The sequence below is a fragment of the Cetorhinus maximus genome, chromosome 9 (genome assembly GCF_964194155.1).
Source record: "Cetorhinus maximus chromosome 9, sCetMax3.hap1.1, whole genome shotgun sequence".
NCBI classification, from domain to species: Eukaryota; Metazoa; Chordata; class Chondrichthyes; order Lamniformes; family Cetorhinidae; genus Cetorhinus; species Cetorhinus maximus.
Genome location: NC_135887.1, coordinates 88462292 through 88534380, shown reverse-complemented (window position 1 = coordinate 88534380; position 72089 = coordinate 88462292). Strand labels below are relative to the sequence as shown.

At 42.3% G+C, this 72089-nt stretch overlaps 1 protein-coding gene across 6 annotated transcripts; it reads left to right on the top strand.

Annotated features, from left to right (window-relative positions):
* Positions 1-13661: 13661 nt before the first annotated feature.
* spty2d1 (SPT2 chromatin protein domain containing 1) lies at positions 13662-45601 on the top strand. 6 transcript variants are annotated; one of them, XM_078549071.1, is made up of 7 exons: positions 13662-13807; positions 26712-26826; positions 31320-32864; positions 32907-33053; positions 34242-34404; positions 42217-42294; positions 44249-45601. In XM_078549071.1, exons 1-7 carry the CDS (start codon positions 13748-13750, stop codon positions 44343-44345), a joined length of 2205 nt encoding a protein of 734 aa, XP_078405197.1. In that variant the 5' UTR covers positions 13662-13747; the 3' UTR covers positions 44346-45601. The 6 variants fall into 6 exon arrangements, with proteins under 6 accessions (XP_078405197.1, XP_078405195.1, XP_078405194.1 ...); XM_078549074.1 differs by adding an exon at positions 22617-22886 and having other exon boundaries at positions 13678-13807; positions 31320-33053; positions 34245-34404; XM_078549072.1 differs by adding an exon at positions 22617-22886 and having other exon boundaries at positions 13678-13807; positions 31320-33053.
* The last annotated feature ends 26488 nt before the right edge of the window (positions 45602-72089 follow it).

Sequence of the window (72089 nt, the reverse complement as noted above, 5' to 3'; positions counted from 1 at the left end):
TGCTGGATTAAGTGACCAATGCCAACATGGTACTCACCCTTCCTGAGTGCAACAGGTCGTTGAAGCGCTTGTGACACTGGATCCAGGTGTGTCGTACCACGTCGCGGGAGCTCACCACCTCTGCCACCTCCTCCCAGGCACGTGTGGTCATGTGGGGGGGGCCTCCTCCTCCTGTCCTGGGGGACCAGGACCTTCCGCCGTGCTGCCATCTCCTCGAGGAGGGCAGCAAGGCAATCATCTGAAAAACGAGGGGCACAGTGCCCCCCTGCCCTACCCTCCTGCCTGGCCTGCTTACCAGCAGCGTCTGGGGAGCCCTTCCACTGGCCATGAGTCACAGCCTAGAAAGTCTGCAGCAACTTTTTTAAACAGGCGGCCAGGTCGCCATTGGACCCGGTGGTCACTGCAGTCCCGCTGCCGCCCGCCCACTCCCGCTATCCTCGGGTGCCGCGATTCATGCTGGGCAGGCATAATTTGCCCACTCGCGTAAAATGGTGCGCGCTCCCGATCGTGGGCGGCAATCTGGTCTGTGCCTGCCCGTGCCCACTCCTGCTCCGCCCGCCCGACAGACATAAAATTCTGCCCCCGGATATCCAGGCTTGGGCTGACAAATGGCAAGTACCATTCATGCCACACAAGTGTCAGGCAATGACCATCTCCAACAAGAGAGAATCCAGTCATCACCCCTTGATGTTCAATGGCATTACCATCATTGAATCCCCCACTATCAACATCCTGAGGGTTACCATTGACCAGAAACTGAATTGGACTAGCCGTATAAATTCTGTGGCTACAAGAGCAGGTCAGGGGCTAGGAATCCTGCAGCAAGTAACACACCTCCTGACTCCCCAAGGCCTGTCCACCATCTATAAGGCGCAAGTCAGGAGTATGATGGAATACTCCCCACTTGCCTGGATGAGTGCAGCTCCCACAACACTGAAGAAGCTTGACACCATCCAGGACAAAGCGGCCCACTTGATTGGCACCACATCTACCAACATTCACTCCCTCCACCACCGATGCACAGTTGCAGAAATGTGTACCATGTACAAGATGCACTGTAGGAATTCACCAAGGCTCCTTAGACAGTACTTTCCAAACCCACAACCACTACCACCTAGAAGGACAAGGGCAGCAGATAGATGGGAACACCACCGCTTGGAGGTTCCCCTCCAATTCACTCACCATCCTGACTTGGAAATATATCGCCGTTCCTTCACTGTCACTGGGTCAAAATCCTGGAACTCCCTCCCTAACAGCACTGTGGGTGTACCTACGCCACATGGACTGCAGCGGTTCAAGAAGGCAGCTCACCACCACCTTCTCAAGGGCAACTAGGGATGGGCAATAATTGCTGGCCCAGCCAGCGAAACCCACATCCCATGAATGAATAAAAAAAAGGCTTCTCGCTTCCTTGACCACAATGATGACCCCATGAAATCAGGTAAAAGTTTCAAGATTTCCTTAATGAGGTCCTTCCTATGAATGTCTTTATGATCATAGGAATTAGTAACATTGGTGTGTTTTCCCATGACTTATTGACTTCTTGATCATTTTATTGCCCATTTCTTGCTTTTAGGAATGCATTTCTGTTTAGGTGTTTGCCTGCACAGGTGAGCTGACCATTATTATTTTTCACTCACCTAGACCTTGTGTTCCCACAAATACCAAGCTAGCAAATTTAACAGTAGCCAATTTGACTTAATCCCATCGTGTCTTATGCACATTCTCACAGCATAATAGGCATAACTGTAGTCATAATATGCAACTGAAAATTAATCAGTTACATCATCAATTCAGACTTTTCAGTCCATATTACACCCTTAGGGAAGGAAATCTGCTGTCATTACCCTGTCTGGCCAACATGTCAATTCAGACCCACAACAATGCAGTTGATTCTTAACTGCCTCCTGAAATGACCTAGTAAACTATTCAGTTGTATTAAATTTCTATGAGAAATTATAATAATAAAAATCAGGACCAACCACCTGACATTGACCTAGGCATTAGATTCGAGCACGACACAAAGACCAATTGACCCTGCAAAGTCCTCCACATAACATTTTGGGATATGCCAATATTGGGGGAGCTGTCCCACAAGCTAGTCAAACAACAGCCTGACATAGTGATACTCATCGAATTATATCTTTCATACAACATCCCAGGCTCTTTGATTGTCATCTCTGGATCTGTCCTGTCCCACTGGCAGGACAGACCCATCAGGGGTGGCAATACAGTGATATATGTGGAGTGCCCCTGGGAGTCCCCAGCATTGACTCTGGACCTCATGAAGTCTCTTGGCGTCAAGGTCAAACCTGAGCAAGGAAATCTCCTGTTGATTACCAGCTATCGGCCTGACTCAGCTTATGATCAAAGCCACTTCATATTGAACAACACTTGGAAGAAGCACTGAGGGCAGCAAGGGCACAGAATGTACTTTGCATGCAGAACCTTTATGTCCATGCCCAAGAGTGGCTCAGTAACACCACCAGTAAGTAAGCTGGTCGAGTTCTGAAAGACAGAGTTCCCAGTCTGGGCCTGCCCCATGTGGTAATCGAATCTACACAAGGAAAATACCTACTTGACCTCATTCTCACCAATCTACCTGCTGCAGATCCATCTATCCATGAAAATATTGGTGGGAGTGACCACTGTACAATATTGTGGAAAGGAAGTCATGTCTGCACATTGAGAACACCCTCCATCCTGTTGTGTGGCACTACCGCTGTGCTAAATGAGTTAGATTCAGAACAGAGCTAACAGTTCAAAACTGGACATCCATGATGCACTGGGGGACCATCAACAGCATAATAGTTCTTAACCACAATCTGTAACCTCATGGCCTGGCACATCCCTCATTCTACCATTACCATCAAATCAGGTGACCAACCCTGGTTTAATGAGGAGTGTAGGAGAACTACAAACATGCCAAACAGCAGAAACAGCATATCCAGACAAAGCTAAGTGATTCCACAAACAAAGGATCAGGCGAAAGATCTGAAGTCCTACCACATCCAGTTGTGAATGGTGGTGGACAATTAAACAACTTATAGGAGGAAGAGGCTCCATGTACATCCCCATCCTTAATTTTTTTTGGTGACCAGCAAGCAAGTGCAAAAGACAAAACTGAAGGACTGATGAAGGCTTGTGCTCTAGAAATAGCCATGCTGTGAAGGAATCTATGTAAAGAAACGTGGCCATAATGAAGGGTTATAAGGGCAAAAGAGTTATTTTCCTATAACTAAGAGCTTAAAGAATTTTAAAGGGTTAATTATTTTTAAAGGTCAATGCCTAACTTCACATCCTGGCATGAACAGGCTGTGTCTTTTTACAACAATAAGAGAATCCCTGATAAGAAAGACACACACACACAAAAACTGCACACCAACATATTTTGCTTTGCATTTTGTTAGTAAAACAACACAATGTAAAATTTGATAAGATGACTTTATACTAATAATCCTAGGCCACACTCAAACTGGAATTTTTACAACAAACACAAAAAATGCTGGAAAAACTCAGCAGGCCTGACAGCATCTGTGGAGAGAAAAATAGAGTTAATGTTTCGAGTCCATTTGACTCTTCTTCAAGACTTTTCTTGCTCTGAAGAAGAGTCGTATGGACTCGAAACGTTAACTCTGTTTCTCTCTACACAGATGCTGTTAGGCCTGCTGAGTTTTTCCAGCATTTTCTGTTTTTGTTTCAGACTTCCAGCATCTGCAGTATTTTGCTTTTATCTTAATGTGGAATTTTTACAACCTAGAACCAGGTTATAATCTTAAAAGGCAGACTCCTGACTAATGGAAATTAACCACCACAAAACCTCATTAGCTTGGCTTTCCTAGAATCAATGAGGCCTATGGTTTACATACAATTTGACAGTTATGTAAATTTCCTTAGAATCAAAAAGGGCTGTACTTAAGTAGAAATTAACAGTGATCAAAACCAAACTTGGAACATAAAGGGGTTGAACATAATTACAATTAAGTAAAAAATTAGCTATGCAGCCTCAAAATACACTATAAATATTGAGAACAGATGTACAATTCTCAGATTTTCTTAACTCACTTAGATGTCTTTCATCTCCACTAAAGGTTCGACTGTTCAGGATCAGTGAAAATAATTCTCCCCTAATTGGGACAGTGTCACTTTGCTAACTCTGTAGTCTTCACTCAGGGAATTAAGGTAAATGTGACTTTAATGATTAATGGATATGCTACTTAAAATATTTTATAGTAATTATAATTGAAATTTAAAACTGAATTCTCTATCAGAAATAAGTATTTTCTCTCTTTAGCCTAGAACTTATTTAATGTTGCAACTGACTTCCACCTGACTTTGAATTATATACTCAGTTCTTTCAGAAACTTCTATATATTTTAGAATTTATATTGTCTCACATCATCTTCTGTACCATTAACTCAAGAACCCGACTCCTTACCCTCTTTGGTGGGGGGTATATTACTGAAGAGTTATACCTGGCCCATAATAAAATCCGCAGTACCATAACCTGATTGAAACTTGTTAAAAAGGCTATCTGGAGGATGGTAATAATTTTGAGGGGCTCCTTTCCTTTGGGGAGAGATGGATCAGTCCTTGGGGCCCACTTAGTGTCTTTGGGATCTGTCTTTCTCAACTTAAAGTTTCAAGGAAGCATCTGAAAGAACAGGCAGTCTGATCTGGGATTTTCCCTAAAAGGGGGCTGGGATTATAATCCATCACAATGCCTCAAGCCAAGTTATACCATACAGCTACAATGCTGGCATCTACCCAACAAATTGGCAGTTTGCCTAGATATGTCCTGTCCACAAAAAGCAGGACAAATCCAATCCGGCTATTACTGCTTCATCAGTCTGTTCTCAGTCGTCAGCAAAATGATGGAAGGTGTTGTTGACAGTGCTATCAAACAACACTAACTCATCAAAAACCTGCTCATTGATGCTCAGTTTGGGTTCCACCAGGACTACTCTGCTCCAGACCACATTACAACCTTGTTCTTAAAAGAATAAAAGAGATGAATTCCAGAGATGACTGATGATTGTCCTTGACATCAAGGCAACATTTGACCAAGTGTGGTATCAAGCAATTTTAGTAAAATTAAAGTCAATGGCAATCAGGGGAATATGCTCCATTTGGCTACCATAAAGAAAGATGGTTCCGTTTGTCGGAGGCCCACTATCTCAGGTTCAGGACATCACTGCATGAGTTCCTCTGGGGTGTGTCCTATAATCCCACCCATTTTTAGCTGCTTCATCAATGACCTCCCCTCCATCATAAGATCAGAAGTGGGATAATTGCACAATGTTCAGTTCCATTCGCAACTCTTCAATTCACCAAGCAGTCAATGAAGCAATGGAGACATGAGCAAAAGCTTTTTCACGCAGCAAGTGATTAGGATCTGAAATGCACTGTCTGAGAATGTGGTGGAGGCAGGTTCAAGTGAGGCATTCAAGTAGGAATTGGACTGATATCTGAAAAGGAAGAACGTTCAGGGGAGAAGGTGGCACTAGATATATTGCTTTTATGGAGAGTCAGCGTAGACATGGAAGCCCAAATGGCCTCTTTCTGTGCTGTAACAATTCTGTGACTCTGTGCTCTCATCCAGCAGACCTGAACACCATTCGTGACACTTACTGACCAATAACCCACTGTCTAATGCTCAGTTTGGGTTCTGCAACAGTTCTGCACTCCAGTTTTCATTACAGCCTTGGTTCAAACATAACCATAAGAGCTGAATTCCAGAGGTGAGGTGAGAGCGACTGCCCTTGACATTAACATTCGGCCAAATGTGGCACTAAGGAACGTTAGTAAAAAACTGACACCAATAGGAATCTAGGATGGGGTGCTGGGTGGTGGGGAGCTCTCCAGTAGCTGGAGTTGTAGTTGGTATAGTGAAATGTGGTTGTGGTAATTGGAGGTGTCATGAAGCTATTAATGTATATAATATTTTGGAAAATACTTTTCTTTTAAAATAGAGGTTTACTCTGTGGGGGTGTTTTAATTGGATTAAAGTCAGCTAGTCTGGGTGCTTTGATGTGTACTTGTTTTGAAATGAAAGAGAGATAGCGTGCATTTGCAGTTTTTGAATAGAGCATTCAAGAAGTGGGGTGAAAACTTGACGCTTTTCTGACAGCTACCAAGCAATATGTTTATATTACTAATAAAATTGGTACAATGAATGGGATTTCATTGTTAAATGGTAGGGCAGAATTTTCTGGACGGTGGGGGGATGGAGCGGGCGTGGACCCGATCGCTGCTTGCGATCGGGTCTGCGCCGCCATTTTACGCAGGCAGGCCAATTAAGGCCCACCCAGCGTACTTCACGACTCCCGTGTATAGCGGGAGAGGGCGGGCGGCGGTGGGTGCGCTCAGCCCGCCAGGTCCAAATACGACCCAGCAGCCTGTATAAAGGAAGGCCTGGCAGCATTGGAAACGCTGCTTGCAATGGCTGGGCAAAAGGCTCTGCAGAGGGGTATGGAGGTTATGCAAGTCCAGAGGGTAGGCCAGTCTAGAGGGTAGGGTGAAGGGCCAGTGTGCCCCTCATTTTTCTGATGACTGCCTTTCTGCCCTCCTCGAGGAGGTAGCAGCACGGCAGGAGATGCTGGTTCCCCAGGACGGGAGGAGGAGGCCCCCCCACATGACCAAACGTGTCTGGGAGGAGGTGGTGAGCTCCCGCAACGTGGTGTGGCGCACCTGGATCCAGTGTTACAAGTGCCTCAACGACTTGTTGCGCTCTGGAAGGGTGAGGAAAATGTTGGCATTGGTCACTTAACCCAGCCGGTCTGCTTTTCCCACTGCTGCCACCCCCTGCAAGTCTGAGTGTAGTGACCGCATTGAATCATTGACGGCATGTGTCCTTCGCTGGGTGGGCCAGCAGATATTGTCCATGCCGAGGTCAGGCTGAGAGGGTGGTGAAGAGATGGGTTCTGCACCCGCAGCATGTGGTACACTGAGACCCGCGTGACTGTTTTGGAGGCAACCTGGAGGAGCTGCGCCTAGGCGCTGTGCTTGAACTGCAGGACATGTCCTAGTCAGGGTGTTAACATGCTGGGAGGGGAGCTTCAAGGTGGCGTGGCAATGAAACATCTGCTGCCCTCTGCACTCCACGTGCTTACGCCTCCTTGCTATGGAAGGTTAGACCATGAGGTGCCTAATGTGATGGAGGCAGCATGTGGCCAAGGTGGGGGTGGGGAACAGGCCTAGCATCTTTGTGTGAGTGTTTGGCAGCAGCGGAATGAGGAGGCACTGGTGCCCTGATATGTCCCACACTGGTTGGGATGGGTCGTGCGCGAAGAGAGTCCATGCACAATTTGCACTAATCAATGCTCATCTCGCATTTTCAGAAGAAGAATGCTCATAGTGCTGCAGAGCATGTGAGGACTGGCGGCAGTCAGGTGCAGTTAGCCATTCTCAGCCAGTTTGAGCAGGAGGCCCTGGATTTGGAGAGGTGCCATGCACCCAGGTCCACTGGTGTCGGTGAGGCTGGGGTGCCACAGCCAGGTATGTATGCCCACCAGTGAGGTCAGTATTGTTCTCCCAATAGCCATAGCAGGTAGAGGTAATGTAGCCACATGATAGCCAATGGCATTACTATCACCAGTTTCCACACCATCAACATCTTTGGAGTCGCCATTAACCAGAAAATGAACTGCACCAGCCACCTAAGTGACAGGGCTGCTGCAGTAGGTCAGAGACTGGGTATTCTACTTTGAGAAGCTCACTTTCTGACTCAACAACAACTTATATTTATACAGTACAATTAACATAATGAAATTTCCCAAAGTGTTTCTCAAGAGCATTATAAAATAAAGTGTAGCATCAAGTCACATAAGGAGATATTAGGTCTGATGACCAAAGTTTGATCAAAGGGTTAGGTTTTCAGGAGCGTCTTAAAGCAGGAAAGTGAGATAAAAAGGTGGAGAGGTGTAGCGAGTGTAAGAGCTTGGGGCCTGGGAACTGTGTGCAATTTTGGTCTCTGTACCAAGAAAGGATATACTTGCCATAGAGGGAGCGCAGTGAAGGTTCACCAGACTAATTCCTGGGATGGCAGGATTGTCGTATGAGGAGCGATTGGGCCTACTAGGCCTGTATTCACTGGAGTTTAGAACAATGAGAGGGGACCTCATTGAAACATAAAATTCTGACAGGGATGGACAGGCTGGATGCAGGGATGATGTTTCCTCTGGCTGGAGAGTCTAGAACAAGGGGCCGCAATCTCAGGATACGAGTAGGCCATTTAGGACTGGAGTCAATACATTGAGCAGTTAGGGTTCTATTTGCAGCTAATGAAATAACGGCAAAGGAGAAACAGAAGGCAATTCTCGTAAGTGTCTGTGAGAGCAAAACCTATAACCTAATCCGTAGCTTGACGGCTCTAAATGCACCAATTCCAGATCCTTCGCCAAGCTAGTGGACCTCGTGAAAGGACATTTTCAGCTTAAACCGTCAGTGATTATGCAAAGATTCAAGTTTAATTCTTGAGTAAGGTCTCCCGGTGAGTTGATCGCAATGTACCTCATGAAGTTAAAACAGTGAATGGAGCACTGTGACTTTGGTGATACTTTAAACAACATGTTGTGAGATCGTTTGGTTTGCAGCATAAACGACAATGCGATTCAGTGCCGTTTGCTTGTAGAAATTGAGATAGACCTGAAGCACACCATGGAGATAGCACTAGCAATGGAGAGTGCTGAGAGGAACTCGCAGGCTTTGAAGAGTGTGCTACATTGCGCCGTTTTGCAGCTAGGGCAGGAACCTGCCACCGGGCGTGGTGCAAAGATCAGGGAGACCACCGCGAAGCGGGGCAGAGTCCCTACCACTAGAAAAATAAAAAGAAATGCTGGAAGCAGCTCACCAGTAACCCAGAAGTTAAAGTGTTACCATTGTGGGGGAAATCATGCACCTGAAGTCAGCAGATTTAAAGAGGCAGAATGCCACTACTGTTGTTAAACAGTGCAGGACTAGATCAAGGTAGCCATTCAGACATCAGGTCAAATTAAATGAAGTGCACAATACTGATGAGCCAGACGTTACTGAGGCTGATGTTTATTCACTGCACAGTCTGAAGGCCAAGGAAACTCAACCAATCACTGTTACACTTCAAGGAAATGGAAAACCTGAGCTCATGGGGATTGACACAGGAGCATCAACCAAAGTGGTGGGAGAACACATCTTTAAATACCTCAGAGAAGGTACCTAGCCATTGAGTTTGGAGAAAACTGCTGCTCAGTTAAAAACATATACAGGAGAAGCAGTACAGGTGAAAGACATCATTTCTGTACCTGTATCATACAGGCAACAGAGGGCTCAGCTGCCAGTAATTGTTGTAACAGGAGAAGGGCCTAGCCTTCTGGGCTGTGATTGGTTGAAAGAAATCAAACTAAACTGGTCAGAAATTTTTCAGGTCAGGACTGGAAGAAATCCTGAGTTGACAAGGGAATGTGATGGTATCTTTTGGAATGAGATAAAAGAACTGAAGGATCTTCACCGGATGCAAGAATCCCTCAGGTCAGAGTTGGTTCCATGGGAAAATCATGAAAAGAAGCAAAACAAACACAGTGCCACTCTGAACCAACTGAAGAAACAGTCGAAAGAAAAAACCTACAATGTTCGATGTTCCAAGAGGAAGTGAAAAGATACAAAAAAGAGACAGAAAAAACTGAAGAATCAGTTGACTGAGACAAAAGGGGCATTAGAAGGAAAAGTCATGGAACTTTCCAAGATGTGAATGGGTAAATCAACCCCCGAACTGAACCAAGTTAAGATTTCACCAGAGGGAAATTTGGCTGACTCTGAAGTCAAAATGAAGGATGAGACAAAACCCTGTGGCAAATGCAAAAAGAAGAAAGATAAATCAAATCCGAAAAGCCAATAGGCTATGTATCCAGAACCCTTTCTGCAGCCGAAAAAGGATACTCATAAATTGAAAAAGAGGGCTTATTTATCGTAATTGGAGTAAAAAAGCTCCATCAATATTTGTACAGTTGACACTTCACCATAGTGTCAGATCACAGACCACTGTTAGGATTTTTTAGTGAAGGTAAGGCAATCCCACCAATAGCCTCTGCTCGAATTCAAAGATGGGCTTTAATTTTGTCGGCATACATATATATGCACCGTCCAGGTGTGCATAGAGCAAATGCAGACGTCTTCAGTCGTCTCCCTTTGCCAGATAGTATTACACACATACCAGTACCTCAAGAGATAGTACTTGCGTTGAATTTCCTGGAACCCACACCAGTCTGCACGAGACAAGTAAAAAATTGGACAAATCGGGACCCAACTTTAACAAGAGTCCGTGAACAAGTATTACAAGGATGGTCAAAAGCACAAGTCCCTTAAAACCATTCTTTGTACGTGGATCTGAACTGAGTTGTCAAGATCTTATCTTGTTATGGGGAGCAATAGTTATTATCCCTGTGTGAGGATGAGAACCATTATTAGAAGAACTTCATAGTGCGCATCCTAGTATTTCGAAAATGAAGATTCTTGCACGAAGTTATACCTGGTGGCCAAGTATAGACAGTGATATAGAAAAAAGGGTGAAACACTGTCTCCATTGCCAGCAACAGCAGAAGTTGCTCATTTCAGCCCCACTGCATCCATGGGAGTGGCCTGGTCCACCCTGGGTTAGACTACAGGTAGGCTATGTAGGTCCATTTCTAGGTACCATGTTTCTGGTGATTATCGACACACATTCAAAGTGGATGGACATATTTGAAGTCTGCAGCATTGTCTACTTCGAAGTCTACTTTGCCTACAACCATTGAAAAACTGCGCCAGAGTTTCAGTGTTCATGGTTTACCTGAAGTTATTTTTCAGATAATGGTACGGCTTTCACTAGCACTGACTTCCAAAGATTCATTAACCTAAATGGGATTAAATGCATTAGGACAGCGCTGTATCATCCCTCATCCAATGGGTTAGCAGAAACAGCAGTACAAACCTTTAAAACAGGCATGAAGAAACTATCAGAGGGAATGTTAGAAACGTGAATTTCAACATTTCTGTTCGGCTATTGCACAACTCCTAATGCGACCACTGGTTTAACACCTTCAAAACTGTTAATGAAGCACTGACTTCATAAAAGATTGAGTCTAGTATTCCCTAATTTAGAGGGGACTGTGGAGAGAAACCAGGGTAGTCAGAAACTGAATCATGCTGTTCATGGTAAAAGTTGAGAGTTTACTGTGAGAGACAGTTTTTGCACGAAACTTTGCAACTGGACCGAGATGGGTCCTTGGTACAATTGTCTCTGAAACAGGACCTTTATCTTATTAAGTCAAATGGAAAACAGGATTGTTAGGAAACACATGGATCATCTCAGAAGTCGAGGAACCCCCCCCCCCAACGACCAGTTAATCCACCTGAAATTGAAGTCGAAACTTCGACCCCTGGGGCACCAGATCGACAAAGAATAGACATACTAGGTGTTTCTCTTGAAGTAAATAATTCTGAACTGCCATTTCAAAAGATGTCCTTGGTGCTGCAGTTCCTGTGTAAGTCAACCCAATGGAAGAACCTCCAGTTGTAGAGTTGTGTTGCTCTATCCAAATCCGAAACCTCCTCAAAGCCTAAATTTATGGTGGCATGAACTCTATCTAATGGTATAGAATATGGGTTAAGATGTTTTTAAAATTAAGAGAGTAAAACTAAATTAAAGGGGGAGGAATGTAATAATTGTAAGTTAAATCATTTCTTACTGTTATGAGGATCATGTGACTATGTAGACGAATCAGCCCTAAGCACGGGGAATCTTAGTGATGGAGCTTTTAAGCCTTGGTCTTGGAACAAGCATTTACCTCATCTGGAGTTTGTAAATAAAGTTTACTGTTTCTTACAAGAAACTAGCCCTGCATTCCAAGTTTATTACAGCATCACAGAATTGTTACAGCACAGAAGGAGGCCATTTGACTCATCATGTCTACTTCAGCTCTCCATAGGAGCAGTTAAGAAAGACACAGGTGCAGAGTTTTGGATGACCTCAAGTTTAAGGGTGATAAAACATGGGAGACCAGCCATGTGTGAATTGGAATAGTCACTTTTATAGGTAATGAAGGCATGGGTGATGTTTCAATAGCAGATGGACTGAGACAGGGTCGAAAACAAGTGATGTAATGGAGGTGGAAATAGCCGTCTTCGCTAGTATAAATATGAGGTCAGAAGCTCACCTTGCGGTCAAATGTGCACCAAGGTTGTGAACAGACCGGCTTAATCTCAGGCTGTTGCCAGGAATATGTGTGCATTGGTTGTTCAGACAGGGATACCCCTGCAATGTGTGCACTGTTGAGTAAGTCAGGGGTATATCTGTACTGAAACAAAAATTGCTGGAAAAACTCAGCAGGTCTGACAGCATCTGTGGAGAGGAAGACAGAGTTAACGTTTCGAGTCCGAATGACTCTTCATCAGAACTAAAGAGAGATAGAAATGTGGTGAAATATCAGCTGTTTAAGGGGTGTGGGACAGGTGGAGCTGGATAGAGGGCCAGTGATAGGTGGAGACAAAGGAGAGATTGCCAAAGATGTCATAAACATAAGGTCGAAGGGGTGTTGACGGTGGTGATATTAGCTAAAGGATGTGCTAATGGCGACATTAAGGGTAGAAAGCAGGATGAGCAAGTGATGGATGGCCCTAGTGGGGGTTGGGTGGGGGGAAGGGATCGAAATAGGCTAAAAGGTGGAGATAAAACAACGGATGGAAATAAATTTTTAAAATAATAATAAAAATAGGTTGGAAAAGAAAAAAAAATATATAAAAATATATAATAATTATTAGAAAAAAAGGGGATCAAAAAGGGGGTGAGGATGGAGGAGAGAGTTCATGATCTGAAGTTGAATTTCTATTATTATTTTTAAAATTTATTTCCATCCATTGTTTTATACCCCACCCTGGCTATCCGTCACTTGCTCATCCTGCTTTCTACCCTTAATGTCACCATTAGCACATCCTTTAGCTAATATCACCACTGTCAACATCCCTTTGATCTTTTGTTTATGACATCTTTGGCAATCTCTCTTTTGTCTCCACCTATCACTGGCTCTCTATCCAGTTCCACCTGTCCCACCCCCCTTAAACAGCTTATACTTCACCACATTTCTATTTCTCTTTAGTTCTGATGAAGAGTCATTCGGACTTGAAATGTTAACTCTGTCTTCCTCTCCACAGGTGCTGTCTGACCTGCTGAGCTTTTCCAGCAATTTTTGTTTTTGTTTCAGATTTCCAGCATCTGCAGTATTTTGCTTTTGTCTTGCATATATCTGTAGTGTGTGTGTATTGGTTTTGGAGCCAGGAATACTCCTGTAATGTGTGTGCATTCGATTGGTTTTTGAGTTAGAAATAGTCCTGTAATGCGTTTGTATTGGTTGTTGAGTTCAAGATACCCCAGTAACGTGCGTTATTCAGTCTGGGATACCCCTATAATGTGTGTGTATGGAGGTATTGGAGGGACAGGTCCATAATGTGTGTGCAGTCGTTGTTGAGTTAAAAATCCTCTTATTGTCTGTTCATTGGTTGTTGAGTCAGGGATATCGCCATAATGTGCGCGCACTGCTTGCTGAATCAGGGTATTGCCTACATTTCGCTCACGCTCTTCGCGGAACACGGCAAGAGTGATGTCACAGACTGGAACCTACTTCCGACCACGTGACAGCCCCAGCGGCCGGAAGTGCTGCTCAGCGATACGGAAGTGACGATATTGTCTGCCGAAGGCTACGTTGGATCTGGAACCTCCGTTCCCGGAGAGCTCGGAGTCATGGACTTCAGCAGCATTCTCAACAAAGCAACCGAGAACCGGGTGGATGCCCAGCGCACGGTGAGTAACAGCCGCAAACCCTTTAAATACCCCAGCACCCAGAGTCAGGCCCGGGGAACCCTTTAAATACCCCAGCACCCAGAGTCAGGCCCGGGGAACCCTTTAAATACCCCAGCACCCAGAGTCAGGCCCGGGGAACCCTTTAAATACCCCAGCACCCAGAGTCAGGCCCGGGGAACCCTTTAAATACCCCAGCACCCAGAGTCGGGCCCGGGGAACCCTTTAAATACCCCAGCACCCAGAGTCAGGCCCGGGGAACCCTTTAAATACCCCAGCACCCAGAGTCAGGCCCGGGGAACCCTTTAAATACCCCAGCACCCAGAGTCAGGCCCGGGGAACCCTTTAAATACCCCAGCACCCAGAGTCAGGCCCGGGGAACCCTTTAAATACCCCAGCACCCAGAGTCAGGCCCGGGGAACCCTTTAAATACCCCAGCACCCAGAGTCAGGCCTGGGGAACCCTTTAAATACCCCAGCACCCAGAGTCAGGCCCAGGGAATCCTTTAAATACCCCAGCACCCAGAGTCAGGCCTGGGAAACTCTTTAAATACCCCAGCACCCAGAGTCAGGCCCGGGGAACCCTTTAAATACCCCAGCACCCAGGGTCAGGCCTGGGGAACCCTTTAAATACTCCAGCACCCAGAGTCAGCCCTGGCAATTTATATTCTCATCAAAATAGCAATCCTTGACCCCCACCTTGCAATCTATTGGCCCATCTCCAACCTCCTTTTCCTCTCCAAAGTCCCTGTATGTGCTGTTACCTTCCAAATTGCTGCTTGTCTTTCCCAGAATTCCATGTTTGAACTCCTCTATCAAGTTTGCATCCTGCCGCAGTACTGAACTGGCTCTAATCCAAGTCTCAAGTGACCATCCTGTGCAAAGGAAACTTTCCTTCTTTATCCTTCTTAACTTGTCTGCAGCTTTTAGCACAACTGACCACATCACCCTCCTCAAACTCCTCTCCATTGTTGTCTAGCTGGGTGGAAGTGGTTCAGTTCTTATCTACCTATAGTCACAATATTACTCATGTCTTCTTTTCTCACTCCTGCGCCATCACCTCTGATGTCAACCCAAGGGCGAATCCTTGGTCTTTTCCTTTTCTCATTTACATGTTGCCCCTCAGCAACATTATCAGAAAGCACAACGTTAGTTTTCACATGTATGCTGACAACACCCAGCTCTACCTCATCACCACCCCTCTTGACAACTCCACTGTTGCTACGTTATTGGACTGTTTTTCTGATGTCCAGTTAAACATTGGGAAGACTGAAGCCATTGTTTTCGATCCCTGCTCCAAACTCTCATTTTCAAGCCATCTTTAATTCCATCCCTCTCCCTGTCAACTGTTTGAGACTAAACCAGTGTTTGCAACCCTGGTATCATACTTGACCCCAAGATGAACTTCTGACCACATATTCACTCTATCAATAAGACTGCTTATGTCCACCTTCTTAAATCATCCGACTTCGCCTTGTCTCAGCTCATCTGCTGCTTAATCCCTCAGTCGTGCCTCTGGTCGTGACTATGCCAATTCACTCTTGGTTAGTCTCACACATTGTACCTTTGTAAACTTGTAAAAATCTGCTGCCCATGTCTTAACAAGTACTAAATCCCGTTCAAATATCATCCCTGTGCTTGCTGACCTGCATTCGCTGCCTGTTAAAATTCTCCTTGTTTTCAAGTGGCTCCATGGTGCTGTCCCTCCCTATCTGTAGTTTCCTACAGTCCCACAAACGCTTTAAGAAATCGGCACCCCTTTAGTTATTGCATCTTGAGCATCCCTGATTTTATTCGCTTCACCATTGGCGGCTGTGCCATCAGCTGCCTAGGTCCTAAGTTCTGGAATTCCATCCCTACACTTCTCTGCCCCTCTGCCTCATTTTACTCCTTTAAGACATTCCTTAAAACCTAACTCTTTGACCAAGCTTTTGGCAGATGACCTAGTATCTCTTTATTTGGTTCGGTTACATATTTTGTTTTGTAATGCTCCTATGAAACGTCTTGGGATGTTTTATTATGTTAAAGGTGCTATTATAAGTATAACAGTTATTACACCCTTTAAATACTCCAATACCTAGAGACAGGCCAGGAGAGATTTACATTATTCCCTTAAAGTACCCCAGCATCTGATGAAACTCTGATACCCTTCAAGTACCCCATATATTCCCAGTGTGCGATATTGCATTAATGCCATTAAGTGCAGTTGAATAGCTAACTTGTATTGCACAAGTTATAATAGTTTGCATTTAACCTTTCGAATCCAGGCGAGGCAGATGGCTAGTAAGCCTGTGGGACCATAAACAGCCCTGTGAATCAAGCTTTTGCTGTCTGTGTGTAATACGTAATAAATCTGTTCTCTTCATTGAACTGGGTACAGGCGAATGACACACCAAATTGAACTTCAAGAGCTTGTTCCCAATAAAAACCATACAAATACATGACGTAAAGATAGCCATATAATCCAGAGTCACTCGGGTCAGTTAGGAGATAGAAACAAATACTCTAAATATTTTATATTAAAATATACTTAAATATTTATCTTTTTTGTAATTGATCATTTGTAACAACGTTTAAGGACTAGGCAAGGACAATTGGACAAAGAACACAAACATCTAACTGCATTTTGAGCCCAACTCATGCCTTTAATTCTACACAAAAACAGAATTACCTGGAAAAACTCAGCAGGTCTGGCAGCATCGGCGGAGAAGAAAAGAGTCGACGTTTCGAGTCCTCATGACCCTTCAGCAGAACTGAGTATAGTTAGGAGAGGGGTGAAATATAAGCTGGTTTAAGAGGAGGGGGGGAGAGGGGAGAGAGAGAGAAGTTGAGGGGGCGGGGGTGGTTGTAGGGACAAGCAGGCAGTGATAGGAGCAGATAATCAAAAGATGTCACAGACAAAAGGATCAAAGAGGTGTTGAAGGTGGTGATATTATCTAAGAAAATGTGCTAATTAAGAATGGATGGCAGGACACTCAAGGTACAGCTCTAGTGGGGATGGGGTGGAAAGACTGACAAGGTATTAGTTGTAGATTTAAAAATAATGGAAATAGGTGGGAAAAGAAAAATCTATATAAATTATTGAAAAAAACAAAAGGGAGGGGGAAGAAACGGGGTGGGGATGGGGGGAGGGAGTTTAAGATCTAAAGTTGTTGAATTCAATATTCAGCCCGGAAGGCTGTAAAGTCCCTAGTCGGAAGATGAGGTGCTGTTCCTCCAGTTTGCTTTGGGCTTCACTGGAACAATGCAGCAAGCCAAGGACAGACATGTGGGCAAGAGAGCAGGGTGGAGTGTTAAAATGGCAAGCGACAGGGAGGTTTGGGTCTTTCTTGCGGACAGACCGCAGGTGTTCTGCAAAATGGTCGCCCAGTTTGCGTTTGGTCTCTCCAATGTAGAGGAGACCGCATTGGGAGCAACGAATGCAGTAGACTAAGCTAGGGGAAATGCAAGTGAAATGCTGCATCACTTGAAAGGAGTGTTTGGGCCCTTGGACGGTGAGGAGAGAGGAAGTGAAGGGGCAGGTGTTGCATCTTCTGCGTGGGCATGGGGAGGTGCCATAGGTGGGGGTTGAGGAGTAGGGGGTGATGGAGGAGTGGACCAGGGTGTCACGGAGGGAATGATCCCTACGGAATGCCACCAGGGGGGGTGAAGGGAAGATGTGTTTGGTGGTGGCATCATGCTGGAGTTGGCGGAAATGGCGGAGGATGATCCTTTGAATGCGGAGGCTGGTGGGGTGATAAGTGAGGACAAGGGGGGCCCTATCATGTTTCTGGGAGGGAGGAGAAGGCGTTAGGGCGGATGCGCGGGAGATGGGCCGGACACGGTTGAGGGCCCTGTCAATGACCGTGGGTGGAAAACCTCGGTTAAGGAAGAAGGAGGACATGTCAGAGGAACTGTTTTTGAAGGTAGTGTCATCAGAACAGATGCGACGGAGGCGAAGGAACTGAGAGAATGGGATGGAGTCCTTGCAGGAAGCGAGGTGTGAGGAGCTGTAGTCGAGGTAGCTGTGGGAGTCGGTAGGCTTGTAATGGATATTGGTGGACAGTCTATCATCAGAAATTGAGACAGAGAGGTCAAGGAACGGAAGGGAAGTGTCAGAGATGGACCATGTGAAAATGATGGAGGGGTGGAGATTGGAAGCAAAATTAATACATTTTTCCAGGTCCAGACGAGAGCATGAAGCCGCACCGAAGTAATCATCGATGTACCGGAGAAAGAGTTGTGGGAGGGAGCCGGAGTAGGACTGGAACAAGGAATGTTCCACATACCCCATAAAGAGACAGGCACAGCTGGGGCCCATGCGGGTACCCATAGCCACACCTTTTATTTGGAGGAAGTGAGAGGAGTTAAAGGAGAAATTGTTCAGTGTGAGAACAAGTTCAGCCAGACGGAGGAGAGTAGTGGTGGATGGGGATTGTTGGGGCCTCTGTTCAAGGAAGAAGCTAAGGGCCCTCAGACCATCCTGGTGGGGGATGGAGGTGTTGAGGGATTGGACATCCATGGTGAAGAGGAAGCGGTTGGGGCCAGGGAACTGGAAATTGTTGATGTGACGTAAGGTGTCAGAGGAATCATGGATGTAGGTGGGAAGGGACTGGACAAGGGGAGAGAGAAGGGAGTCAAGATAACGAGAAATGAGTTCCGTATGGCAGGAACAGGCTGACACGATCGGTCTGCCGGGACAGTTCTGTTTGTGGATTTTGGGTAGGAGGTAGAAGCGGGCCGTCCGAGGTTGGGCGACTATCAGGTTGGAAGCTGTGGGAGGAAGATCTCTAGAGGAGATGAGGTCACTGACAGTCCTGGAAACAATGGCTTGATGTTCAGTGGTGGGGTCATGGTCCAGGGAGAGGTAGGAGGAAGTGTCTGCGAGTTGACGCTCAGCCTCCGTGAGGTAGAGGTCAGTGCGCCAGACAACAACAGCACCACCCTTGTCAGTGGGTTTGATGACAATGTTGGGGTTGGACCTGAGAGAACGGAGTGCAGTAAGTTCAAAGAGAGACAGATTAGAATGGGTGAGAGGAGCAGAGAAATTGAGACGGCTAATGTCACGCCGACAGTTCTCAATGAAAAGATCAAGAGAAGGTAAGAATCCAGAGGGAGGGGTCCAGGTGGAGGGAGAATATTGGAGGTGGGTAAAAGGATCCGTTGAACGGGGAGAGGACTCCTGCCCAAAGAAGTGAGCACGGAGATGAAGACGGCGGAAGAAGAGTTCAGCATCGTGCCGAGCCCGAAATTCATTGAGATGAGGGCGTAAGGGTATGAAACTAAGTCCTTTGCTGAGCACTGAACGTTCAGCATCGGAGAGGGGAAGGTCAGGGGGTATAGTGAATACGTGGCTGGGGCTGGGATTGGAAGATGGGGTGGGGACGGAGGGACAAGCAGGGGTGGAGGGTCCCAGATGGGTGTTGGTGTCGATGAGTTGTTGGAGCTTGCGTTCCTTAGCACTTGAGAGAAAGAGAAAAAGTTTCTTGTTGAGGCGTCGGATGAGACGAAGAATAAATCTATGTTGCCTGGCTGATTACTCCAAGTATTACTGAGTAGAGTGATTATTTCTAAAGTTTGAAATTGATTTTCACTTGTGTTTATGTATCTCGATTCTATCTGATATATTTTGAAGTGACGTAAATTTATCCTATCCATCCGTTTAATATTTTGATGCTTTAATAAGATTCCTTTTAAAACTTCCAGAAGTAAACCTTTCATCAGTAAAAGAAATTTAACTTTGCTGAACTTTACTATCCCCATTACTCTTGAGATTCCCCCTTTAATGCATAAACAGCAACAGTTTCTATTTCTGAAGTCCCCTTAGATATGTGGTGCTCAGAAATGAATGCAAATGTATTCCAGGTGTGGCCTGACCCCAGAGAATTTCAGATGGCAGAAAACATATTACAGCAAGTTGCCGGAGTTGCCCAGAATTTCAAAAATCCCTTTATATCAAAGGCTTTTCTCTGGGGATGCTGTGCGAGTTGTTTTCACGGAGACAATTCAAAAAAGGTTTTGTCTTGAAGTGGCCTTGCTTATGGCACTATCAGCAAAATGCAGTTTTAATGGCACATGATACTGATGTTAGTGGCACGTCTGTGGACTCTGTAAAATGTTTCCCACTCACTCCCTGCTAACACTTGCCAGGTTGATGAGATTTACAGCTATTACGGTGTTAAATTAATTTTCTAAAAGCTTTGTTTGATTGTAAAATAAGTCTTTGGTTTGATTGTACCATTTTTGCATGCAGTAGTTCTCAATGACACCACCAAGGAATGCTTGGAACAGGAAGTATAGATTAAAAGCTGCTATAATACTCAGGAGTGACAAATATGATTTGTCAAATCAGAACCTGCGTAAACTTGTGCGTTATGAATTGAGAAAACTAAGTTGTAGGCCCTGCCATTGATTTTGGGAAAAGTATATATATACTTTTACTGATATAAAGCAGGAATTGTTGATTAGATGATATCTTGATTTTTATGAAGTCTCAGGATTGTAAGAACAAGAAGAGTGACATAGGTAGGGGTGTCGCAGTTTGAAACTCCTAGGAATAGAAGACAGTGTGATGATGTAATATCAATATGATAAGGAGGTAGAATGGAAGTTAAACATGTAGAATAATGAACACGTAGCATGACAGAAAAGAAAGTTCAGAGGAATGTAATAGTATATGAAAATGGGGTGATGATTGATATTGAGGGAGACTAGAGGTAAGAATACAAGTTTGTGTCAGACAAGCTTTTTCTTGTATCCTGTCCAGGAATGAGAGGGCTGTTAGAGCCTTGCCAGTGATGAAGTATTGGATAAAATTTGACCTGAATTGTTAAGAATAGATATGATTGACCAAAAAAAATAAAGCCAAGGGCTCTGGAGGAAACTTTAACGATGATAAAGAATAGAAGTAGGCGGTAGTAGCTGTCAGACTTGAGAATTGAAAGAAATAGAATTGTCCCACCAAGTATGCAAGAGATAAGTCAGGCGCGGCCCTAAAAAGAATCAGCAATAATCTGGTAAATATTTCGACATATATATTATATATGTCACACACCATAAAGCTAGAATTGGGGTTCTAAAATGTATTGGGTTTTTTGTGCTCTTAGCTGGTTGCTTGGAATAACAAACTTCAGGGGTAAAATTGTACTCTATCATGTCTGGTAAGTCTGATCTGAAGATTGCTGCACAGCAAGCAAAACTTTAAAGCTGAACAACAGCATTTGGAAGTATCAATCTGCTGAGTAGGAACTGAGCCTAGGTGAGGTTCTCACTGTGACAGCTCCCTCCATCTACCTTTCTCTATTCACAGTTTGCGAAGTTGTTGATATGCCTTAGATGCTAGTCTTAGTTAGTGGGGAGCGATGTTAAATCGTGTTTGAGAAATGGTAATGAGTATTTCTTCTTTTATTTTTGTTGCTCGTAAAGTCATATTGCATCACAGCTAATTATAACAATGAGTGATTGGGTAGGACAGAGAGTTGCAGCTGTTTGCTTTGAGTTTGTTAATGTGTATCGGTGGTGGTTTTGAATGGAGAGATAAAGAAGCTGCATACACAGCACATTTTTCTTCAGAAATAGTGCAACAGCAAACAACTTTCAAACCCTGGAAATTTATTACTATCTAAAATATTCAAATTAGTTTTTTTTTGGTGGGCTGGGATTGGCTCTGAGTAGACTTTCTTGTGCTTCAATAGATGAGTATGACCCTGAAGAATCCAGTAACTTTGTAATTGCAATATGATTTTTTGTTAATGTGCTTTTTCATTATTAGTGATGCCTGGCGTTCGGAGGCAGATCTATTGTACTGGAGCAGCTATCTGCAATAAGGGATTATCTTTGTATAAGATTTTTGAATAATTTGAATTATAGCCACTGTTGTTGGTGGGCTAATTTACAAATCTGTTTCCACCAGGATTTTAGTAATGGACATGTGAAATTTTCATCTAACCACACCATAGGCTACTGATTTCAGTAAAGCAAATTTCCCTTATTATGAAGTATGTTTGTGCATTAAAATGTATGTGCTGAAGTGGAATTTTTCACAAAACATAAATGCCAACATGCCATATACATCCAATGATAATTAGTATGCTAAAGCAAATGTTACACTTGAGTGCACATACAGTGTAGTACTGAGGGACTACTGCACCGATGGGGTGCCATTTTTTGGATGAGCTGTTATTCCAAGCCCCTCTTTGCCCTCTTTAAACATTTCCCCACAACATAAGTGACTACACTCAAACACTTCATTGACTATAAAACACTTTGGGCACCCCAAGGTTGTGAAATGCCCTATATAAATGCAAGTTCTCTAAACCAACATATAAAGTGACTTTTCGCAAACCCTTATAGCTGAAGTGGGTTGTTCAGCCCACTTTGGTTCATACATTCAGCAAAAAAATTTCTCCTCCCACATTTCACAAGGAAAACTAGAGAACTAGGGTGCCTGGCAAGGGTGATCCACTATAAAACAGAATAATGGTGTTAGGCCTTGTCTAGAATACTGTGTCCAATTTTAGTCCCATGACATAGTGGATGATTTAGAAGCCTTGGAAATGGTGCATAGAAGGACCACTCAAATTATCCCCTGGTTTAAAAGCCTTTTATCTCACAGCTGTTTATAGGATCTAGCCTAAATTGATTGCTATATTTGCCTACAAAATATTTTTTGAGTTCTCTGCCCAAAGGCATATCCGAACCACAGTGCCAAGACCTCCACCGTGTGGTAGGGCAAGGAGGCATAGGATTGGGTCACCAGTCATATCAAGGAGTCTGCTTTGCTGTGGGAACATACACTTTTACATATGTGTTATATATTTACATATATATTATAGCATGAAGCTATGGATATCGATTGTAGAGGTTCCAATTTCTTTCCATCACATTTCATGGCTGACCAGAATCTCTCCTTTTACCACCTGCCATTGGCGTACGTTGGAAGGATTTGCAGGTTGATACTCAACCTGTTTAGCCACATTATGAACGTGTCTTCTTTGATCATCAAGTCCTGGAGTGGGACTTGAACCTGGAACTTCTGACTCAGAGGCAGGGCCACTACCTCTACACCACAAGGCCTTCTTCAAAACAGTTACTACACTTAAAAGGTATGATGTGCTTTTGTGCATCCTGAGGATGTGAAAGGTGCTATATAAATGCAAGTTCCTACTGTTTTCTGTCATTACAATTTCTCACAGTAAGAAAGCTCATTAATTTTTTGTAAGATTGTTTGTTCCAAATTTTAGGTAATTTTATACTTTGGGCTCTTATCCACTAGGAACTGTTGAAATTATCCAAATTGATTTTATAGGTCCATTGCAACATTCGAGGAAAAGAAAGCATTTCATCCCATCTTGTTCTGTTGTCTCTGGGAAGTGCACACTTCCTCCCAACTGTCCAGTCTTCTGCAACAAGCATTTGGCAAAGATGAAACCAAGTTTTTTATTTAGATGCTATCAAAGCAGTGCTGATGATATCTAAAAAGTTACAAAACAGTTGCATGATGGATCTTAAACGTCAGTTTCCTTTTCGCAGACCCCTAGATCTTTTTCTATGCCACATACAATTTCTTAAATGCAAAGGAAATGAGCTCCTAGCTAAACTTGAAGACCGCAGAGTTCACATCTTGGCTCTTATTTATTTTGTGCTTAGTGTGGGACTGGGAATAATGCACGGATTTCGTGCAGCTAGCCATAATCTCAGAGATAGCTTGCTAAATTTGGGAAGTTTTAAAAAAAAAAGAAAGTCGGGACCCTCCCAGCAGCTATCCTTAGCTATTCTGGTGTCGCTATCAGCTGTGTGAACCAGCAGCCCCAGCACTCACCAGTCATAATATAAAGCACTGTTAATGTTGGGTGTTATCAGCAACAGCAGTAGTTTATCTGCTGTCCTAACAGTACTACCTACTGTTAATGACAGCAGATAAACTAAAATTATAACACTGTAACACAATTCTGCACAACATGCTGGAGCTGGGGGATGTTGCTGGTATTTGATTTATACCACCGTTAAAATATGCAAATGAGTTCATTGCAGTGCCAGTGTCTGAAAGCACCATCTGTTTGTATTGCTATATAAACCAACAGACTTCTCAAAAATAGTATCTTTTGGTTCCAGGTGGAACCCCTGGGACTGTAACAAGGATTCCAACTATTCAAATTTGAAACGAGCTGTTTAAAACTTCAGAATGCTTGCACCAAAAAATGGGCAGCGGTAGGGACAGAGGGGTGGGTGGTGGTGATGAGAACAAGAGAAGGTCTGTGACATGGTGGAAAGCAGAGGAGATTAAGTGACAAAGGGGTTGCAAGACAAAATGAGATGGCAATGAGACAGATTAATAAATATAAGATTGGTCTAGATAAATGGATTTAGAAAGTGTGCTATTCTCCAAACAAATGCTAAGTTTTCATGTACTGTGCATACTGGAGTAATTGTCTTTTACTGAATCTCAAAACCCTTTCTCTCCCTTTTCAACTTATTTTTCCCTCTGTTTCCCTGACCCTCACCACCACCCCATTTCTCAAGTGGGATACCATAGCATTTGGCAGCCCTCAACCAGTACCTCATCCAAGCCACCGTTCTTTCTGTGAACTCGATGAATGAGTCATTGGCATACTATTTCCTCATGGAGGTCTTTGCAACCATCAAACTCAAACCACACATTTAGTTTTCAGCAGCAGTCACTTAGTAAACTCCAATTTTCCCTTGTCTCCCATCCACCCCAAAGTGAGGCAAATTGCGAGGTGAGCTGGTGTCACTGTAAACCACTAACTGAACCTGAGGCCTTGGGCTCTGTGGTACTGGTAGTGCCCTGCCTTTTCTCCCCATTTATTAATCATGGTTTTGCCACCCTCCTCATTCACATACAACAATTTAAATTGCTTTTGGGGTGCTCCTGGCCAAGAATGCTAACTAGATTGTTTTTAGACCATTGGCTTTCTGCAGTTAACCATAGAACCATAGAAAAGTTACAGCCCAGAAAGAGGCCATTCAGCTCATCTTGTCCATGCCAGCCCGAGGACACCCAGGCGCCCTTTCTAATCCCACCTTCCTGCACCCGGCCCATAGCCCTGCCGCTTACAGCAGTTAAGGTGCAGATCCAGGTACTTTTTAAGAGTTTAGAGTTTCTGCCTCTACCACCAACTCGGGCAGTGAATTAACCTTTCGGAGAATATAAGAATATCCATCTTATCTAGTAATTCTATTTGTTTTGTGCTTTCACTTCTTGCTTTCCCTTTCTTTCTCCTGACCCTCTTGTTGCCCAATAGTATGGCCAAATTGGGGAATGGCCACGTGCTTGTTCTTCTCAGTAATTGCTGTGTGATCTCTTCACTCGCTAGTCATGTCATTTATTATGTAGCCTCTTTGCATGCATCGAAGAGATTTTCATTCCTTTGTGCCTGCATTCTGGCAACAAAACATATCTTTGCTTGTCACAATGAGCAGTTGTCTCTTTATTCCACAGGGGAAAGACACACTCCTAATATGACAATTCACTAGTAGACCCATTTTGGATATACTTTAAAATGCAAAATCAGGCCCCTCAAGCCTGCTGCACCATTCAATACAATCATGACTGATCTTCCTCGATTCCACTTTCCTACTGCTCCCCATATCCCTTGATTTCCTGAGAACACAAGGATCTATCTGTCCCAGCCTTGAATACACTTAATAACGTAACATTCACAAACCTTGAAGGTAGAGAATTCCAAAGATTCATGAGTGAAGAAGTTTCTCCTCAATTCGACCTAAATAATGAACTGCTTGTCATGAGGCTGATCCCCATGTTCTAAATTCCTCAGCCAGGGGAAAGCAACCTCTTAGCGCCTACCCTGTCACGTCACTGCAGAATCTTGTATGTTTCAATGAGATCACCCCTCATTCTTATGAACTCCAGAGAGTATAGACCCACTTTACTCAGCCTCTCATCAAAAGACAACCCACTCATCTCGGGAACCAATCTAGTAAACTTTTGGTGTACTGACTCTAATGTAAGTATATCCTTCCTTAAATATGGAGACTAAAACTGCACACACTGCTCCAGGTTTGGCCTCACCAAAGGCCTATAGAATTGTAGCAAGACTTCCTTGTTCTTGTACTCTAGTTCCCTTGCAATAAAGATCAAAATGCCATTTGCCTTCCCAATTGTTGCACCTGCATGCTAATTTTATGTAATGTTAATTGTATGCAAGCTTTTAGAATTCAGAATTTAGAAAAGCATGATTTGATGAAGGAAAACCAACATGGGCTTATTAACGGCAAGTCATGTTTGACAAATATAGTATTTTTTGAGAAGTGGCTCTTTGCTAAAGTAAGAGAATACAGTAGATGTGCATATAGGTTTTCAGAGGATGTTTAAAAAGATACCTGAAAGGAGGCTCCTTTAAAAAAATTCAGACGTATAGAATGAAAGAAAATTTAACTGCATGAGTAACAAACAAGATAAAAAGGCTCAAAAGCAAAATACTGCAGATGCTAGAAATCTGAAGTAAAATCAGAAAATGCTGGAAATACTCAACAGGTCTGGCAGCGCCTGTGGAGAGAGAAACAGAGTTAATGTATTAGGTTGATGTTCTTCCTCTGGAGGTGGAAACATTATGCATGTAATGGGTTTTAAATAACTACAGGGGCAGGGAGAAGGTGGGGAGAGACTCAAAGGGAAGGGAGTGGAAGACAGGAGAGATTAAATGACAAAATTGATGATGGTGCAAGGCTAAAGGAAATGGTAATAGGGCAAGTTTAAAAAACAAAAAATGGTTTTAGAGAGGATGTAAATGGGAAAACTAAAATGATGGGGTTGTCTTTACATGAGTATATACAGTAATTATTTGCTTCATGGAAGAATACTAACAGCCATTGTTTCTCCAAAGGTTTAGTTGAACAAATTGTACTTGGTGTCATATTGCCATTTCTTTTTGTTCTTTTCTTAATAGAAGCGTTATAGCTTGTCAGTGAAACCTCTGAAAAAGTATCCGCAAGTGAAAGAGGTTCAGTCTGCTGCAGTGCGAGCATTCCTCAAACGCAAAGAAGAGGAGGTAAAAAATAAAGGTACTGTACTTAATAGGGAGACGGAAGTATTTGACTCAAAACTGTAATAAACTTCCTGCTACATTTATATATCTCTGCACTACATTCACCAGCCCTCAAATATCTGATGTTTCCCAAGGTAGAAATCGCAAGCAAGTTTGAGAGCTGATGAAATATATTAGAGGTGTTATTCAAAGCAGCGAAATGCTTCTTCAATTTTGTCCCAGTTAAACTGCTACGGGTGTTGTTTATACAGGGTATAATTTTTCCACCCCATCTCCGCTGAAGGTATTGATTCATGCCAGTTTTACTTTCAGTCCTCCAGTACTTCACCCACAACTGGCCATTCTTCAAGTGTGATCTAAACCAATGAATAATGGTTCTCACTTGACACACAAACTCAACCAGAGTTGCACAATTGTGAGCTGTAATTGATAAGGTAGCTCATCAGAGCTGGGAAATCCTCAGCATGACTTTGTTTCTGCAGTATCTTTTCCTTTCGGTACTTGTGTGGTTCAAGAACTATTGTGAGAGTACATTGTGGAAACTTGCTGGGTGGCTGTTAAATGTGTTCACTTGAAGATATTTGTTTTTGTCTCTGTTAGAGCTAAAATGAACATTATCAGATCTGTATAAATTATTCACACTCAGTTTTCACCCCACCAAAGTCTTCCAGGCTTGTGCAACCTGGAGGGTTGTGAAAATTCATCTGGCACTGTTACATTGGCATATGACCCACGTTGAGGAAAAATGTCGAGTAAAAGGTAGACACTGCCTTTTCATTTTTGGGTTTTCAATTCAAACGCAGCTCTGTCTGAGCTGAAAATCTTCATTGCCTGCTGGCCACAAAGGTCCTATGTGAAGCCAATATGGGTAGTCTCAATTCATTTCCTAACTGGCATGGAACTAAAACTGTCCCTAATTCAGCATTCTTTGGCCATTTTGGTTGGAGAAGCCATAAAATGGCTGGAATGGGAAATGAAACGTCTGCAATTTGTGGATGCTATTAAGGCAGGGGCTAAGGTGCATTATGTAGCAGAGTAGAGGAGTTTTGCTCTACTTGGTGGTGCTGCATCTGACATTGGTACACTTAGTGCTGGTACTGGGTGCAGCATCATTCCCGATTTGCACGAGAAACATTTTTTTTAAATTTGAGGGTCAATTGAAGGTTGAAATACAACTGTCATGCTGTTGTATATTTCTAAGTTACTTAGTTGCTGTTTACAGGGCAGCATTGGTTGCAGACTGAGAGCTGGTAATTTGTACCAAATGTGTACTATACAGAAAGATCTCAAAAAAGTGAAGAATATACAGAGTAGCCTGCAGTGAACACTCAACTATCCACCATAACAAAAGACCTTGCAAAAAAAATTGTGTGCAGAGGTGGTTAGAATGTGAAGTTCTCTACCATAAACATGAACAGAATCCAGAAATTCTTTTCAAAAATTAGGTAGCTTCTTGAAAAAGAGGAACATTAAAGGGTACTGGGAGGGAGTAGCAGAGTGCAATTAGGCTGGATGACTCAAATCAGAAAAATGCTGACACACATTTGATGTGGTACAGCCTAGTTCTGTGTTATGACATTCTGTGATGATATTGGAGAGCCCCTTACTCTGACACACTGAGGTAATTTCTCTATTTAGACTTCCTAAACCAGAACTCAGCATGTACAGGTAAGGCCCACTCCATTATTTAAATAGGGTGGGAGAGCTAAACCAGGAAATTATAGACCTATCGGTTTAAGTATGCGTGAAGTTGCTTGAACCTGTTTTTAGGGGCTGAGTGACTAACATCGATAAATATGAAAAGATCAGAGGTTGTGTATGCTGTTGAATAAAGAAGATAAAGGGATGATCTAATTGAAATATTTAAGATGATTAAAGGATTTGACAAGGTATTTAGAGAAAAAATATTTCAGAGGTGGATTCTGGAACAAGCAGCCATAACCTTAAAATCAGAACTAGGTTATTCGGGATGGTGTCAGGAAGCACCTGTTCACATGAATGGGAACAGAAATCTGTAGCTCTCCTCCCCACCCGACCCTCCCCAACAACACCCCAAAAAAATTCAACCGAAAATCTCAAATTGTGTTCTTTTGTTAGGCAAAAGTACTAAGAATATGGAACCAAGGCACGTGAATGGACTTAAGATACAGGTCAGACATGATTTAATTGAATGGTGGACATGCTCGAGGGCTGAAAGGCATACTCCAGTTCATATGTTTTCCAATCTTAGAAATTAAATATTCTTAGGAAAGAAAATGCCAGCAGTTCATCAACTCCTAGTTTCCTGGATCCAAAACCCAGACTCTGCTAACATTCAACATCTAACTCTCATCATTGATAGGAAATTTTACAAGGTATTGGGCACCCAGAATATGATTTCAGGTATAGACCTTCTGTGTCTGCAAGAAAATTCCAAACTCCATTCCATTTTAGCTGGTTTATTCAAACCAATTGACGCATATAAAAATTGTGAACAATTGAGAAGGCAAATAATCGAAGCTGACTGTGAAAATAACAAACTGCTGGCTGTCTTTTTTGTCTAATGCATGTAATCTAGCTGCAAGGACAAATGTATGAAATTTTACCATAATAGATGTGGAATCATAAAAATTCTCTTCACTTCTGTTAAAAGTATGATAGTAAAAAGATTGAGAACCAATTTCGTCATCATCATGGTTCCTTATTCACAATATTCTTTCCATTGTGAGGCATGGAATGCCTTTTTTATATACTCATACCACTTTTACTCAGCTTAACTTAGTTCAATCAAATGATTGCAGACTTTGAGAACTCTACTTAATTGAGAGGATGGAATCTATTTAAGAAGCTTCTTCAGCCCTCTTCCTGTAGATCAGTAATTTATGTGAACTAAAGCTGATCAGCCCAGGACTGTGTGAACACCAAATCTGGTGTACAGTTCATTCAATAGCATTGACACTTTTCAGTGCACTCAGTACTATATAAATACAAGCATTAAAGTAGTTTCTGCTTTCTATAAGCATTCGCCAGAATGGAACTAAGATTCTTTAGAGTTGTACAAGAATGTGTATGGACCCAAATGGTCAAAAGCGTTAACACAAATATGAATTGCTTTTCTATTTTTTCTTGTATCTAGGAACAGGAGTAAGCTATTTAGTGCCTCAAGCCTGTTCTACCATTCAGTGAGATCATGATTTATGACCTAACTCCATATATTCACTTTTGTCTCTTATCCCTGCAGCATTCCAGGCCAGCATTCGATTAGCTTTTATGATTGTTTTCTGTATTTTCCCATGTTATTTTAACAATCTATGCAGCTAGACCTCCAAGTCTCTCTGGTCCTCCACAGCTTCTAATCTTTCATCATTTCAAAGTAAGCTGATGACCTCTCACTTGCCTATATTGCAATTTGTTTTCTAGAGTTTTGCCCTTTCATGTAATCTAGTAATATTTCTTGGTAATTTTTTATACAAAATGAATATTGACACAAAAAAAATGTTAAAATATTGTGTTAAAAGAACATGGTCTTTCGGGGTAAAAAGTATAGCGGAAAGTACCTCTTGCTCAAGGAGCTCCCCTTTTTGGAAAAAAAAACATATTCTCAATCACTTGAGATGTTGGCACCTTTCAACACATTCTTTTTTACTCATTCACGGGTTGTGGGCATCGCTGGCTAGGCCAGCCTTTATTACCCATTCCTAATTGCCCTTCAGATGGTGAGCAGCCCGCTTGAACCACTGCAGTCATGTGGTACAGATACACCCGCAGTGCTGTTAAGGAGGGAGTTCCAGGAGTTTGACCCAGCCACAGTGAAAGAACAGCGATATAGTACCAAGTCAGGATGATGAGTGGCTTGGAAGGGAACTTGCAGGTGGTGGTGTTCCCAAGCATCTGCTGCCTTTGCCTTTCTATGCTCAGCCTGAGTCTCTTTGGAATGACAAAGCTCTGGAAAACCAAACTGCCAGATGGGTAAAATGCTATTCCCAACCTATAGCATGGTTTCCTGGGGGGTCAGGAGTTTAGGCCTGCCTGAAGTCATGGACTCCATTTAAAGTAGAGCTGTTGTGCAGCAACACTCCTCAATGGTGACATCACTGAAACTCCCTGGCAGGGAATGAGAATCAACTGGAGGATTTTGGGTGGTAAGAAAACTACTTTTTGAAAAACTTTAAGGGCTCTTTTGATATGTAATTTGTTATTTTAAAAAAAAGGATAACCATCCCTAGCTGTTTGAGATTAAGGCACAAATTTTTACGGTAATTTCAAAGGCCATGATGCTGGTATTCATAGCTAGTTTCTTGGATATGAGTATCAGAATTTGACCATAGGTTTTAGTGCATAATTGACCAGGTCATCTGTTTTGGTGGTGTGGATGCTGAGGATACCTGAAAACTTCCCAACTGTTAATTGAATAGCATCAGAGAGATGTTTTTCATGAACAAGTAAGTAGACAAAACTGTATCTCTTACTGCTTAGTACTACATTATGTTTAAGGGCCAACTTTAAATTTTTAATCATTTTTTAATGTAGATCTAGAAGAAAAGCGGAGGAAGGCAGAGCTGATTGCAAAACGAGTTGCATTAAAACATGATCGTAAAGCGAGAGCGATGGCTACCCGGACAAAAGACAATTTCAGAGGTTATGATGGTACTCCTGTGGAACAGAAAAGCAAAAAGAAAACTTCTGATGATGAGGGAAAGGACCAAACAATGGATGACAGTAATGATGAAGATTATTACTATGGTGGGGCACAGGTTGAGGATGAAATATCTGAGGTAGAGGATTCTGACGAGTTTGGAGAACATTGGGATGAGAGACCAGTTAAACGGCAACACACAGAGCCTGAGAGACCGGTTAAACGGCAACACACAGAGCCTGAGATACCAGTTAAACGGCAACACACACAGCCTGAGATACCAGTTAAACGGCTTAAACGTCAACACAGAGAGCCTGAGATACCAAGTAAGGAGCCTAAGAGACTGTGCAGGGAACCTGAGATATCAACCAAAGAACCTGAACAATTGTGTAGAGAGGTTAAAAAACATAAAGCTCCAAAGAAACCACCATCAGCACCCATGAACTTCTCAGATCTCCTGAAACTGGCTGAAAAGAAACAGTTCGAGCCAGTGGAGCTTAAGCCAATAAAAAAAGTGGATGAGAAGCTATACACAGCAGAGGAACTGAAAGAAATTGAATTTTTAGAGCGCAAACGACAAAAACAGAATGACAGAAGGAAATCTGAGAGAGAGGTCACATTTTCACATCCAGCTAGCTCATCCAAGAAAGAGTCTTCAACTAAAGACAGTAAAAGCACAAAATTAGTGCGAGGCTCAGGAGAGAAACTTGCTTCATCCAGAGAGAGTAGCTCAACAACATCGGTTCATGGAATTAACAAGAAGCCGAAAACTTCATCTAGTGATAAACCTCCATTTTCAGTGTCTTACAAAGCACCTACACATGAAAAGTCCAGATCTTCAGTAGGAGTTGGACATTCTGCCTCCAAAAACTCCAGTAACAATGGTGGGAAAACTGTACTAAACAGCTCAGCAAAATCCGGAAATAGCTCCCAGACACCAAACAAAGGGCTGAAACCTGGATCAAATGGAACCCATTCTGCCTTGTCTTCAAAAAACAGCCAGAAAAGAACAGATCAGTCTACTTCATCCAAGAAAAATGATAGTTCCTCCGCAAGACATGAAAGGACAGGTGGTTCAAATCCATTGCACTCCAAAAATGCAAGCAGCTCAGCTCCTGAACGATCCAAAAGTTCCAGTGGCTTGAGCCAAACACAACCAAGCAGTTCAGATCAACCACGATCAAGCAACTTGGGCCAACAGAGATCTCGGGGTCTGGTCAGTTCTGGGGCTTCTCGTCCCAGCAGTTCAGGAGGTTTATTTCCCCCGCAACCAAAAGATACGAGCAATTCAGGCCCTCCAAGGCATAAGAATGCAAGTAACTCTGGGTCTGTGCAATCAAAAAGCTTGAGTGCCTCTGCGTCAGTACGGCCAGCCAGTTCTGGGTCAGTACGGCCGGCTGGTTCTGGACCGGTTCGGCCCAGAAATTCTTCTCCTATTCCTGGACGACATGGAAGCACCCGAAGTACTGAAACTGGAAGACCTGGAAGTGGAGTTGGAGTGCCAAAGCCCAAATGTACTGTAGTAGCAGAAACAATATCTTCAAAGAACTTCCCATCACGGCCCAGCAATGGACAGATGAGCAATATGAGATCACCACCAGGGTACAGACCAATGGCGCGCCCGTCAGGTACTACATAAAGATAATGTCAAATATCGTAAAAAGGAAAGAATTTGTATTTTATGTAGTGTCTAATCGCTTGGGACATGATGGAGAAAAAGAAAACAGACCCCTGGCAAATGGTCTATCTCCCCTCCAAGCTACGTCTAAGCTTTCTGTCTGTCTAGCTGTTTACAGTGTAGCATCCATGGCCATGTAAGTTGAAATAAATATTCCCACTAAGAACTACCACGAATCTTCACACTGAATGAACCAATTCTGTGTGTGTCGCCCCTCACCTGTTTAGACTTTTACACACTAGTGAATTAGATTTTTGCTGCTAAAGAAAATGGATACATTCTCTGCTGAAAGAGAGCACAACAGAACTACTAGAAACTTGCAGTAGTAAAATAAATATTGCTTTCAAGATTTAATTTGGGTGAGGTCTCTTATGGACCAGTAATTTGAGAAAATATCTAGAAAACACAATTTCAAATAAGACACAATATATATGTGATTCCTCAATACAGTGGCTGTAAGGCAATTTCTTGACTTATGAACCATTAAAGTTCCTGCAGTGAATTATGGGTAAAGTCACCATTATTTTCTAGGTTGCACAGGCCAGAAGATCCTAGATTCAGTTTATTTTCTTTATTAACTAATCTCTGCCAAATTAATATTTGGGCACTGCAATTTGGTTACTATGTCCTTGGGCTGAGCAGTGGAAAAATCAGCTAGGATTCCCACTCTGGTAGCTGTCCGAGTCAGCACAACTGGGTAGTGCTAATTAGTGTTGGGTGAGAGAAGAATTTGGCTTAGATATTGATGCCTTCTACAGTCAAATGGTCAGCTAGGGCTCTTGTTAAAGAGGAGATTAATTATGGACTGCGGGGAAGCCCGAGGTTGCCAAGAGTTTTACAGAAAATATGGAACCCAGTGTTCAAATGACAACTCTTTTGCTTGCTTTGTGTGTTCTGAACTGATTCTTAGGACCAGTTAAAAGAAATGTTAAATTGAAAACTTGAGTGGTGATTGTAATATCTTCACTCTAAAATGGTACGGCCTCATATGGAATTTATTGGGAAGCCGTATTTAAGGATCAGACAGACCTGAACCCTGTCTGAATTGGCGTTGTGCGACCTGCTGCTCTGAGTTCATTAACTGGCATTGTCAATGCAAGCATTGTAATGTTACAATTACTTCTGTTTCTTGCCTCAGTAGCTCCTGGAAGGCCGCTTATGCCTATATCCTATAAACGGAGGCTGGAGGATGACGAGGATGATTATGATTCGGAAATGGATGATTTCATTGACGATACTGGAGAATCGCAAGATGAAATCTCAAAACACATCAAGGCAATTTTTGGATATGACCGCAGAAAGTAAGGCGAATCTGTTGTAATGAGTTGCTTTGTCTGTATTGTGGACTATGTTTATAGAAAGAGAAATGATTTTGTCTCCTTATATGGGGGAATCCAGAACAAGGAGCCATAACCTTAAAATTAGAAATAGGCCATTCAGGATAATGTCAAGAAGCAGTTTCTCATACAAAAGGTAGTTAATCTGGAACTCTGTTCCGAATAAAGCTATTGAGACCAGCTCAGTTGAAAATTTCAAAACTTAGTGATTTTTTTTTTCAGGTAAGATATATGGAACTATGGCAGGTGAATGGAGTTGAGATACATATCTGTTATGATCTAATTGAATGGTAAAACAGGCTTGAAGGGCTGAATATCCTACTCTGTTCATATGTTCTGTAGTTTGGTGGGTAAAGGCATTGAACGCTATAGCACTAACCCTTCCGGACTAGAAGGTTGCTTGTCTTGACTCCTGACCTGTGCTGAGTTACCTGGTCTCCACATTGCAATAGTTAGAATGCTACAGTTAACCTTTGCATTCCTGGGCTAGTGAGAAGGAAAAATTTACTATGGACTCCTCTCCTGAGTACTGCTGTTCTATGACTCCTGGAAAGTATATGTGGATGGCAGCTGGTAGAATTGGTCTTAACGCTGATGACCTCGACAATTGATTAACATGTCAATGCTCGGGTTAATGCATGAAAAGTGGACACCTGGTTGAGAAGTTATCAAGTTGCCAATGCTATGAAATTGTGCTCCGAAACAACGCCTTCAGCAGGAGAGAGAAGAAAATGAGAAAAACTAAATTGTCTAGTATAACCTGATCTGACTTGTGGTGCTTTGGAAACCACATGCTGATGAAGCAGCTGGCCATATTCCTTTTCCTGAAGCAGCACAATTATTGTGGTTTTCAAAAGGGGGAATTCATAAGTATTTTTTATTCTGCCAAGTTGTGTTCATAGTTCCCTATTTCATTGTCTGGTTTTGGTGCAATATAAGCAGAATTGTGACTTGACCATTTCCATTGTCGTGCAGCGAATTACCAATACTTTGTGGAAACATAAGGCTTTTGTCTTTCTGAATGCAGTTGTTTTAATTTACATACAAATGTAAGAATTAGGAGCAGGTGGAGACCATTCAGCCCCTCAAGCCTGCTCTGCCATTCAATAAGATCATGGCTGATCTGACTGTGGCTTCAACTCCACATTCCACCTACTACCACCTTTGACTGCCTCGTTAGTCAAGAATCTATCAACCTCTGCCTTAAAAATATTCATTGACCCTGCCTCCACTGCTCTCAGGGGAAGAGAGTTTTCCAAAGATTCATGAGCCTCAGAGAGAGAATTTCTTCTTGTCTCTGTCTTGAATGGGAGACCTCTTATTTTTAAACTCTGTTATAGGCTCATTGATGTTTACAACACAGGAGGAGGCCATTCAGCCCATCATGTCCGCATCAGTCAGCAAAGATCTAACAACACTAATCCCATTTTCTGATGCTTGGCCCATAGCCCTAGAGTCTTTGGCAACACAAGTGAATATTTAAATACTTCTTAAATGTTACGAGAGTTTCTGACTCGACCACCCTTTCAGACAGAGTTCTAGATTCCCACCACCCTCTAGGTGAAAATATTTCTCAACTCCCCTCTTAGCCTTCTACCTCTTACCTTAAACCTGTGCCCCCAGGTTATTGACCCCTCTACTAATGGAAAAAAATGCCTTCCTATCCACCCTATCTATGCTGCTCATAATCTTATACACCTCTATCAGGCCCCTTCTCAACCTTTGCTGCTCCAAGAGCCTAACCGCAGCCTATCCAGTTTTTCCTCATAGCGCCCTCTAGCCCAGGCAGCATCATGATAAATCTCTTCTGCACCTTCTCCAGTGCAATCACGTCCTTCCTATAATGTGATGACTAGTTGTGGCCTAACCAGCGTTTTATACAGTTCCAGCATAACCTCCCTGCTCTTGTCTTTTACAAGTATCCCATATGCCTTCTTAACCACCTTATCTACCTGTCCTGCTACCCTCAGGGACCTGTGGATATGCACACCAAGGCCCCTCTGATCTTCTGTACTTCCAGGGTCCTACCCTTCATAGTGTAATCCTTTGCCGTGTTAGCCCTCCTCGAGCGCACTACCTGACACTTTTCCAGGTTGAATTCCGTTTGCCACTGCCCTGCCCACCTGACCAGTTCATTGATAATCCCCCTGCAGTTTACGGCTATCCTCCTCACTGTTTACCGCCCTAAACATTTTCGTGTCCTCCGTGAACTCCTTGATCGTAACCCCTACATTTAAGTCCAAATCATTTTATGTATACCACAAACAGCAAGGGCCCCAGCACCGAGCCCTGTGGAACCCCACTAGAAACAGACTTACAGTTACAGAAATACCCCTCTACCATTACCTTTTGCTTCCTGCCTTCCAGCCAATTTTGGATCCAACATGCCATTTTGCCTTGGATCTCATGGGCTCTTACTCTCTTGACCAGTCTTCCATGAGGGACCTTATCAAAAGCCAAAGTCCATGTAGACCACATCAAATGCAATACCCTCATCAACACTCCTGGTTACCTCCTCAAAAAATTCAATCAAATTTATCAAACATGATCTTCCCTCAACAAATCCATGCTGTCTATCCCTGGTTAATCCTTGTCTCTCCAAGTTCAGACATATTCTGTCCCTCAGAATTCTTTTCTAGTAACTTCCCACCACCGAGGTTAGACTGATTGGCCTGTAACTTCCTGGTCTATCCCGCCCTCCTTTTTTTAAATAATGGGACAATGTTAGCAGCCCTCCAGTCCTCTAGCACCCCGCCTGTGGCCAGAGAGGATTTGAAAATTACTGCCAGGGCCCCTGATATCTCTTCCCTTGCCTCTCTCAACAGCCTGAAATACATCTCATCTGGGCCTGTGGATTTATTCACTTTTAAGGCCACTAAACCCGCTAGTACCTCCTCTCTCTCTGTTAACTTCCTCTAATATTTCACAGTCCTCTACCCTGATGTCTATACCTGCATCGTCCTTTTCCATTGTGAAGACCAACGCAAAGTATTAATTGAGGACTGTACCCAAGTCTTCCGGGTCCACACACAGGTTACCTCTATGGTCCCTAATTGGCCCTAATCTTTCCCTAGTTATTCTCTTGTTCTTTATATATTTACAAAACCCCTTTGGGTTTTCCTTTATTCTACCCACCAATGCTGTTCTCATGCACTCTCTTAGCTTTCCTAATTTCCTTTTTAAATTCCCCCTTGCACTTTTTACACTCCTCTAGGGACCTTGCTGTATTGAGCCCTCGGTATCTGCCATAAGCTTCTCTTTTTTTCTTAATCCTAACCTTTATGTCCCTTGACATCCAGGGTCCTCTGGACTTGGTCCCCCCATTTGTCTGTACAGGAACATATTTGCCCTGTGCTCTCGCTATTTCTTACTTGAATGTCTCCCATTGCTCTGACACAGTTTTATCTGCAAGTAGCTGCTCCCAGTCCACTTGGGCCAAATCGTATTTCATCTTAGTAAAATTAGCCTTTCACCAGTTTAGAACTTTTATTCCTGGCCCAACCTTATCCTTTTCCATAACTATCCTAAATCTAATTGAGTTATGGTCACTATCTCCAAAATGCTCCGCTACTGGTACGCCTTCCACCTGGCAGGCTCATTTCTGAATATTAGGTCCAGAACTGCTCCCTTCCTTGTTGGGCTTTCTACGAAATGGCTAAAAAAGTTCTCCTGGATGCAAGTTAAGAATTTTGTTCCCTCCCTGCCTTGCACACTAAACCTATCGCAGTTAATCTTTGGGTAGTTAAAATCCCCTACTACTACTGCCTTATTATTCTTACACCGTTGAAATTTGATTGCATATTTGATCCTCTATCACTCCCTGACTGTTTGGGGGCCTATAGTACACACCCAACAGCATGTTTGCTCCTTTTGTGTTTTTACTTCTACCCAAATGACCTCATTTGATGATCCTTCCGAGATATCGTCCCTCCTCACTGCTATAATTGATTCCTTGATCAATATTGAGACCTCCCCCGCCCCCACTTCCATCGCCCTCTCTGTCTTGCCTGAATACCCTATAAACCAGGAATATCAGGAATGTTGAGCTGCCAATCCTGCCCTTCCTTTAACCAAGTCTCGGTCATAGCCATGATATCATGCTCCCATGTACCTATCTGTGCCTCCAGCTCGCCTGTCTTATTCCTCAGGCTCCTTGCATTAAAATGGTTGTTCCTTGCACCCATTTAGCCTTGCTAAACTAATTTCTTTCTTATTTAGCCTATGTTTCCTCTGCCTTCCAGACTCACTTACTAGCATTTTAACTTTTAATTCCATCTCAGTTTCTCTCCCCTCTGAACTACTTTTCAGGATCACATCCCCCTGCCAATTTAGTTTAAATCCGCCTCAACAGCATTGGCAAATCTCCCTGCGAGGATGTTGGCCTCGTTCCTGTTCAGATGTAATCCGTCCAACTTGTACAGGTCCCACCTCCCCCAGAAATGGTCCCAATGCCCCAGGAATCTAAAGCCCTCCCTTCTGCACCATCTGTCCAGCCACGCATTCATCTGCTCTATCCTACTGTTCCTATATTCACAACTGCGTGGCAGCGGGAGTAATCCGGAGATTACTATCTTTGAAGTCCCGCTTTTCAATTTCCTACCTAACTCCCTAAAGTCTGCTTGCAAGACCTCATTTCTCATTCTTCCTATGTCATTGGTCCCAACAAGGACCATGACCTCTGGCTGTTCACCCTCCCCCCTTCAGAATGCCCTGCAGCTGTTCTGTGACATCCTTGACCCAGGCACCCAGGAGGCAACATACCATCCTGGAGTCATGTCTACAGCCGCAGAAGCGCCTGTCTACTCCCCTCACTAACGAAACCCCTACCACTATTGCCCTTCTACACTTCTTCCTCCCACCCTGAGGAGCTGGACCCCCCCACAGTGCTATGGCCTCGGCTCTGGTTGGCCTCCACAGAGGAACTGTCACTCTCACCATTTCCCAAGGCCAAAAAACGGTTTGCGAGTGAGATGCACTCAGGATTCCCTCGCTACCTGCCTGGCCCCTTCTTCTGTCTGGTGGTCACCCATTCCCTCTCTGCTTGCAGTTCCTTAAGCTGCAGGGTGATCACATCCTGAAACATGCTATCCACGTACCTCTCAGCCTTGTGAATGCACCATGGTGCCCCAGCTGCCACTCGAACTCCAAAACTCAGAGCTCGAGTTGCTCCAGTCGGAAGCACCTCCTGCACACATGGTCATCCAGATCGCCAGGAGCTTCTAGGATTTCCCACATAGTGCAGGATGATGTCCTCGGACATATCTTAATTAAATAGAATATGGACCCTTGCTTTTATTTTACCCTTACTGCTACTTGAGTCTCTCTGTTTTAACCTCTCTCTCCCGAAGTTAAACTGATGTCCCAGCCGCTCTCTGCGTCCTTTTTAAACTGACGTCCCTGCCGCTCTCCACATCCTTTTTAAACTGACGTTCCTGCCGCTCTCTGCGTCCTTTTTAAACTTAAGACATTGAATTATGCATCAATTTAGCACGTTGGTCCATTTCAAGCCCATGCAGACTAAGGAATGAAAGTTAATTTTCTGATGATATAAGGATCATACTGGAAATGACTAGGAACAGTTTCAGTCCAGTTCCTAGCGGGTAAGGATCTATTGCTGCAAACTAGGTTGATAATCCTTTCGAGAGGCTACACAGATGAATGTTGTCAAAATGGTAATATTTAATATGCTGCAGGATGCAATAGAGAAGCGTTGGAAACAGGAAAGCAAGGTCTTAAGTACTTGATGGAGCAGTATGGAGGAAGCTTTGCCTTTAAATTACTCTGCATTAGTACCTGAGCACAAGTAATCTATTAAATATTGTTTACAAGAGTATTTTTTTGTTTCATCCTACTGAACAATGCATATCTGGGACCTTGACTGGCTATTTATAAATAAGCTGCTTAGTATAAACTATGAGAGTGCAAACTTAACAAGTCTCGAGCAGAGCTGAAAATTAGGAAGCTCCCCTTCGCAATAATAGTTAGTACACGAATTCTGCCTGAAATAACTCTGGCAGGATAAGAGCTCAGTGTGCAAAACAGAGCTGGGCATCCACAACACACACTGAATCAGGGTAGTTGCTAAAACATTTGTGCAGTGTAATAAAAGTCTAAATGGTTTATGAGGCTGGTGTGGCTGTGAAACATTGATGACTTAATCATCAAGAAAGGAAACTGAACAATTTTCATTTTGTTTGCGGCACATTCGGGACATCTCATAGAAGGACAAAGCCATGAATGCAGCTGTCTTTTAAAAGGCAAATTTCCCAAGTATGTTAGAACTAATCAAGCAGAGACGTCTTTGCTGGCTTGGACATGTTCACAGAATGGAAGACTGATGTATACCCAAGGATTTTATGTTTGGCGAGGTAGCCAGCTCCAGAAGCCCAGTTTCGGGAATGTTTGCAAGTGTGGCATGAAGGCCCTAAACATAGTCTCTCACCTGGAAAACAGCAGCCAATGACAGAGGGAAATTATGTCATCACCTATGGGCTGGCGTGTGCCATCATGACAATCAGTGGCTATAGCAGCTTGGCAACAGGCAGCACCACTGAAAACAGCAACCCACAATGACACTTGATAACCACTTCGTATGTGACACTTGTGGCTTGACTGACCTCTTCAGCCATCAGCACAGTGCACCGTATGAAGTTACCCCAACCCCAACGGATTTGATTTGCTGCATCATGGAAATCACTACCAGGCTTAGCAATAACTTGTCCTCGTCCGTTTCTATTTTTTATTTTTGCTTTTCTTGCCACTTCTTTCCACTACCTCGACAAGTTAGGTATCAATTTTATTCTAATGGTTGCAGTGCTTATTCTTACTGGGTAATGAAATGGGAATAGTTTATAACATTGTGCCTATACAAGGGTTTCATTCCAGCTGAGCAGTATGAGTAAGCTCTTCCTCTTTCAGTATGAAACGGACTCTTTTCTCCGCTCTAATAAGAGTACTGCACCACGGTTATGATGTTAACTGTCCAGTCTGATACTCTTAATGAACCTAATGAGTGGTAAAGGTGAAAAACAATACCCCAAGTAGGATGCTTCTGTGGTAGCTTTTTACATAAATTTCCAGTTTCAGATTTACTGGTGGTCACTGGATGATAATTCACTAAAATTTGTTAGTTTTATGGATAATTTAGTAAGACATTGCCTAATAGGGAGAAAGAGAGAAGCATAAGAACAGACATTCAATTTTTACTCAGCGAATTCAGTAGCAGGCACATATAATCAACATTCGAATATCTCACTGATTATGTTAATTCGTTTATGCTTTTGTGTGAGCCAAAAATATGATGCCAAAGCAACTGGGAGGTGTAAGGGGTTAAATAATCTTTCATCTATAGATTCCTACTTCAAATCCATAGAATGCAAATCTGCTCATTGGATATACTGACTTTTATGGGAAATAGTCCAGACCATCTCAAACCCAGCTCCCAGTGAACGTACCCCTAAAACTGGCATTAATTAGCATTATCTCTCATAGAAGCCCCAGAATGGCTAGTGTGGTTCAGTAGACGGATCTGGCACATTCAGGGAAGGTAAGAGGGCGCTTTAGTGAGCATTTGATGTGGGTGTGTTTGAAATCGAATGCTTCCCATTTTGTTCCAAATGAAAAGTATTTCATACTGCAGCACAAGCAGTAATAAAGCAAAAACTAAATTTTATGATAATGTAAAGGCACCCATAAAAGCCATATTCTATAGCTCAGAGATTTACTTCTGATGAAATGGGTCCCTATGAGATTATTGAGCATTGTTTTGTGTTGCAGGTACAAGGATGAAAGTGACTATGCTCTGCGATACATGGAGAGTAGCTGGAAAGAACAGCAGAAGGAAGAAGCCAAAAGGTAAAATTTGGTGTTGCTGCATCTCCAGATCTTATCTGGAGCTGTGCTGTTGGTGATTTTACATAATAAATAGTGTATAAGTTTGTACTTCACAAGTTTCTAAGTCTTCCAAGTGGTGTAGCATTTACACAAGTGTGATATCACTACTGGTATAAACTTGTTACAAATAAGGATGCACCCATGTGTTTAGGTGCAAAGAGTACACATGTTGTTTCACAGTATATTTTGCAACTAAAATGGAACATGCTTTTGCCTTGGCAATGTTTCTCTTTCCCCTTGAGCCATTGGCTTCTTGTTAGTACAGACCTCCATTGGATACTGGTTGCCCTTTTATAGCTTGCTCAAGTGGCTGTTGTTAATGTGTAAACTTTAGGAGATTATTTGACAGCCATGAAGAAGGACAATGACCCCACAATTTCAGCAGATGACTTAAAAAGCAGTTAGAGCTATTGCTAATCTATGTCTTCCTAATCCCAAAGATCACTGTAACACCCCACTGCCAGCCTATCTGATTCAGCACAGAAATAGGGAGGATTGGTTTAGTGCTACACCACCTCTTACATTGATTAATTAGACTTTTTGGGAACCTGAGGTATTCATTTTTACTTCATATATAAGAAGTGAGTTAACAAGGATGTTGGACCCAAATTTAATACTTGTTCATCATCCTTAATTGGGTTTCTTAAAAGGTCATCTTAAATGCAATTCCTTTATTTTCTTACTAGTTTCCTGTTGTACAATGTGTTTGAGTGGGCTCCTCGGCAACCTGTTCTCAAGTTTCTGCTGATGCTTCTCATGTCCACCAGCAGAGCGACATTGTGTCACAGGGACTAATCCTTTCCCCTTCTCTGTGTGGAAAGGTGGGTGGGCAAAGGGGTTGGGGTGGACTGTGGTAGAATTACATCCCTGCTTGACAAAGATCTGCAACCCAGTATGTGGGATGTCAACTCGGCATCATGGCGCCAAGCATTGAAAGACACTGTAGCAAAATATATATGGAGCCTTTTGAAAACTCATTTTAATTTTTAAGAACAAACAAACCTGCATTTACACATGTCCTTGGGACATCCTGAAATGCTTCATAGTTAGTGAATTATTTTGACATATAATCGCTGTTATGTAGACAAACGCAGTAGCCAATTTGGCTAAACATGAGGGGATTTGCCCTGCTCATTGAATAATATCATGGGATCTTGATTTAGCACCTCATCCAAAACACAGCACATCTGACAGCCCAGCAATCCTCAGTGCTGCACTGTATGGTCATAGAATTGCAGGATCCTACAGCACAGAAAGGGACCATTTGCTCCATCATGCTTTAGCTACTCTTTGAGCTATTCATTTAGCCCCACTCTGTTGGTTTCCCCATAGCTTTGCAACTTTTTTCTTTTCAAGTGTTTATCCTTTTGAAAGTCACTGCTTGCACCATCCTTTCAGGCTATCAGGTTGTTCATGCTTCTCATTTTTCCCTTTTTTTTTCTTCTTTATTCTGAACTCGCCAAATTATGTGTTTGGGCTCTGGAATGAAGCTTGGGGCCCACAACCTTCTAATTCACAGATGATAGTTCCATCACTGAACTCAGTTAAATTTCACACATTTTATTCAGACTTCATATTAAAACAAAAATTGTTCTTTGTAAAGCCCTAATAAGGAGAGTAGGCTATACTACAGGAAAGCTGATGAGGGTGATGTGTAACCTGCACATCGTTCTAAGAAGCTTATTGTGAGGATTGGCTGAAGAAACTGTTTTCTCAATATTGGCAACTTGTTTTAATGTAGTATTTGAGATTTAAGAATTGCAAACTGGTAACATTAAGCTGTCTGTTCATTATCTTTGCCCTTAACAGTGGGCATGCTGGAGGACCTGGTAGATGGAAACAGGAGGTGGAAGAACTTTGAAAAAACTAAGTTTTGTATCATTTATAAAAACTTGACTTTTTTTATCCCCTGCAGCTTGCAGTTGGGTATAATAGAGGACGCAGAAGAAATGAGAAAAGAGGAAGAAGAACTAAGAAGGAAGAAGATGAAAGCTAAGAAACAACAGCTTTAGTTCATTGAAAAAAATTACAAGAAATTTATTTATTCTATTTATATACAAAATCCAAAAGTAATATGCACTAAAGTAAAGAATTTACTTTGTAAACTATGGAACTCAGTAGGCTGACCAATTCAGTAGCAGATATAAATTAGCATTTGAATAAGTTGTGCTGATAACAGGAATAATTTTACATAATTGTATTGTGCATCGCCAAATGTTTTTTTTCAGTCCCTGGATCTGATGCATTAGATAAGATGATATTGTGAATTAAGTGAATTTGTTCTTTCATTTTATGTATTCCATTAATTTTAATTGTGGAGCCAAGGACCTTGGTTGCTTCAGAGTATTAATGTGTATAATGTTAATGGTTTTCACATTTCAAGTTTAAGGGCAAAACCTTTTTGTGTCTTAAAAATACACCAATTATTCAACTTTCTACTGGCCATCTCTGGTTAATGTAAAATTAGGTTTTTTTCCAGTTTTCATTTTTGCTTAAGGGGATTGGTGATTGCCTCTTTATCTCTTGCATCCACATTCAAGTTCAGCCCAGACTCATGGGACAAATGTGTCCCCTGTCTGCTGGCTGTACATGAAATGAATTTAAGTCCATGAGCTTAGTGTACAAAACTCTTTCCAATTTCATGTTATATTTGCAGTTGCACTCAGTGAAACCCCAAAATGCTTGAAGTGGGAAATGTAATAATATCAAAAGATCACAGGACTGTTCAGCTTATTGAAGCTCATCACTGACTCTCAATTATAACAACAAAATAGACTTTGAACATCCTAAGTTTTTTGTCTCCTTTATGCTATCTAGCAGATTATTCCAAACCATTGCATTTTTGAGCAAGGAAATTGTTCCAAACAATTTTAAATTTAATTTTCACCATTTTAATTTTGTCCACTGGTCCTACTTCCTTAGCTTTGTGCAGTCAGGGTGCTCTTCTGTGGTTGAAACAGAAGGAAGATGCATTGTTGCAGCAGTGTAGAGAGCTTTGCTCTGCACCCGACTGTGTCATACCTCCTCTAGATATGCTTGATGCTGACAGTGGGTGCCTAAAATGGAAAGGCATTTTTCCATCACTTTGAGCACAATATTTTTTTAAAACCAAATAGGGCACTGATGTGCTAATGACAAGGTTAAAGATCGCAGTTTAAAAAAAAAACTGGTATAATGAAATAAATTTTGTAAGTTTTTGAGAATGCCAGTATAGTGCATTAAATATAATTGATATGTACAATAAATTTTTATTACATAGTTTATCATATTATCTTGTAATATCTCTTCTTTTAGTGTTTAATTAAATGGAGCTGAATATGGCAGTTGAGATCATCCAAAAAAAGGTCCGTGAGCTCCTTTTGTATCTCTGTAAAAGATTGGTACTAAATAGATAATGTTATTGAGGTGGTTATGCTATTTATCTGGTAAGTGTGTTGAGATATTAGCAGTCTCCTGCCCCAAACTAAACTGGTTTCACTTGAAATTCATCTTGAATAAGTTTTTCTGTATTGAATGACGTTAGGTGGATGTTTTCCAATTGCATCTTGATATTGGCAAATTAGAGACCATGTGTTGACATAGTGGAATACGACACATCGCATTTTTGAAGTATTTATTTGAATGGCAGTGTCCAAACTATGACTGGAACGCTGGCATAACAGTAACAATAGCATTGTTTTCATTGCAAGGTTAGGCTAGGTGTGAACTCCTTCAGTAGCAGATTAGCACAATGAGAAAAATAATGCAGCTCAAAAGAATACATTTTGAAAAGAGAAGACTTGGATATCCTCAAGATACACCGTATTTGTATTTTCTTAGGGCAACACGAAAAAATAGGATAAGATAGGTCATGGTAAAATGGATATAACCAACACAGCTAGTAAATAAAACTAGCATTGGCTTATTTTCCTAGCCAATTTTCTCACACACTTCCCCTACCATCCTCCCTCTTTCATCTACAAGAGAGGGGGAAGAGAAATGGTAGATTGATGTCTAAAAGATTAACTTGAGTTAAGGTTCTGTAAGTGGCAGTGATATTCTAGGACATGTGTTCAATGCTGATGCATTGTAAAAGAATCATGGTGCTACTAAGAATCCATCCTTTGCCCTACCTAAATATGTCATATGCATGGTTTCAGCAGCACAAAGGATCTGGTGTACATTGATGTCATAGGGCAAATATTAATCCTGGATTGGTGGTCATTTTGAAAGATGAAACCTTTCCTTAATTTCCCATTTCTGTTATTTATATTCTACACTAACAACTTGTATTTATATAGCAGATTAACATAAAATGTTCCAACAGTAGTGTTATTAGACAAAACTTGGCATTGATCCACATAGAGATATCAGGACAGGCAGCCAAAAGTTTGTTCAAAGAGGTAAGTTTAAGCCTTGAAAGTGAGAGAGAGGTGAAGAGATTTAGGGAGGGAATTCCAAAGCTGAGGACTGAAGCAACTAGAGGCATGATCTCCAATGGTGGAGAGCCAAAAACCTGGAACGTGCAAAAGGCCAGGTTTGGAGGAGCACGGAGATCCTGGAGGGTTTTAGGACTGGAGGAGCTGCTGGGAGAGGAGAGGCCATGGATAAATTTGAAAACCAGGATAATTTTAAAATTGAGTTGTTGCTGGACCAGAGCCAGTGAATGTGAGCGAATATGGAGCTTGATGGGTAAACAGAAGTTGGTGAGAGTTATGATATGGGCAGCAGAGTTTCGGACGAACTCCAGGTTTATGAAGGATAAAAGGTAGAGGTTGACCAGTAGAGCATTGGAGTAGCCTACAGAGAGTTTGCAAATCGACCCAACGCTTCTGTTACCTGTTGGTAATGTTTCCAAACCAATCAAGTTATTGATCTCTGCGTTCCTGGTTTCTAAACCAATGAAAAACTATGATACACATTTCTACAGGCATTTGAGTGCAGCTTGCAGCTGGTAAAAGTGTCAACAGGTGGAACATATGTCACACTACTTTGAGAAAATAAATGTGAGAAACTGGTGCCCTTTTTGGATTCAAATGCTATGTGACTTCCACAGCATTAATTCTGCATTATTCACTGCCAAGAATTTTCAATATAGTTTTCTCTTTACCTCTGTCAACAACAACAAACCCCCCACCCCCCAAGCCTACTTGTCTGATTTCAGGATGAAGAATTCAATTGTCTTGTCTCTGCTAATTTCACTTAAATGATCAGTGGTTGTTGCTGCTTTTGGTAACCTATCAGTTAATAGTTTATTTCTACTGTAGGCCAGCTTCTAATGCAAGCTGGCTTTAGTCCTCATCAGCCTGTCAAACTCATCAGTTATTATTTTAGTGTAAAAAGCACGCCAGTGGAATTTTTAAACATTGAATCAAATTATTAAATATGCAATGGATTTAATGTCTCCATTCAATGAAAAAGGTTTTTGGCTAGGGTCCTTCTTTAAAAAAAAAGTCAAATAGCTAGAATGTATGTTTTTTGTACTATGACACAGCACTATTGTACTATGAGCCCACTGCTTATGCTAGTTTTTTGATGGAACTATCTAATTAATTCCACTTCCCTGTTCTCCCCATATTCCTGTAATTATTCTCCTGTCAAGCATTTATTCAATTCTATTTTGAAAGTTAACGTTAAACCTGCTTCCAGCATCCTATCAGGCAGTGCAAAACAAAACAGTTTCCTGATGGCGCTTCTGGCTCTTTTGTCAATCATCCAAGATCTGTATCCCCTGATTATTGACCCATCTGCCACTGGAAACAGTTTCTCCTTATTGCTCTATCAAAATGATTCATGATTTTTAAACATCTGCCAAATCTCTTATCTGTCTCTGTTCTAAGGAGAACAACCCCAACTTCTCCAGTCTCCCTACATAACTGATGTCCCCTCATCCCTGCTACCATTTCAATAAAGCATTTCCACACTCTTTAAGATCTCAACATCCTTCCTAAAGTGTAATGCCCAGACTTGAACACCATTCCTGTGCTGAGGCTTTGCCAATGTTTTATTTAAAAAAAACAAATAGTAGTACTTTCTTGCTTTTATACCCTATGTTATTTTGAATGAAGTGAATAATTCCATATGCCTTTTAAAAAGCCTTCTCAACAAAAACAGCCACTTCAAAGATTTATGTAGATAAACCCCCAGGTCTCTGCTCCTGCACTCTTTTACAATTATACCAGTTAGTTTAAATTGCTTCTGCTCATTCTTCCTACCAAAATGTTATCACCTCACATTTCTCAGCGTTAAGTTTCATCTGCCCTGACTCTGCCTATTTCATCTGTACATCTTTGTCCTCTTGGAGTCTATTACTTAACCTCGTTTGTGTCATCTGCAAATGCTGAAATTACACCATGTACCAAGGCGCAGTGGTCCTAATACTGACCTCTTGGGGAGTACCACTGTACTTCTATTTACATCTATCTGGTACCAACAGCAACCACTTCAATCCTCAAACCAAAACTTATACCCCTAAAATGTATGAATCATGAAATCAGACATTTTTGCAACAATACTTATTCAATGTCTCTGCCATTTCCTCATTTCCCATGATAATTTCTCTTGTCTCTGTTCCTAAGGGACCAACATTTGCTTTAGCTACTCTTTTTTTATATACTTGTAAAAGCTCCTACAATATGTTTTTATATTCCTGGCTAGTTTAATTTCAATCTCTTTTTTCTCTACCAACTTTTTGGTGACCCTGCTGGTTTCTAAATCGCTCCCAATCCTTAAACTTAGTACTATTTGCAACATTTTAAGTTGCTTCTTTTAATCTAATACTACCCTGAAACTCCTGAATAAGCACAGTTGGATCTTTTCATTGAAAAACCAAAGTTTATCTAGAATATATTTTTGTTGAACATTTTGAATTGTTTCTTTAAATGTTTCCCACTCTTTATTTACCCACATATTTTTTAGTCTATTTACCCAATCAACCTTGGCCAGCTCTCCCCTCATACCTATGTAATTGGCTTTGTTTAAATTTAAGATTCATGTTTGCATTTAAATATTTTTTAAATCCTGCCTTTTCACTTTAACCTATTACTGGTGGCTGGTTGCAGCAGTAGCAGTCATTCCAGAAGCCAAAATCCCCACTTATGGATGCATTTCTTTACTGTTCTTCAATGCTGGTTATGTAAAGCACCTGCCAACTCTGACATGTTGAAAGAAGCTGTTTAATTACATGGGTTATTTTGAGGTGAATTGAAGGTGTACAGCGTCATCATTATCTTAGTGATTTACACCAATGAAATTGGGAATTAGATCTGGATACCTGGGTTAAATACCAATATAGGATATTCAATCATGGATGGTATAAGACATAGGAGCAGAAATTAGGCCATTCAGCCCATCGAGTCTGCTCCGCCATTCAATCATAACTGATAGGTTTCTCAGCCCCATTCTCCCGCCTTCTCCCCGTAATCTTTGATCTCCTTACCAATCAAGAACCTATCTATCTCGGTCTTAAATACAGTCAATGACCTGGCCTCCACAGCCTTCTGTGGCAATGAATTCCATAGATTCACCAGTCTCTGGCTAAAGAAGTTTCTCCTCATCTCTGTTCTAAAAGGTCTTCCCTTTACTCTGAGGCTGTGCACTCGGGTCCTAGTCTCTCCTACTAATGGAAACATCTTCCCCACGTCCACTCTATCCAGGCCTTTCAGTATTCTGTAAGTTTCAATCAGATCCCCCCCTCATCCTTCTAAACTCCATCAAGTATAGACCCAGAGTCCTCAAACGTTCCTCATATGTTAAGCCTTTCATTCCTGGGATCGTTCTTGTGAACCTCCTCTGGACCCTCTCCAGGGCCAGCACATCCTTCCTGAGATACGGGGCCCAAAATTGCTCACAATATTCTAAATGTGGTCTGACCAGACCCTTATAAAGCCTCAGCAGCACATCCCTGCTTTTATATTCTAGTCCCCTCGAAATAAATGCCAACATTGCATTTGCCTTCCTAACTACCGGCTCAACCTGCAAGTTAACCTTAAGAGAATCCTGGACTAGGACTCCCAAGTCCCTTTGCACTCCAGATTTCTGAATTCTCTCTCCATTTAGAAAATAGTCTATGCCTCTATTCTTCCTATCAAAGTGCATGACCTCACACTTCCCCACGTTGTATTCCATCTGCCACTTCTTTACCCATTCTCCTAACCTGTCCAAATCCTTCTGCAGCCTCCCCGCCTCCTCAATACTACCTGTCCCTCCACCTATCTTTGTATCATCTGCAAACTTAGCCAGGATGCCCTCAGTTCCTTCATCTAGATCATTAATGTATAAAGTGAAAAGTTGTGGTCCCAACACTGACCCCTGCGGAACTCCACTAGTCACCGGCCGCTATCCTGAGAAGGACCCCCTTATCCCCACTCTCTGCCTCCTGCCAGACAGCCAATCTTCTATCCATGCTAATACCTTGCCTCTAACACCATGGGCTCTTATCTTACTGAGCAGCCTCCTGTGCGGCACCTTGTCAAAGGCCTTCTGGAAGTCCAAGTAGATAACATCCATTGGCTCTCCTTTGTCTAACCTACTCGTTACCACCTCAAAGAATTCTAACAGATTTGTCAGGCATGACCTTCCCTTGATGAAACCATGCTGACTTTGCCCTATTTTATCATGCATTTCCAAGTATTCTGAAATCTCATCCTTAATAATGGACTCTAAAATCTTACCAACGACCGAGGTCAGGCTAATCGGCCTGTAATTTCCCATCTTTTGCTTCACTCCCTTCTTAAATAGGGGTTACATTAGTGATTTTCCAGTCCTCTGGGACCCTCCCTGACTCCAGTGATTCCTGAAAGATCACCACTAACAACTCCACTATCTCTTCAGCTATCTCCTTAAGAACTCTGGGGTGTAATCCATCTGGTCCAGGTGATTTATCCACCTTCAGACCTTTCAGTTTTCCTAGCACCTTCTCCTTGGTAATGGCCACCATACTCACCTCTGCCCCCTGACTCTCTTGAACTTTGGGGATGTCACTCGTGTCTTCCACTGTGCAGACTGACGCAAAGTACCTATTCAGTTCCTCCGCCATTTCTTTGTTCCCCACTACTACTTCTCCAGCGTCATTTTCCAGCAGCCCAATGTCCACTTTTGCCTCTCTCTTACCTTTTATATATCTAAAAAACACTCTTGCAATCTTCTTTTATATTACTGGCTAGTTTACCCTCATATTTAATCTTCTCCCTCCTTATTTCTTTTTTAGTTGTCCTCTGTTGGTCTTTGTAGGCTTCCCAATCCCCTGGTTTCCCACTGCTCTTTGCCACATTGTATGCTTTCTCTTTAGCTTTTATGCTGTCCCTGACTTCCCTTGTCAGCCATGGTTGCCTCGTCCTCCCTTTAGTATGCTTCTTCTTCCTAGGGTTGAATTTTTGCTGCGTCTCCCAAATTACTCCCAGAAACTCCTGCCATTGCTGTTCCACTGTCTTTCCTGCTAGGCTCATCTCCCAGTCAATTCTGGCCAGCTCCTCCCTCATGCCTCTGTAGTTGCCTTTATTCAACTGTAATACCGTTACATCTGATTCCAGCTTTTTCCTCTCAAATTGCAGGGTAAATTCTATCGTATTATGGTCACTTCCTCCTAAGGGTTCCTTCACCTTAAGCTCCCTTATCAAATCTGCCTCATTACACATCACTAAATCTAGAATTGCCTGTTCCCTAATGGGCTCCACCACAAGCTGCTCCAAAAAGCCATCTCGTAGACATTCCACAAATTCATTTTCTTGGGATCCACTACCAACCTGATTTTCCCAGTCTACCTGCATATTGAAATCCCCCATGAACACTGTAACCTTGCCTTTCTTACACACCTTTTCTATCTCCTGGTGTATCTTGTGCCCCACATCTTGACTACTGTTCAGAGGCCTGTACATAACTCCCATTATGGTCTTTTTACCTTTGCGGTTCCTCAACTTTACCCACACAGATTCTACATCATCTGACCCTACGTCATTTCTTGCTATCGATTTAATTTCATTTCTTACTAACAAAGCAACCCCACCCACTCTGCCAACCTGCCTATCTTTTCGATAGGATGTATATCCTTGGATATTTAGCTCCCAGTCCTGATCCCCTTGCAGCCATGTCTCTGTGATGCCCACCACATCATACCTGCCAATTTCAATCTGCGACACAAGCTCATTTACCTTATTTCGTATACTGCGTGCATTCAGATACAACACCTTCAGTCCTGTATTTCCCGTCCCCTATCTCATTGTCATCCCTTTATCTGATGTGCTTGAAGTTAGATTCCTAGCCCTTTCCAAACACTCTGTCCTATTTTGTGTTCTGGGGACTTTAATAGCCTCTCCTGGGCTCTCATTTACAGAAAAGCCCAATCCTGCCCACGTCCGAGATAGACAAAAATACATAATTGACGTTACGATAGTGTCTGAGGGCTCTGGCAATTTTTCTCTTCCTAATCCAGAGGTGCTGAGATCAGTTGTAACCATGTGCACTTTGAGGTTAGCTAACACAGCTCAGATAAAGGATGAATTTTGGGACTTTTTGTACTCTTTATTTTCTTGCCCCCTTATCCGGGTATCAAGAACTATCTCCAAAAAAGGGGCAAACTAATAAACCCCTAACCTTCAGCAACATCATTGGCATTGACCAGAATTTGAACTTCACCAATCACATCAACACTGGCTTCAGAAGCATCACAGAGGTTGGTACTCCACTCACCTCCTGACCCCTCAAAGCCTGCCAACATGGGTAAGTCGGAGTGTGATGGAATTAACCTGGATGAGGCAGCAAGAAAAGGACATGGAAATGTGCTAAATCCCTATTCGGGTAATATTGTATGACCAGGTTGAAAATATAAAAGTGGTGAAGGCCATTTGTGTTAGCAATGGTAGTATGAAGGGTTGCTACTCATTCTGGCCACTGAGTGGAGCTCACAGTCCAGGTGAACCTAATCATCATCTCAAACTTTGTTCCTTCCTTTCTGAAGTTATTCAATATTACTGGATGGAGTCAATAAACACCAGGTGCCTTGTTTAATTGGGGGTTTGTTTGTGCAATTCCAAATGGTTAGTGCTGACTGTGGGAACATCATAGCCAAGTCCCATCATCCTACCTGAAGACCTTCAGTAGTAGCCTCTGGATAGATATCAAAAGTGGGAACCCAGCCCTGGGGTGAGAAGGACAAAACTTAGCACTGTCATGAGAACTTAATTTATCTAAGCCAACTAAACACACCTTTGAGATGAAACCTGAATTTGATGGTTTGTATGTGTTGGTATTATACAGGGCCAAAGGAGCCTGTGCCTGGGGAATCACCAATCAAATATAGGACCCCTGGTCAAACTGGCAAAAATGCTGGAAAACTACGTACATCAATCGGAGGTTTCATTGTAGTGTAGTATATTGTGGTATGATTTGCTTTATGATCAACGTAGAAGAATTCTACAGGCCTTTTAATTCATGTCTTTTACTGCACTATCCAACCTCCTGTCAGCCCCCTTGTCATACCTCAATCCCACTCCCTATCTGCCCTGATCATAAAATGATACAACCCTCTCTCCAACCTGTTTTTCCCTGACTCCAGTGCTCTTCTGGCCAACAGTATAACACTATAACATATAACACTGGTGGATGCTGTACAAATCTCAACTGTACCATTTTTGGTCAACAGCTACGTTACCTGAAGCATCACTTACTATTAAAAATATAAAGGTGATTAAAAGCAGCAAAATGTGGCCACCACTTGGACTGTGTGTGATACCATATGGTATTATTTTATCCTCCTTTTCCTTTCTTCATTTCTCTCTATCTATCAGACAATGAAAAGACCCACAACAGCCAGGCATGGTTTTCATCATAGTTCTGGATCACTGCAGGTTCTGAAAAGAATCACGTGGTTGGAGGAGGTTTTATAAATGAGTGCTCCTGGCACAGAGGTTTATTTAAAGACAGCACCAGTCAAGGATTTGGGTACAAAAATCGGCATACTCTATAAGATTCTCCATTCATAAACATAATGGATGAAGAACCATGCAGGGCAGCCTGGCCGCTGAACCTGAACCCCCATTGCACTTCAGGCTAGACTTTACATACCAGAACTGGTGTTTTGTTTACACTGGAGTGATGTTTTATTCATGGTGAGACTTTTATAGCCAGATTCTGCTCTCCTGGGGTGGGGTAACATCAGGCAGGGATCCTACACCTGATTATTCTCCAGTCATTGGTATTCAAGTTTGATTGTGATGCACTCTAAGGTCAAATATCCTGCTGATATTCACTACCTAGATTCACATAGGAAGAGAAGAGAATTAGGGGAGTCCACTTAAGCCAGCTGTCTTTTGGACCGTATCCCAGGCCAACAGGAGGGGAGAAAACTGGAGAGATGATAACAAGCAACTTTCTGTTCCTTCCCTCTGCTTGCATGCAGATTTGACAACCTTGCTCCCAGCATGATTAATAATCCTGGATTAATGCATTCCTTCTCCATCATTGTTCAAAGGAACAAATTTATTGCAGTCTAAAGATTAAAATTCCATAGCATTTGAGCCGGCCACCCACCAGTACAAGCTATTATTCTTCATGTCCGAGTCTATGGTCAGCCTTCACGGTGACACCATAACTGTGCCTGTTCTCATCTGGTCACCACACACTGAACAATGCTCAGGACTACAAGCACTACCTGATTCTTAGCACCACCCATGCCTCCCCCAACTGACCCCCCAACTGCTTTTTCAAGGCCCCCACATCAACTTAAAGCAATTGTAAGGTTCCTCCCACTAGCGAAGCTGAGCTAAACTAACTCGGTAAAAACCAGAGACTGACCTTGGGGACCTGCTGATCTGTATGACTCAGTACCACACCATTTATCCACTAAACCAGTATGTAAGAGTAGCAAGCATTGGAAACCATGGAAGCAAGTCAGCATTTCTATGGATTAGGTCAAGACTTGAGATAATGTTAGGATGGGTGGGGTGACTTAAGCTCCTGAAATACTGTTTTGGAATAAGACACACACAATGAGAGTGCAATCTTCCAGCCATCCCCTCCCTTTAGAAAAATGGTTACTACTATCCCTTCCATAATTAACAGAAACTGGCATTTTCCAGTTGTTTATTAAATATGGGTGTGGTGAGTAATTTGGCAGTAACTTAGCAATGAACACGTCAAAACAATGAAAATAAACCAACCAGACATCTTTGAAGTTGGATTGAACAGCCCTTGTCTGCTAAAGAAATCTGAACCATAAACATTCTATAGATAGCCTGCCTTGTATATAGTACTTGGCATTACACTGCACACCCACAACTCCTAACATAGGACCCTTTTAATCCAAGCCTTCATCTTTGGGGGCATTTTTTAAGTGAAAACGAGAAGGACATCTCAACTGATTAATGTTGGTCATGAGGGGTCGTTTCAATTACTTTATTGTTGCTATTTTCAATTTTAGGGCAGTTAAAATTGTGGAATAAATAAGGATTGAGGTTTAATGTAATGTAGCTCTTTGCCAGAGTAATAAGAACTCTGCGGACCCTCCAAAACCTTGCATGATGCATTTATTCTTTGTTCTCAGTTTTTAACTCCATTCTTGAACTTCAATTTAATTGGCCCTATTCCCCTCACTCCCCTAACCTCCTAAGGATATGGCTGCACAGTATTGTCCTTTCTCACACAAAAGAGTTGCTTTTCAGGTGTGTGCCAGGGCAGAAGAGTGTTGGCAGGATATTTGATCAAAATGAAGGGCTGTACAGCCAAGCTCGTTCCTCTCCTGACCTGATTCCCACAATCATGGACTTTGCAGCAGAGGATGACTGGATAGTGATCAGGAGCAGGAACCCTGCGGCTCATAAGCCAATTTTAACTGCACAACCATCACCCTGCCTAAGATCAGCTAACTCAATATCATTACTTTCCAGTCTACATTAATTTACGACGTGCTGAATCCACAACAGCAGCAGACTGAATCAATAAATCTATCAGCATCTGTGTTCTTTTGAAGTAAAACAAAATTGAACTCTGGCTTGCAGAACGTTATTGTTCTCTAATGGTATGAGTTTTATGTTTGTTCAAACACGGACAAAAGAGCTGAACTCCAGAGATTAGGTGAGAGTGACTCCCCTTGACATCATCAAGGCAGCATTTGAACGAGTGTGGCATCAAGGAGCCCTAGTAAAACTGGAATCAATGTGAATTGGGGGGGAAAGTCTCTGCTGGTTGGAGTCATACCTAGTAGAAAGGAAGATGGTTGTGGTTGTTGGAGGTCAATCATCTCAGCTCCAGGACATCACTGCAGGAGTTCCTTGGGGTAGTGTCCTAGGCCCAACCATCTTCAGCTGCTTCATCAAGGATCTTCCATCATAAGGTCAGAAGTGGGAATGTTCTGATTGCACAATGTTCAGCACCATTTGCGGCGACTCAGATACTGAAGCAGTCCTTGTACAAATGCAGCAAGACCTGGACAATATGCAGGCTTGAGCTGACAAGTGGCAAGTAACATTTGCGCCACACCAGTGACAGGCAATGACTATTCCAACAAGAGGGAATTTAACAATTGCCCCTTGACATTCAATGGCATTACAATTGCTGAATCCCTCACTATCAACATCCTGGGGTTACCATTGACCAGAAATTGAACTGGACTAGCCATATAAACGATATGGTTACAAGAGCAGGTCAGAGGTTAGGAATCCTGTTGCAAGTAACTCACCTCCTCACTTGCCAAGGTCTGTCTACCATCTACAAGACACAGGTCAGGAATGTGATGGAATACTCTCCATTTGCCTGGATGAGTGCAGCTCCAACAACACTTACGAAGCTTCCCGCCATCCAGGACAAAGCAGCCCACTTGATTGGCATCCCATCCACAAGCATTCACTTCCTCCTACACCGACACACAGTGGCAGCACTGTGTTCCATCTACAAGATGCACTGCAGGAACTCACTAAGGCTCTTTAGACAGCACCATCCAAACCCATGACCGCTACCACCTAGAATGACAAAAGCAGCAGACGCATGGGAGCACCACCATCTGGAAGTTCCCCTCCAAGTCACACACCATCCCGATTTGGAAATATATCGCCATTCCTCCACTTTTGCTAAGTTAGAATCCTGGAACTCCCTCTCTAACAGCATTGTTACCTACACCACATGGACTACAGCGGTTCAAAAAGGCAGCTCACCACCATCTTCTCCGGGGCAATTAGGGATGAGCAATAAATGCTGGCCTGGCCAGCAACACCCACATTCCATGAATGAATTTTTAAAAATTAACGGCAGAGCGGTACATATTGTATGGTAGTCTTGAGTGTGAAGCTGTTGTGTTGGTGTGTATTTACTGTGCTTGCTAATACAACATGGAAGCATGCCAGTTCTGATTAACACCACTGTCACCCAAAAGAATGAACAATGAACATGTTCCAAACACCCATGCAAGTAATTCCCAAAAACTTGGCTTCCTAACTAAATCCATCAGGCACCAATATAGCAGCCACACGCATGATTACACATTGATGCCACTGTCACTTCCTGAAATCAGTCTCCAGATCATCCACAACCCTAGCCACTATGTACAGCTTATTTCCTACCACGATACACCATGTATAGTCAATTGAGTATCGTAAACCTGTTGTGATCAAACAATAATTCCCATGGAAAGAGCTGCATTAATGTACCCTGTACCCTCTCTGATATTTTGTTTCCAGGTTATCAGGAATCTAAGTTAGCAGGAAAGGTTTAAAATAAACAACTCTATCTTCTTTCAAAAAGCAAAGATTTTGAGATGGTCTGGTTAAAGTTTAAATACTTATGAAGAGATATGGTAAAGTTGATCCAGGCAAATTGTTCAGTGCAGTGAAGAGTTTAAATAACAGATGTTGCTAAGTAAAAGAGTTGATGTATCAAAAATTCTGAACTTGTTGGGTCTAAGGTCTTTAGACTTTTGTTAAGTGTTTCTCACTGTCAGAAATGTAGCCAGTTTTCCAAAATAAGCATTTGTTTGATAAGACCATTCGTAAGAAAGGCTCTCACTCAACCTATGCAAAACAGGTTTGGATCTGAATTGCCAGTGGGTTTCATAAGGGAAGCCACACTGGCGAGTTCATCTCCCTGTCAAATGCTTTTAATTCCTCTGGCTCATTTTCTACATCCCCAGGTGGAAAGTTGGCAGAAAGCAACAGAAAATCATGCACCGACACCAGGTAGTGGGCGAGATTGGTTGCCAGGGATATCTCATGACTGGGAAAAGGGTGAGAATGAATTTGCGACGGGGAAGACTTAAGTATTCTCTGTGGGGCCTGGAAAGCAATCTGCTCCTCCTGACCTCACAAAGAAAATAAACAGACTAATTTTGGACCAGATCCTCTTACTCCCTGTCTTCAGCTTGAAGGAAAGCCATTGTGACTTCCTGCTCAGGCCTTCCAGTCAAAATTGCAGACTGGTCCCAATGACATAATTTACAAGCGTATGTTAAAATAGGCTCTGCCAGAATTGGGTGGTTGTTTTTGTCAACTGCGTAGCACAGCTGGTTAACATTGGAATTGGTTAGCTTCTGGTGGCTCCAGGGAAAGTAAACCATGTGATAATAGACCATAAGACCATAAGACATAGAAGCAGAAATTAGGCCATTCAGCCCATCGAGTCTGCTCCGCCATTCAATCATGGCTGATAAGTTTCTCAACCCCATTCTCCCGCCTTCTCCCCGTAACCTTTGATCCCCTTACCATTCAAGAACCTATCTATCTCGGTCTTAAATACAGTCAATGATTGGCCTCCACAGCCTTCTGTGGCAATGAATTCCATAGATTCACCACTCTCTGGCTAAAGAAGTTTCTCCTCATCTTTGTTCTAAAAGGTCTTCCCTTTACTCTGAGGCTGTGCACTCGGGTCCTAGTCTCTCCTACTAATGGAAACATCTTCCCCATGTCCACTCTATCCAGGCCTTTCAGTATGCTGTAAGTTTCAATCAGATCCCCCCCTCATCCTTCTAAACTCCATCGAGTATAGACCCAGAGTCCTCAAACGTTCCTCATATGTTAAGCCTTTCATTCCTGGGATAATTCTCGTGAACCTCCTCTGGACCCTCTCCAGGGCCAGCACATCCTTCCTGAGATACGGGGCCCAAAATTGCTCACAATATTCTAAATGTGGTCTGACCAGACCCTTATAAAGCCTCAGCAGCACATCCCTGCTTTTATATTTTAGTCCTCTCGAAATAAATGCCAACATTGCATTTGCCTTCCTAACTACCGACTCAACCTGCAAATTAACCTTAAGAGAATCCTGGACTAGGACTCCCAAGACCCTTTGCACTCCAGATTTCTGAATTCTCTCCCCATTTAGAAAATAGTCCATGCCTCTATTCTTCCTACAAAAGTGCATGACCTCACACTTCCCCACGTTGTATTCCATCTGCCACTTCTTTACCCATTCTCCTAACCTGTCCAAATCCTTCCGCAGCCTCCCCGCCTCCTCAATACAACCTGTCCCTCCACCTATCTTTGTATCATCTGCAAACTTAGCCAGGATGCCCTCAGTTCCTTCATCTAGATCATTAATGTATAAAGTGAAACGTTGTGGTCCCAACACTGACCCCTGCGGAACTCCACTAATCACCGGCCGCTATCCTGAGAAGGACCCCCTTATCCCCACTCTCTGCCTCCTGCCAGACAGCCAATCTTCTATCCATGCTAATACCTTGCCTCTAACACCATGGGCTCTTATCTTACTGAGCAGCCTCCTGTGCGGCACCTTGTCAAAGGCCTTCTGGAAGTCCAAGTAGATAACATCCATTGGCTCTCCTTTGTCTAACCTACTCGTTACCTCCTCAAAGAATTCTAACAGATTTGTCAGGCATGACCTCCCCTTGACGAAACCATGCTTTGCCCGATTTTATCATGCATTTCCAAGTATTCTGAAATCTCATCCTTAATAATGGACTCTAAAATCTTACCAACGACCGAGGTCAGGCTAATCGGCCTGTAATTTCCCATCTTTTGCCTCACTCCCTTCTTAAACAGTGGGGTTACATAAGCGATTTTCCAGTCCTCTGGGACCCTCCCTGACTCCAGTGATTCCTGAAAGATCACCACTAATGCCTCCACTATCTCTTCAGCTATCTCCTTAAGAACTCTGGGGTGTAATCCATCTGGTCCAGGTGATTTATCCACCTTCAGACCTTTCAGTTTTCCTAGCACCTTCCCCTTGGTAATGGCCACCATACGCACCTCTGCCCCCCGACTCTCTTGAACTTTGGGGATGTCACTCGTGTCTTCCACTGTGCAGACTGACGCAAAGTACCTATTCAGTTTCTCCACCATTTCTTTGTTCCCCACTACTACTTCTCCAGCGTCATTTTCCAGCGGCCCAATGTCCACCTTTGCCTCTCTCTTACCTTTTATATATCTAAAAAAACTCTTCAACCTTCTTTTATATTACTGGCTAGTTTACCATCATATTTAATCTTCTCCCTCCTTATTTCTTTTTTAGTTGTCCTCTGTTGGTCTTTGTAGGCTTCCCAATCCCCTGATTTCCCACTGCTCTTTGCCGCATTGTATGCTTTCTCTTTAGCTTTTATGCTGTCCCTGACTTCCCTTGTCAGCCATGGTTGCCTCGTCCTCCCTTTAGTATGCTTCTTCTTCCTAGGGATGAATTTTTGCTGTGTCTCCCAAATTACTCCCAGAACTCCTGCCATTGCTGTTCCACTGTCTTTCCTGCTGGGCTCATCTCCCAGTCAATTCTGGCCAGCTCCTCCCTCATGCCTCTGTAGTTGCCTTTATTCAACTGTAATACCGTTACATCTGATTCCAGCTTTTTCCTCTCAAATTGCAGGGTAAATTCTATCATATTATGGTCACTTCCTCCTAAGAGTTCCTTCACCTTAAGTTCCCTTATCAAATCTGCCTCATTACACATCACTAAATCTAGAATTGGCTGTTCCCTAATGGGCTCCACCACAAGCTGCTCCAAAAAGCCATCTCGTAGACATTCCACAAATTCATTTTCTTGGGATCCACTACCAACCTGATTTTCCCAGTCTACCTGCATATTGAAATCCCCCATGAACACTGTAACCTTGCCTTTCTTACACATCTTTTCTATCTCCTGGTGTATCTTGTGCCCCACATCCTGACTACTGTTCGGAGGCCAGTACATAACTCCCATTATGGTCTTTTTACCTTTGCAGTTCCTCAACTCTACCCACACAGATTCTACATCATCTGACCCTACATCATTTCTTGCTATCGATTTAAGTTCATTTCTTACTAACAAAGCAACCCCACCCCCTCTGCCAACCTGCCTATCTTTTCGATAGGATGTATATCCTTGGATATTTAGCTCCCAGTCCTGATCCCCTTGTAGCCATGTCTCCGTAATGCCCACCACATCATACCTGCCAATTTCAATCTGCGCCACAAGCTCAATTACCTTATTTCATATACTGCGTGTACCAGGGTGGTGTGTGGCTTGGGGGGGAACTTCCAGGTTAACTTGCCTTATGCCTAGTTAAAATCACTCCTCAAGGCCACCTTTCCTTTCCTTAGGTATAATCACTTTCTGGGATTTTTTTATTCACTCATGGGATGTGGGCATTGCTGGCTATGTCAGCATTTATTGCCCATTCCTAATAACCCTTGAGAAGGTGGTGGTGAGCTGCCTTCATGAACTGCTGCAGTTCGTATGGTGTAGGTACACCCACAGTGCTGTTAGGGAGGGAGTTCCAGGACTTTGACCCAGCGACAGTGAAGGAACAGTGATATATTTCCAAGTCAGGGTGGTGTGTGACTTGGGGGAACTTCCAGGTGGTGGTGTTCCCATGTGTTGGCTGCCCTTGTCCTTCTAGATGATAGCACTCATGGGAAGATGCTGTCTAAGGAACCTTGGTGAGTTCTCGCAGTGCTTCTTGTAGATATAGACACTGCTGCCACTGTGCATTGGTGGTGGAGGGAGGGAATGTTTGTGGATGTGGTGCCAATGTGGCTGCTTTGTCCTGGAATGTGTCAAGCTTCTTGAGTGTTGCTGGAGCTGCACTCATCCAGGCAAGTGGTGTGTATTCCATCACACTCCTGACTTGTGCCTTGTAGATGGTGGACAGGCTTTGGGGAGTCAGGAGGTGAGTTACTCATTGCAGAATTCCTAGCCTCTGACCTGCTATTGTGGCCACAGTATTTATGTGGCTAGTTCAGTCAGTTCCTGGTCAATAGTAACCCCCAGGAGGTTGATAGTGGGATATTTCTGGGATATTGACCAAAAGGAATGGGCTGTTTAGTTAAACAAGTGTTGTTTCAATTTCCCATCTTTCTCATTGTTACATATTGAGCGGCACTGACAAAGAAGACAAACACCAAAGATGACCAGTTCAAGTGTTTTGGTTACATTTTATGTGCAATGCACATGCTTATGATTTATGAATATATAACACTCTTTCCCCCTCCAAAAAGAAAAGTATTTTTGTTTCTCTTCAATAACCCATTTCCTGCTTCATTAATTATACAACTTCAACAGTGAAACACAAATAAGCAAATCTTCATGGACATATATGCTTGGCATAATTATAAGTGGCTTCTTTTATGAACTATCTAACAATGAAGTTTAGTAATTGGTTTACAAAGCCTTCCTGATTTTCTTACAGGTTTTGGTGTAGAGTCAGATCTTGGGCAATTTGGTTTCGGTTCAGCATTCGAAGATCCTGAAGTCTGAACTGGTTCAAACTCTGGCTTGTAATCAAGTGAATCATGCTTGTAGGTTGGTTCATTCCTTGCCATGATGTTATGGTTTGCATGAACATTTCTCATCTTTCAATCAATTTCAACCAAGTATCTTAGTTCCACGTATTTCTATTACATTACCATATCCCACTTGTGTTACTTGATGGGGGAGCTGTTGGCGGATTAGGGGTGATTCAAAACACCAACATGTGCATTTTGCCTGAAACTGCATTCCCTTTTGCTACAAAAACAAAAGCAAAAATACCTGGAAAAACTCAGCACGTCTGGCAGCATCGGTGGAGAAGAACACAGTTGACGTTTCGAGTCCTCATGACCCTTCAACAGAACTAAGTAAAAATAGGATTGACATTTTTGACGGGATGTTTGTGTTCAACTTTAACAGTGAAGTTTGGTAGAACCAGACTCAAACGTATCCTTAATCTTCTCCCTATCAAAAACTTAGCAGCTGTATAACCTGTGGTGGAGTGTGAGGTTTTTTTATACTTGAGCAGGAAATTAGTCAGCCATCGTTTCATACTGAGTTTTGAACATCTATGAAGCATTTGTTTCTTGAGGGCTTCTTTAACTCTCCTAACAAATCTTTCAGCTGTTCAGTTTGAAGTCAGGTGGTAAGGAGGAGTGAGGGTATGTTTGATACCATTTCATGAAATTTTGGAACAAAGCAGAATGAAATTGAGGGCCGTTATCTGAGACAACCTCCTCTGGTAATCCATGGCAAGCGAAAATGGACCGTAACCCATCTACTGTTTGTTTACTATTGGTGTTTTTGACTCTTATAAGTTACTTTGATCCACTTTGAGTGACTTTCAATGAGTACCAAGAAATTGCCATTTTTCTTTTCACAAAAGTCTACATGAACTCTTTGAAATGATCAAGTTGGCCTGCAAAGGGGTTTTTGGTGGCTTGTTTCTACAGTTTTGGCAGATAGTACATTTGCTTACTGTCATGAAGAGATATTAATGTCTATAATGTTGCTGGATATTGTTTTTAAATTGAACTTGTAGTAGGGTGTGTACCAGTGTGCATGCGTGCCTGTATATAGAGTCTGGGTGCTTTGATATATAATACTTTTCAGATGTTAATTAGATAAACGTAAGGAGTAGAAGGTAAAGTGTAAATTTGCATTTGTTGAATAAACCATTCAAAAGAATGGGTAAAATCTTGCACCTAGCTGGGAGACACTAAGCAGTGTGTTCATATTACTAATAAAATTAGTGGGATGAAAATGTTATTGTTAGAAGATGTAACATTAAAAGCCTAGGATACAATGGAAAATTTACATTCAAAGGGGAAGCTAGGTATAAACAGAAAGGAGATTGTGTGTAAGGTAGAGGCATTTAAGATCTAACCAGCCTGTAAGCCTCCAACTGTGCCTGCAAAGGAAACAAATTGCAAGGAATCTCATTTTGAATTTGTGAGGTCAAATATGCTTTGCCTGGTGTCTGTTTAAAGTCTATGGGTTACTGTTGCCTTGGTGAAGATTTACCTGGGAGTGATTAATTTGGGGATGTGTTTAAAAGTTATTATGGTAGTAATTTGTAGACATGTGTATGTATTTAATTTGATGTTAAATTAATAAATGTTTAATTTAGTTTTATATTAAAAAACCTCTTAAGTCTTGGTGGTTTTATTCCTGAATTCAGAGCTGCATCTCAAGCATACCAATTGGAAATATAGGTTATGGCAGTTGTTCAAGTTTCCCTCTGAGATTTAAACAACTCAGCCTTTACCAGCTGCTGTATCATAACACTTACCAGTGATTCTTGGTCACTGCCTAGACCAAATCAATAAACAAATCCTCCTGCTATAGATTTCATACTGACAGTTCTTGTGTATTCAGTTTGGAGTTCTGCCAGAATCCTATTTCTCAAAGAACTTGGTACCACACTATCTGTGACCCCACTTTATACAGCCCTGTTCACATGACAACTCATTGCAACAATTGTGGAATAGTTTCAGTTCCTCGTCTGTACACTGGTCTAACTCTGCCCATCCATTCAATGTATCTCTTTTCAACATTGAGTCTTTCCGAGTTTCAGCTGCAATTTTGGTTGCAGTGTTTGGAAAGCCACCTAATACCCCAAGTGTGAAGATTGCACCTGCACAACCTACACCTAAGCCCTCTTGTGGCAAACGCACCAGTGCTTCATCAATAGCACTTTCTTACAAGCTGTGATATTCAATGTTGTAGAATTACCATGAGAGGTACAGCCCCCTGCTGAATCCTTGATGCTGCCATGGTCGGTATTGCAAAGACTTTGTCCCTAGAGTAGCTAATGGGATTTAATGATCTGTCATTAGCGTGAAATTTCTACCCAACAAAAACCGGTCTGAAGATGATTCCAAGCGCTTCCTTTGCTATCTGCGCAGGGTTGCATTCACTCTTGGTAAGACTACACAATGCAAATGCCATGGGCTTCTCTTGGCTGTCATCCCTGACATGACTGATCACTGCTCCAACTCCATAGCTTGAAGCATCACTTGCTAGCTTTAGGTCATAATGAACTTGCAGTGCATAGTGGAGCAAACAACATTGCAAGCTCAGGTGAAAATTGTGAATAGTATTGGACCATGCCTAGAAAAGAGCTAAGCTCAGACACATCTTTTGTGTGACATTAATTATAATCGCTATTTTTTTTTCACTGGCTTGTAGCCCCTTTTTATTAATTTTCAAGCCAAGGTACATTACCTCTGATTGTATGAAGGCACACTCGCTCCTTTCCAACTTCACATTATGAACATTGACCCTTTTCAACATTTCATCTAACACTTGAAGATTCTCTTCTGCTGTTACTGTTGTGATCAACACATATCCTGATTGCAGAAGCAATGTGGCAATCCTTGCAAAATCTTATCCATTGTAGCTTGGAAGAATTTTGGAGAAGGCTTCAAACCATAGGGCAGCTTTGCTCCCTTTGTGTGTTTATCGTGAGATTCGGCTGACTTTCTCAATCCAAACTGAGCTGTGCACAAGCATGGTACTAATCTAATTTTGTGAATAGCTTGGATCCTGCCAGCTCTGCATAAAAATCTTTGGAAGGTTGCTAATGGATAATGCTTATCATCCACTTCCTGGTTCATTGTGATTATGTAGTCCCCATATAGTCTAATTGTTTTGTCTGACTTGAGCACTACTACAATTAGGATTGCCCAATCATTGGCTTGAATTTTTCCCCCATCGGGTGGGCTCAGCGGGAGCTGGAGGGGTGGTTGTGGAGTCCGGGTGGGCAAATTAAGGCCCAGTGTAAGACGCGAGCAGTAGCACTCAGCGCTACCTGTACGGGCAGGAGGAGGAGGGAGAGTCCGGGCCAGCGCTCTTTCGCGTGCACGGAGCTGCCTCAGGGAGATTGAAGTGCTTTTGAAATAAATAAAAACAATAAAAATTTAATGAAACGTTCTCACATGTGACTGTGTCGCATGAGATGGGGCATGTTTTTATATCTCAGAAATTTTTTTTATTTAATTCATAAAAGGTTTAGGAAACCTCATCCTGCTCATGAATGAGGTTTCCTAAAAAACGTAAAGGATGCTTGGCCTTTTCGCCTGCCCGCCAACTGTAAGGTTGGATGGGCAGCGGAAAGTTGGCCTTAATTACTTCCTTAATGGCCTTAATAGGCTTTTTAAATATCGGCGGGCGCGCAGCTGACTCTGGCACACACCTGCTGAATGAAACATCATGAGACATCACGATGACGTTGGGACGCATGCCCGATATCATCATGCGTCATTTTATGCGCTGCGTGTCAGGCACGCCCCCAAACGCTGACTGAAAACTCCTGGCCATTATATCAGTTTTCACTAGCACACCATTTCTCCTTTGCTTCTTTAGCTCCTCTTTAACTGTGGTTTAGAGGGCTTAAGGAACTGGCCTGGCATGATACTGGTTTTGCATGAGGCCTAATTCCGATGTGCTCCACCATGCCTTCATATCTGTCCCTGAAAATGTTGCTATAACTATTCAATAGCTGGTCAAGCTTCTTGGTCATCTCAACTTGGAACACATGTTTGCAGTCCAGCTTCAGCTTGCAAAGCCAGTCTCTGCCCATTGATTTGTTGATATATCTCACTATAACAATGGGCAACATGAGGGACTTGCCATTATATTGGACATTGTAGTCCATTATCCACATATTGCTAACGCTTTCAACTGAGCTGTGCTCTCAGTTAGAGGTACATCACCAAAATTTTTCTTATATGTGCCTTACTCGGAATGGAGCAATCTGCAGCTGTACTGACGCGCATGTACCAACACCTTTGTACAAAAGTTTCTGGCATTTGAGTGATTGTTAGTGGCAAAATGCTGTACAACCCTAGCTGCTCTTTGCTTAGGCACTCGGGACAAGATTGTGAACTCCACCTTTATGACACTTTCCATTACTATTTGAATGCATCCTCTTTCCTGCTTTGGCCTTCACTTGGTAAGCAGTTGCAATATGACCTTTCTTTTGGCAATCAAAGCATTTGGCATTTCTGTACTGAAATGCCTATGTCATGTGCTTGCCATTACAGTAATAACAAGTCACTAAACTGCTGTCACCAGCACTCTTCTGACTAGGTCTCCCCACCTTAGGCTTGGCAGAAGCCTTCTGACTATGAACAGAAGTTGAACTGGTCCTTTGCGTAGGACGAAATTCCCGAGCGATCATTGATGCTATCTCCATGAAAGAAGCAATCTTACACGCAGCTTAAATGTAAGATCTTGTGTGTTCAGTAATTTTGATTGGGTTCTTTCACCAATCACACACAAATCTGTCTAGTAGTGCACAGTGTAAGAATGTGCAAACATTGCAATGTATATAGAACATTCTTCAGTGCCACAATGTACTCACCAACTGTTTCACTGCTTTTCTGATTTCTGGTTCCACTCTAGTGACTTACCTAGGGTTGAAATGGTGATGATTGTTTTGAATGGCCCATCTGTTGTCTTGTTGTAAGCAAGAAGATTTGTTAGCGTGACATACGCCCAGGCCAATTTCCAATGCAAAATTGCTTTCTTGCGTTCAAGAATTGCCTTATTCTGCATCTTGACCTTTTTGCTTCCAGTTTCAAGTTCCAAAATGATATTAGCTCTGAAAAATGTGTTCATTCTTTCAATGTATGAACTGAATAGTTCTCAGGTCTTCTCATATGTTCTGTGCCTTCTGAGGTAGCCTGTGGGCGCAGCCATAACTATGCTGTTTTCAAGTTCAACAGTGACACAGTAAACATTCACTGCGGCTGTCCATAACAGTCTCATGCACACATATCATGGATACAGGCAGACAAGACCCAACACAAGCACTCATGTCAAAACACCCAGGCAAATCAGAAGAAACATAAAACCATTCCAATCGGTGAGTGAAAATGTCCTGACTTTGTGTGGATGTCCCTCCAGCTCCTGCACCTGTTCTGCCGGCCTCTGGTAGTTACTGAAAGCCTGGATCAATCCACTTTCTCTGGCAATATCTGCAGCCTTTATTCAGTACAGGAACCAGTCACCTCTGAACCACGTTTTGGGAACACCACCACCCGACAGCTCCGCGCAATCTGGTTGACATCTCCGCTATTCGAGTGAGCAGATCACCAGGAGCCTGCTGATCCTGTTCACCACGGTCCCTGCTGCTGTTTAATTACGATATTTGTGGATTTTCATCTCATCCTCGTCACAAAAATTTATTACACATTGCGTGGCGCTAAAGGAATAGACAGATAGCAAAGGTGGTCAGCTGCTGTGTTTTTATAACATCATATGCTGCCCATGCATGTGAATACATTACACTCATATGTCTCTTACATCTGATTGTGTGACTTAGCTTCCTGCAACAGAATACACTGTGAAAGTGGTCAATTTTATGTTGGTATTTTGTGGTAAATGGGTGGTTTACCATTTACTTGCTGCACACTTACAACAGAATATCCACATGGTGGGCTCCCCTGTACAGTATCTCTACTGATGTTTATTCAATTATAGGAACTGGCATGGCATTCTTCACTGGACAGAAGCCAACTTGGTAACGTTGCTTTTTGGCCTTTTCAGGCACGACTACATTTGCTGACAAAGGAAGCAGTGTCTGCCTGTTGTTGTCGTGCCTTAATAAGTCTCCTGAGAGTGGATTAAAGCAGATCGTGATAGGGCTTTAGAAGTTACACTGTACATAACTGAGAAGCTTTATTCACATAGTACAAAGGCTTCAACAATTTTTGCTCCAACAATTTTCTTTCCGCTGGTTACTCCAGTTCTAAAATTCCCTTAATCCTAACAGGATTAATTTTGTGCTCAGCAAGGCTAGATATATTGCTACTATAGAACAGAACACTGCCATTAAGGACAGGTAGAGAAAAGTGAAGCTCCCTCCACCTCACCTTAATATGTCTTAGCCACATCTTTAGAAGAGCCTGCCCCTACTCAGCAGCCTGACATTTTCCCACTTTCCACACCTGTTCTTCAGAGTGAGAGCACCAAAGTGTGTTGAGCCATGCTCCATTTTGCCCTGTGGATCAATGTTCCCTTTAAAGTTTAGGTATTGTGCGTAACCTATTTTCTTCAGTGAGTGGTCCCCTTTTTTGCACCTCAGCGCAAATGCGGTATTTATCACAGAATAAGACCTGGGTGGGTCCTTGCAGGATGCTGCTGAGATGCGTAGCTTAGTGGGAATATTGTTGTGGAACCATTCTCACTGTCCAAATTTGTTATAGTCCTGGGGAAATTTCACCTCCTCAGCCTGGGCTAGTTCGGAATCCAAGTGTCAGAGGTGACAAAGCTGGTATCTAACCCATTACACCACACAATCCCACTGAGTTGTTTTTATCATGCACACTACCCTTGCTAAATTTCAAAAACCTTGCTGTTAACATCTAGTGCATATTTAATGTAAAATTTACTCTTTTCCCATCTTCTTCAACGGTTCTGTTAGCCAAAAACCTCCTATATGTTGTTAAACATCCAATAAATTCTATAAATACCAATAACAATCATGTAACATCCACAGGTTGTGAGAGCAAGTTATTCAGCAGAGAGCATTGAATGTCAATTTTCTAATTAGATGTTTTTTTAATGTTGGAGTATTTACCAACACATGTTGGATGTCTTATGGTAGAGGGTTTTACATGTACTTTATCTCATTACATTGAACAGTAAAGTTGGAATCTTTTGCATATATCAGTGCGTTTTGTGGCAGAATACAGCATAACGTGTAACTTATTGAATTGCTGAGTCTGAGGAACCCCCCCACCCCCCCACAAAGGAACTGACAGATTGCATTGTGATCAGCCATGAGACGGAGGACACACTTCCCAAGAGAAGCTGACAGCCACTGCTGGAACTGACAAACACCACAAGAACTGTTTGAAAACTGCTGATAAACCAAAAAGGACAATCAGTTGATACATTCGGGAATGTGATGGGAATTAATGGAAATCAGCTGTAATGGATATTCAAAAGCAAAACACTATGGATGCTGGAAATCTGAAATAAAGACGGAAAGTACTGGAAAAAACCTTTTTCCAAAAAGTCATGTTGGACTCAAAACGTTAACTCTGTTTCTCTTTCCACAGATCCTGTAGACCTGCAATGCATGTTGCTTGGGAGGCATCATCTGAGTGAAAATGAGTGGAAGAGGAATGGAAACAGATAGAAAACAGACACAAACCTCAAAATCTCTAACAAGCCCTTGTCTGTTACAAAACTTTATTGACAGGCTGAATTATGTGGTGCATATGCAAGAACTCTGCAATAAGAACTAACGTAACATGTAGTACCTCTGATCTGACTTGAAACCAATGCCTTATTATTTAAAGGAGACTTGGACTTTTGCACACCCCAATTTACAAGAATAACTCTAAAACAAGGGATTCATGGAGTGGGAGCCAATGAGATAATCTGCACCCTTTAATGCTGCAGCACAGTGAAGAGCAGTGGTCTTGCAGAAATCCAAGATGGACACAAAGCTGGACATAATCAGAAGTGCTTATATGAATCTTATTGAAGATTGAGCCTGGAATGAAGCTGTTGTACATGTAACAGGATTGATGTTTTGCCATGTGTAAAACCGGACTTTGGATTTTCAACAGCAAACTTCAAAAATTGCTAGGATGATGTAAAACATAGCAACATTCAAAGTTAACAAATATCCAGCTGTTGAATACAAGCCGTATCATTAGTGGATATCAGGAGATTGGAGGAACTTTAATGTTACTCTGATGATGTACAATCAGGATGGCACCAAGACCAGTTTCAGTTCTATGGATTTCGATCAGAAAAGAAAAATGCATTTTTATGCCATGAATGTTTTCAAAGAATTCCAGACCAGTTTCTCAAAATATGTTTATAACAAGAGTAAGGAAACCAAATGCCTCAACACCATTTAACAGAGTTTTTATTAACTGTATATCTGAGACATTGTACTGTTTAAGAACATCAAACTTTTTTCTTATACCTCAGTAGATTCAATGAAACTTAAGTCAAAATAAATACAGTTCAAGGTAGTTGTTCTGATTATTCAAAGAATCAATTGTCATTTTAGAACCTTTAACAATTTCAATCTCCTGACGATTTTTGACATAATTGATTTAAAAACTGCCTAAACTTTCTGCCTGCCCAAAAGCTCTGACCTACATTGTCAATTAAGACCTGGGCTAGGTTTTCATTCAGTATTTGTTGGTGGGAATGAGGCATTCAGGAGTGAGAAAGGCTTGCAGAAGACAGTCCTGATAAAACAGGTCTCTTGAAAGCTGAATCTATCCCACTTCACTGAAAAGAAATTATTTGGTCATTGTGTCGGTACTGTTTGTGGGGTCTTGCTGTGCACAAATTGGCTGACACATTTCCTACATTATGACAGTGACATGACTATACTTCTAAAGTACTCAATTGGCTATAAAGCACTTTGGGATGTCCTGAGGTTATGAGAGGTGCCTTATAAATAAACATTCTTTCTTTAGTCTGAACTAGCTCGTCACGAATTTAAGTTACCATAGATCATGGTGTATAAGTCGACCTTTGAAGCCTCCAAATATTCTTCCAAAAATTGGGATTGACTTATACGCAGAGCACACAATGCGAACTGCTAGTGTGGGTGGTTGCCATTTTGAAATATGAAAAAAATAACACCG

Excerpts from the sequence above, each read along its gene's own strand:
- spty2d1 (XM_078549068.1), top strand. The coding sequence starts at position 13,748 with ATGGACTTCAGCAGCATTCTCAACAAAGCAACCGAGAACCGGGTGGAT. Across the intron at positions 33,054-34,241 it reads ACCAATGGCGCGCCCGTCAG|TAGCTCCTGGAAGGCCGCTT; the intron begins GTACTACATAAA and ends TTCTTGCCTCAG. Across the intron at positions 42,295-44,248 it reads CAGAAGGAAGAAGCCAAAAG|CTTGCAGTTGGGTATAATAG; the intron begins GTAAAATTTGGT and ends TATCCCCTGCAG.